This window comes from Anolis carolinensis, chromosome 2, assembly GCF_035594765.1.
Source record: "Anolis carolinensis isolate JA03-04 chromosome 2, rAnoCar3.1.pri, whole genome shotgun sequence".
Taxonomy (NCBI): domain Eukaryota; kingdom Metazoa; phylum Chordata; class Lepidosauria; order Squamata; family Dactyloidae; genus Anolis; species Anolis carolinensis.
The window spans coordinates 167,619,998-167,692,086 of record NC_085842.1 but is presented as its reverse complement, the minus strand read 5'-3'; the positions used below and the strand labels follow the sequence as shown (position 1 = coordinate 167,692,086).

At 42.1% G+C, this 72,089-nt stretch overlaps 1 protein-coding gene across 4 annotated transcripts; it reads right to left on the bottom strand.

The window, feature by feature from the left end:
• Window positions 1-13,009: 13,009 nt before the first annotated feature.
• Window positions 13,010-71,818, bottom strand: lpar2 (lysophosphatidic acid receptor 2). 4 transcript variants are annotated; one of them, XM_008114438.3, is made up of 3 exons: window positions 71,258-71,818; window positions 29,389-30,141; window positions 13,010-14,936 (listed from the first exon to the last, which is right to left on the bottom strand). In XM_008114438.3, the coding sequence occupies exons 2-3, from the start codon at window positions 30,119-30,121 to the stop codon at window positions 14,635-14,637; spliced, it is 1,035 nt and encodes a 344-aa protein (XP_008112645.1). In that variant the 5' UTR covers window positions 30,122-30,141; window positions 71,258-71,818; the 3' UTR covers window positions 13,010-14,634. The 4 variants fall into 4 exon arrangements, with proteins under 4 accessions (XP_008112645.1, XP_008112644.1, XP_062827108.1 ...); XM_008114437.3 differs by lacking the exon at window positions 71,258-71,818 and adding an exon at window positions 62,406-62,631; XM_062971038.1 differs by lacking the exon at window positions 71,258-71,818 and adding an exon at window positions 44,774-44,790.
• Window positions 71,819-72,089: the final 271 nt, after the last annotated feature.

The window sequence follows — 72,089 nt, the reverse complement described above, 5'->3', positions numbered from 1 at the left end:
TCACCAAAAGAAAAGTCAGCAGTCGAAGACACCGACAAGCCAGCCGCACCAGAGATGCAGGTGGAAGTTTCAGCAGTCGCCTGTACAGAGCTGTGTTCTGACTCGCACCAGTACAGAGTTTGTCATCCTATCTGCCTAGCGGATGTATATCCAGCCAAGAGCCCTTGGCTTAGAAAGAGACTCTATGTGGCCCTGGATTCACAGAGCGACGCCTCCCTGGCTACTCCAGAGTTCTTCCGCATGTTTGACCTTAAAACCAAGATGGTCGACTACACTATGACTACGTGTGCAGGAAAAAAGAAGTTGCAGGGTCGCATAGCATCTGGCTTCGTTGTCTCCTCTTGCGACCAGAAGAGACAGTTCAAGTTGCCAGACCTGATTGAGTGTTCCTCTATTCCCCGGAACAAAAGGCAGATTGTCACCAGAGAAGTTGTGGAGGCTCATCCACATTTGCGACGGTTAAAGAATGCTATACCAGCCTTTCGGCCAGATGTGGACATTGCCCTTTTGCTTGGCTCGGACTGCCCGAGCTTGTTCTGTGTGAACGACCAAGTTAAAGGACCTCCAGGTGCACCTATCGCACAACAATTGCCATTAGGCTGGACAGTCATAGGCCCAGTGTGCATAAACAAGATGCACCCACCATCGTCGTTGGACTCCAATCAAGCACAGGTGCTTAAAGGTGGACGTCCTACACTTGTGCGCAGTTGCCTAAGTCATATCTCGGTCTACTGCCAAGCAATAACTCCAGAGTATTCCTCCATCTTCAAAGTCTCTGAGAGAGACGAAGCCACAGCGCTCTCGAAAGATGAGCAAAGGTTTTCGGACATTATGAATGCTCAAGTCTCACGAAGTGCAGAGGTGAAAGCCTGCAAATCAACCACAGAAATCAAGATGGGCCAAAGATCTTGTCTGGAACGACACCATTTTGAACGTTTTTCGGAATGGCACAGTCTTCTTAGAGCAGTAGCTAGGCTTATACATCGTTTGGCTTGCAAAGATAGTGAGCCTTTACAGGTCCAGGATATGATAAAGGCTAAGAGCGTCATATTCAAGTCAGTGCAGAGATCTGCTTTCAAGCAGGAAATAGCTAGGCTAGAGCAAGGGCTCAACATCCCTAATCAAAGTCTTCTAAATGAGTTAAACCCATTTCTAGACAAGGAGGGTATTTTGAGAGTTGGAGGAAGGTTAGCCAAAGCTAAACTCAAGGCGTGCATAAAAAACCCCATCATCATACCCCCTAATAGTCACACTGCATTGCTGCTCGTTCGGCATCACCATGAAAGGATCCATCATCAGGGTAGAACTCTAACTGAGGCAGCCCTTAGAAATGAAGGTCTGTGGGTAGTTAATGCCAAAAGGTTGGTCAACAGTTGTATTTTCAAATGTGTTAAATGCAGGCGCCTTAGGCGAAACTGTCAAAGTCAGTTAATGGCAGAACTACCTCAGGATAGGACTTTGACAGACCCACCCTTTTCCCATGTGGGAATCGATGTGTTTGGTCCTTGGGAGGTTGTCACTAGGAAAACCAGGGGTGGTGTTGTAAATAACAAGAGGTGGGCAGTTTTGTTTACTTGTTTAGTAATACGAGCTGTCCATATAGAAGTCATAGAAGGGATGGACACTTCATCATTTTTAAATGCATTGAAAAGGTTCATAGCCCTCAGAGGGCCAATTAAGTCAATTCGATCGGACTGTGGCACCAATTTTGCATGTGCAGACCTTAGCCAACCACTTCTGGAAGAGGTGGAAGGCCGAATACTTAAGCCAGCTTCCAACCAGAAGACTCTGGCAAACCCCAAAGGACAATGTCAAGGTGGGAAACCTTGTGTTGCTAAAGGACAAAGACTTGCCCCGCTATGCCCGGCCTATGGGCATTATACTAAAGACCTTTCCTTGCCCTGATGGTAAGGTTAGAAAAGTTCAGGTAAAGGCTCATAGTAAGGACAAAATGTCTGTCCTAGACAGACCAACCAGCAATCTCGGGTTGCTTGTCCAAAGTGTGTAAGTTTTATACTGTTTTATTGTTGTATATACAAAGGTGTTTGTATGTTTTTGATTGGTAAATTCCCACATCCTGGGAATTTAAGCGGGGAGTGTTCCGTCCCCCAGGACGATGGTTTGCCTTACCTATTGGTCGTTTGTTTGTTTTCCCTCCTTTGCATTTTGTTTCAGCCTCTGGCTGCAAAGCCCAGGAAAAGTGGCTTGGAGTCTGCAAGAGCTGGCTGCAGGTTTCTTTGCAATGATTGGTCAAAGAGTACAACATCTTAGGACCGCCCTTTTTACCAGGGTCTAGTCTCCATTTTAGAGCTTCATTCTGGCTATAGTCTTCCAACGTGCTGGAGCTGTGCAAAGCTAACTGGGACAAATCATCCTCAAAACCAGGCCAATCTAAGCCTATCCAAATTAGATAAGTATTGAATTATATTGATCTGGAATAGGAAATCTAGTTAGAGGAGCAGAGTTATTCCATCGCTTCTAGAACTAATCTTTGCTGTAAAGATAGGGAAGGAAAGAGTTTCTCCTTCTAATATAGGCAGCGTGATTAGGGTATAGTGGTTTTATAATCACCTTTGCCTTCTGGAACCAGGGATAATTCTGTAACTAAAACCTATGGAAATTTGTTTCATTTTCTGCAACTTTAAGATCTGTGCCAGGTTTACAACCTTGTATGAATAAACATCCTTTTTTGAAGTTATCCAGACTCAGTCGTTCAATATCTATAGGACAGCTTATAGGGATTTGCAGTTCGCCCGGATAAAGGACAGCACGTTTCAGTTTTATAGTTTTTTATTGTCCGGCGGACGGCACACCGATTGTAGTTGCCTTAGACGAAATCTCAGAGAAACCATGGAAAATCTCTTCTTCAGTTTCAAACCTTTTGACTGCAATTGAAAAAAAGCAATTTCGTTGTTAGCCTGTTTGTTTGTGAACAACTCTTCAGCCTTACTTTGCCCCTATCATTTTTCTTCAGGAAAAAAGTCTTGATATGGCATCTGCCATAAACCACGCTAAGTCACTGTTAGTCTTTAGAAATTTTGAGAGCATATGCAAAAGATCATTTTGTAAAACTGTTTGACCTAACAAGAACAACATCTGAAAAAATATTTCAAAGCAACTTGACTATTCCAAGGCAAAGTTCAAGACAGGTGCATCGGGACTAATTCTGTAGAAGATTATTTCAGAGTTGCGGTGTTCATACCATGTGTTGATTCACTCATACAGAACATTACTGAAAGATTCATGTCAAATGAAAACATTTTAACCAGTTTCCAGGTTCTCCTCCCTGGGTTTTCAGGTCTAGACAAAGTTTGCCATATGGAACAACTGTCAGAATACTTTGAAAATGACACAACACTTGCTTCTGTCAAGGCTGAGTACATTATGTGGTGTAATATGGTACCATATATACTCGAGTATAAGCCGACCCGACTATAAGGCGAGGCACCTAATTTTACCACAAAAAAACTGGGAAAACATTGACTCCAGTATAAGCCGAGATGCCAATAAAATTACATTAATTGAGGCATCAGTAGTTTAAATGTTTTTGAATCTTTACATCAAACTGTAATTTAAGATATGACTGTTCAACTCTGATGAAATCATTATTTTCATCTTCTTCAATGTAAATGTGCTTATGTATCTTTTTAATAATAATAGAGTGAAATAATAAATGTAATAATAATAATGATAAATGCAGTAAAAATAAATGTATTAATAATAAAAAGAGTAAAATAATAAATGTAATAATAATAATTAATAGAGTAAAATAATAAATGTAACAATACCAATAATAATAGAGAAAAATAATAAATATACCATATATACTTGAGTATAAACCGACCTGAATATAAGCCCACCAGGACCCTCACCCAAGTATAAGCCGAGGAGGGTTTTTTTTCAGTCCTAAAAAAGGGCTGAAAAACTAGGCTTATACTCAAGTATATACAGTATTTAAAGTGTTGGAACTGTGTGACAAAACCTACTAAAAAAGGTAAAGGTTTCCCCTGACATTAAGTCCAGTCGTGACCGACTCTGGGAGTTGGTACTCATCTCCATTTCTAAGCCAAAGGGCCGGCGTTGTCCATAGACACCTCCAAGGTCATGTGGCCGGCATGACTGCATCGAGCGCCGTTACCTTCCCACCGGAGCGGTACCTATTGATCTACTCACATTTACATGTTTTCGAACTGCTAGGTTGGCAGAAGCTGGGGCTAACAGCGGGCGCTCATTCCGCTCCCGGGATTTGAACCTGGGACCTTTTGGTCCACAAGTTCAGCAGCTCAGTTCTTTAACACACTGTGCCACCAGGGCCTATCAGTTAATAAATTTCCTTTTGACTGTGTTAACTACTCTACCAGTAATGACATGCAGTGTGGAAAGATCGTTTTCAACCATGAAGAGTTTAAGTCTAGAAGTTTAATGACAGACCAGAGACTTAGTGGACTAGCAATGATTTCCATCCATCGGGATATCACTATCAAGCCAGAAAACGTAATGGACAAAATGGCCGGGGAGAAGAAAAGAAGACTGTTGCTGTAAAGTAAAAAATAAGTCAAAAAGTATTCTAAACATTTTGTGAATGAAAGTAAATAAATAACATTTATTATTTAAACTGTTATGTTTATTCATATCATGATCGGATCACCATGCTCAATACATGTTTTTGGAGCAGTTATTAGGAGCATATACAACTTCACCACTACCCATATGTCTCCTTGAAAATTAAAAGTGATGGCCATGACCTATAAAGCCATATACATCCTGAGTTCAGACTATCTGACATAATTGTGTGAAAGAGGCATGGTGAATATACATTGAAACTTCTGAGTCCAGTTTCTGTTGTGCGTACACTCTGTACAGAAAGGAAGCAATTTCTCTCCTCCACAAAAGAAAACGGGGTGAGAGATGAAGTACCATTCCAAAGAAAACAACAGCATCTCAGAAATAAGCGAGTTGCTAAAGTGAGAGACCTCTCTTTGACTGGAAACTAACAGAATTTTAGAAGCAAATGTGGACCAGAATCTTGTAGAGGTCTATGCAAATGGGTATGCATTTGCAGTCAACAGCACTGAGCAATTTCACATCTGTATTCAACATGGGGCTGCTGTGACATTACTATGTGGGGACCGATGTATCTTGATCTTGATGTTCATCGTGCCGGTGTGCCCACACATACCCTCGGTTTTTCTTTGTGTCTCTGTTATGGAGCTAAGTAGATGTAAAGTTTGGTAGCAAATGCACAATGGAGAAATCTAGCCAAAATCTTGAACCCTTCAATTTATCATTTGAAATAAATTAAGATGGTTAAAAACTCCAACTAAAGCTGTGTCAATGCAAGCCAGCACTTTTCCTTTAGTTTCAATACTCCCCACTACCTGTTTGAAAGAACAACATAGGGATATTGTTCTTTAAAATCACAGGGGCTGTAGTAGTGCAGCGAGTTAAACCGCTGAGTTGCTAAACTGGTTGATCGGAAAGTCGGTTCAAATCCGCGAGCCAAGGTGAGCTCCCATCATTAGCCCCAGCTTCTGCCAACTTAGAAGTTCGAAAACATGCAAATGTGAGTAGATAAATAGGTACCGCTCCGGTGGGAAAGTAGTGGCGCTCCATGCAGTCATGCCGGCCACATTACCTAGGAGGTGTCTATGGACAATGCTAGCTCTTTGGCTTAGAAATTGAGATGAGCATCACCTCCCATTTTTGGAATTGGCTAGACTTAATATCAGGGGGAAACCTTTACCTTTTATAGAGATACTAGCTGTGCCCGGCCACGCGTTGCTGTGGTTAGGACTTTATTTTTCTTTTCTTTTTGTTGTATGAACGTAGAAGCGTGGATGAGAGGTTGTGCTGTCAATTTTCGAGGTTGTGGGGCATTTAGTTTAGTTTGTTTTGTCTGGTGCCGTGATTCCATTACCCTTTTATATATATAGATACTAGCTGTGCCCGGCCATGCGTTGCTGTGGCAAAGTATGGTGGCATGGGAAATAAAAGTATTGAGGAATTGGTGGTAGTTAAGGTAAAGGGTAAAGGTTTTACCTTACATTAAGTCCATTATAAATGGGTTGGAAGGGCCTTGAGTCTACACTGCCACATAATCCAGTTAAAATCAGATAATCTGTATTTTATAGGCAGTGTGGAAGAGGCCTAATTGAGGCCTAACTCTTCCTGTCCCCTGGGCTGAGTGGGTTGCTAGGAGACCAAGTGGGCGGAGCTTAGTCTTCTAACTGTCAGAAATGGGATAAAAACATTTCTTCCTCTCCCTCTAATTAGGATTTTATTTTTATTTTCTTTTTGTTGTATGAACGTAGAGGCATGGATGAGGGGTTGTGCTGCCAAATTTAGTGTTTCTGGGATGTGTAGTTTTGTTGTTTTGTCCTAGGCCGAAATTTCATTACCCTTTTATATATATAGAAGAAGGTGCTGCCAACCATGACTGCCAGCAACTCTCCAAATACACATCTTCCCTAGTTCTAAGTGGAAGTGTTAGGGACTCAAGACTGGAAAGGGATCTGAATTCAACCAAAGGGGGAATGCCATGTTGTGCACCTTTATTTCAAAATTCACACTGCTTCGGAAAATGTTTGATTTTGTATAAGGCAGCTTCTTCTCTTTGTGCATTTGATGAAACAAGGCCAGTGCCTCCAGAGACTGGCAGGAACCCAAGTCCTCAAGGGCTCTTTGCTTAGAGAAAGTATGACTCATTTGCATAAAGTGGCTATAAAGGTAATTAAGCTAATAAGAAGTGTCCCAGGGAATGCACACTAAGTAAATGTAAAAAAGAGGTTGATTATGGTGGAGGCAATGCTGGGAAGCACTCCACATCACCTGCCATGTGGTTGAAGGCCTGGCATGCTATGCTGGTTTGAGTCCAGAAGGCAGCCCTCTCTGCTATCTCTTATCCTTCTACCATAGTGGTGGGGGTGGACTGTGACCTCTAGGCTTGTGCACAAATTCGGAGTGGTCCATTCCCTTTGGCCACTTTGGCCGTAACAGCAAGGGTCCAGCCATCACGGTTTTTCATCCGTTATGGAAACACGTGGCAGCTGATCACAGCTCCTCCTCCCCTTTTTGGTATTACACGGTGCGCAAAGATGATGTGTCTTGCACAAGTTGTGTCTGCTTCCTTAACCCTGTTGCTGAAACCCAGGCTCCCTTGAAGGGAAAAAAGGAAAGGGTCCCAGGAACAGAAAGTGAAACCTCATAAGTTCCCCACTGCCCCCAATGGGATGTATCTAACCATATTTTTTGGCTGTGGACCAGAAATAGCTATTTGGCTACCCGCCCATTTTTGGGAGGCGCGTGAAAATGAATATGGGGACCTACTGGTATCTGGCCAGCAGAAAAAGATTGAGGTTCACCCGAAATGCACAAGCCTAGCGACCCCTCTAAACATACTGTATTTCAGCTGCCACAGTCCCTATATGATTGGCTGTGCTGGCTGGGCCAGCTTGGAGCTAAAGCCCCAAATAATCTGGAGAGCTATCAGTTTCCCGCCTCCCAGTCCATGACATCTTTGCCCATATCCCAGAATGCTTACAGCTCATGCTCAAATCTGCCTGCCCCATTAGTGGAAGTTGGGTTGGTATGTCCAGATTGTTGGAAGTCAACCTCACACTGCTCAAGTCTGCAGTTCTCAATAAGGAACAGCTAGTTAGTTTTAGGCTAGGCTAATGGAATCCCCCCCACTCCTGAATGTCTAGGAATGTATCTACTTGTTCTCTCTCTGCCTTACCCTTCCCATTTTCTAACTGAAATATCATGTTCTACTTCTGCGTTTTCAATCTTTGCATGCAGACCTCTCTCTTACTCTGAATGTTTTTGAGGAAATGTAGTGTTTGGAGACTTTTCCTTAGAAGTAATGGAGGTAGAGAGAAGCTTAGACCCAATTCTTTTCTATCAAGAAATGTAATTCTTATACAGTAGAGTCTCACTTATCCAACACTCGCTTATCCAACGTTCTGGATTATCCAACGCATTTTTGTAGTCAATGTTTCCAATATATCGTGATATTTTGGTGCTAAATTCATAAATACAGTAATTGCTACATAGCATTACGGCATATTGAACTACTTTTTCTACCAAATTTGTTGTCTAACATGATGTTTTGGTGCTTCATTTGTAAAATCATAACCTAATCTGATGTTTAATAGGCTTTTCCTTAATGCCTCCTTATTATCCAACATATTCGCTTATCCAACATTCTGCCGGCCCATTTATGTTGGATAAGTGAGACTCTACTGTATTCTTAAATAAACCTTTTTGAAACTTTAAAGATTGAACTCTGCCTCTTTGCCTGCTAAGCTCATTTATTCTTTTGCAGCCACGCAACACTTCACTTTCTATTTGCTGTGAGCTGACTGCTCAATTAAGTATCCCGTTTGCTGTTTTTGGATGCTCTGCTACTTTTGGGAGAATTCCCTAACACAGATAATATCCTACTTGTATTACTGGGTAGAGAAAAGTTATCCCTCAGGGACACAACTCACCACTTTCGGATCAGACAGAAGTTACTCACTCATTAACTCAGGGCTCTTACACACAGCCATATAACCCAGAACATAAAGGCAGAAATCCACAAAATCTGCATTGAACTGGGTTACCTGAATCCACACTGTCACATAATCTAGCCACAAGGTGCCTTGAAGTATTTACTCCAGTTGCAGCATAGGTCATCCAGCTGAGGTGTACATTTGATATTCGGTAGCTTCACGTGTACTTTTGTTTGTTTTTTAATAGCCCCACTTTTCAACTGTTTTTTAAAATGAACACGTTGGTCAGACATCAAGCTAGCCAAGGAGTAATGGTTTAGCAACCGCATTTCCGTTGGCAAGTAGAGAGGAACAGAGCTCAGACAGAAAGCAAACCAATATAAACTAGGGGGTTTCCCATCCTTTTCGCAACTGAAAGCTCTTAATCAGATCCTAGAAACAAGATTTCCCTTTGACATGTCCGCCTCTGGCGGGGGGGTGCTCATCTCCATTTCTAAGCCTAAGAGCCAGCATTGTCCATAGACGCTTTCAAGGTCATGTGGCTGGATTGACTGCATGGAGCACTGTTACCTTCCCGCCAGGGCGGTACCTATTCATCTACTCACATTTGCATGTTTTTGAACTACTAGGTTGGCAGAAACTGGGGCTAACTGCAGGAGCTCATCCCACTCCCCTGATTCAAACTGGCGACCCTTTGATCAGCAAGTTCAGCAGCCACTGGGGACTCCACTAGAAACATTAGGGAAGGGGAAACTCTCTGATTTAATGTGTGCTGGTTGTTCTTGTGTGTCTCCACATTATTTTTGAATTATAATAACCCTATCACAGGGCTTTTCAAAGCTGAGTGTGTGTTGACTTGCCCAAGGTAGTGATTTTTTATGAACAAGTGGGGATTTGAACCGTTTTCTATAGCAGAGCTTTCCAAACTGTGTATCATACCACATTAGTGTGTTGGCTGCAGTGTGCGTCATGCGAACGCAATGGAAAACCTGGGTCTATGTGACATAAGCAATAAATCCTATACAGTAGAGTCTCACTTATCCAAGCTAAACCGGCCGGCAGAACCTTGGATAAGCAAATATCTTGGATAATAAGGAGAGATTAAGGAAAAGCTTATTAAACATCAAATTAGGTTATTATTTTACAAATGAAGCACCAAAACATCATGTTATACAACAAATTTAACAGAAAAAGTAGTTCAATACGCAGTGATGTTATGTTGTAATTATTGCATTTACAAATTTAGCACCAAAATATCATGATATATTGAAAACAATGACTACAAAAATGCCTTGGATAATCCAGAACCTTGGATAAGTGAATCCTGGATAAGTGAGACTCTACTGTATTTTTAAAAAATATAAACTAAAGGTTTTCATGAGAAATGTTGCATCCTCATATATTTCATTATTACAATTTATGTATCTCTTGTAAGTGGTTGGTTTAACCTCTGGTTTGCTAGTAAAACCATTAGCGTGTCACGACATGATGTATGTTTAAAAAGTGTCACCAACATGAAACGTTTGGAAAGCTTTACTCTAGAGTCACAGTCCAACTCAAACACTACACCGCAATGACTCTATTGAATCTTCAGGTTGCCTTTCGACTTATGGCAAGTTGAATGTCATATTGCTTTTTTATCCAAGGAAACCTCACAAGTGGTTTGCCTTTCCTTCCACTGAAATAGTCAACAGCACTGGCTTATTTGTTGGTTGCCTCCCATCCAAGCACTAGCCAGGGCTGACTCTGCTTAGGTTCCAAATAGGATGAGATCTGGTGCCCTCCCTGGTTTAATAAATTCCATCTGGTGATAAGATGGGATTTAGGCCCTCCCTGGTGTAATACTAATAATTTAACCTTGAGGGGTGTGGGGGAGATGCTTCTGCACAAATGTTGCCACTTTAAAAAAAATCCACACAGTGACCCATTTTGCTCTGCTATTAACAACTCTGTAGAGTTTATCAGGGAGAAACAGCCTCCGTAGTCCATGTAAAGTAATACCAGGTGAAGACACAATAGTTGGCTATATATATATATATATATATATATATATACACACACACACACACACACACACACACACACACACACACACACACATACATACATATACATGTACATATACATGTACATATACATGATTAGCTGGTAGCTCTGCTTCACAAAGCCTTGCCTGGTTTGTGACTAAAGGTCGTCTATTCCATGGTGAAACCAGCATCACTCACTTCACAGACACAATTTATTAAGGCATTAATATCTAGAGCCAGCACAGTGGGGCAGCTGAGTGAAACTATTAGCTAGTCAATGGAAGATTATTTGCGGTTTGACTGCCAGGGCAAGGAAAAATAACTTATAAGAGGTGTGTATATGTATCGTAGGAGCCCCTGGTGGTGCACTGGATTAAACTGCTGAGTTGCTGAACCTGCTGACCCAAAGGTCAGTGGTTCAAATCCGAGGAGCAGGATAAGCTCCCGCTGTTAGCCCCAGCTTCTGACAACCTAGCAGTTCAAAAACATGCAAATGTGAGTAGATCAATAGGTACCGCTCTGGCAGGAAGGTAACGGCACTCCATGCAGTTGTGCTGACCACATGACCTTGGAGGTGTCTATGGACAACGCCGGCTCTTTGGCTTAGAAATGGAGATGATCACCAACCTCCAGAGTCGGACACAACTAGACTTAATTTCAAGGGGAAACTTTTACCTTTTTATATGTACCATATACTCCCAGCATTTCACAGATGAAAACTAGGGCTTGTGTAGCCAAGCAACAATAGAGTGTGGACAAAATAGTAAAGGTTATTAATAGAGAAGAACAGACAAGCTAGGAGCAGCTACAATAGTTTGCTTTTGCCTGAACCCTAGTTTGCTTTTTCCTGAACCCACTGGAAAGGACACGATTCTACCCTTCTCACTCCTCTTAACTTAACTCAGTGCAAACTACTTTGGCACATTGAAGTTTATCTGCAGCAACCAATGTGACCTAAAGGGAAAAGTGGAAGCAGGGAGAAACTCGGATGTTTTTAAAGCAGCTGAGGAAGCAATTCCTCAAAACTGGAAAAGTTGGAATGTATTATACACAAACACATGCCTCAAAAGCCAAAATAACCTGATGTAGTTAGGGAACATGGTACCTTAGATTTAGGGATGGCAGCTGAGTTACCTGTGTGCCATTACATGAATGCTTATGACTATCACTTGTTCAAAGGGACACTATAGTATTTCCTTGCCTGGTGGTGCAATGGGTTAAACCCTTGTGCCAAAAGGACTGCTGACTTGAAGGCTGGGTTGCTGACCTGAAGGTTGCCAGTTCAAATCAGTGGAGAGTGTGGATGAGCTTCCTCTGTCAGCTCCAGCTCCCCATGCGGGGACATGAGAGAAGCCTCCCACAAGGATGGTAAAACATTAAACATCTGGGCATCCCCTGGGCAATAGCCTTGCAGACAACCAATTCTCTCACACCAGAAGTGACTTGCAGTTTCTCAAGTCGCTCCGGAGACAAAAAGAAAATGCCAAGAATAAGAAGTCACACGCTTGAGTGTTGAGCAAGACAGCAGCATCTTTCATGGTAGATTCAGAAGTGAAATGAACCCTCCAGGCAAAGAGGGGGGCAACTAGGGTCAGTACACAGCAGAGGTGAACAACATGACAGGAGTCATTTTTACTTGCCATTCCTGTCTAGTGGACTGTACTAGTACATTTTGGGGCAGCTGAGGTGATCTGACAGTGCTTCTAGTTGCCCACTTTGACTGGCTTGTTTGATTTTGGGTGTTTTGTAGAGATATAGGAAGCAAACCACTGTACTTTCTGGGAGTTTTTAGATAATTTTCAGGCAAAAAAAGCAACTGACAATTGGTCCAATTAATAAAAATATGGACTTCCTGGGAGCTTTGAAGGTTGTACTTTGCACTCCCATATCCACAGAAGGGCACAGTCTGCACTTTGCACACCTAGTATACAGGATCTGGGGAAATGTGGGGAAAATGTAGCATTCCAGATGTTATGGAATTGTAGCATCCCTTCATTGTAACCAGCTCAAGTATTGGCAAGGGATTTGCTTGTTTAGTCCAAAATATGTACCTTCTCATATTTTAGAATTGAACAATGAGGTTTTCTGCTTCCTGAACACTTCAGGTTAACCATGTCTCCCCGATTACTTTTATATGATACTAAAGCATGATTTTATCCTTTGTAATTTTTAAAAAATTACAGTTTCAAGAACAAATACTTCAGTGAAGGTTGGGAAATTCTAGTTTTGGGTGAACGAAGTTTGACCTTCCAGTTATGGCTGCACAGGGACTTTACTCAATCCAAGTACAGCAAGTGGCAAGGTGCTTTGAATGCGATGTTCTCGCTTCTTGGCAGGGGATTGGACTGAATGGCCCACAAGGTCTCTTCCAACTCTATGATTCTATAAGAATTAGTCCAACAACATCCAGAGGGACAACAGTTCGATATGACGGTCCTATATAGTGAAATGTAAGTAGCTGTAGTGAAACATGGTTTCTTCCAAATTCAATTGGGTTGAGATCCCTATATATTTATTGTTTGATTCAAATGATCAAGTCTTTAATAGGGTTGTCAGCTTATGAACAGCATGGTGCCTCTGTGCAACGGGAAGAAAAGTCAAACAACAGGACTGCCTTTGAGCAGAGCATCTCCTTGCTGACTTAAATATTTCACCTGCTGCATCCTCCACTGTCTTTCAGATGAGTACCGCATAAATGCAAACCCACCCTCTCATGCTACTGGGAGATTCCCAAGCAACATGCCACCTTAGCTTAATCCTGTTGGTCTATACCCGTGGTTCTCAACCTGTGGGTCCCCAGGTATTTTGGCCTACAGCTCCCAGATATCCCAGCCAGTTTGCCAGCCACTAGGATTTCTGAGAGTTGCAGGCCAAAACATCTGGGTACCCACAGATTGAGAACCACTGGTCTAGTCCCAGGGGGAGGAATCATGAGAATTGTAATCCAGTAACATGCTGAGAGCCACATATCTCTCATCTTTGACCTACATGGGCACTGTGTTTCTGCTTCAAGAATACAAGGGTAATTTCTTTCTACCACAAAGGAGCTGGGAATTTGGGCAGAAGACAGCTGGAAAGGTAAGCCTTGAATGGGCTTGCATTAAAATCACTATTGAGTACCAAATAAAACAAGTGGAGAAACCTCCTTCTTTATATGTTCAGTTCTTGCCTTTGCTTGTTGCAGTGTCTGTACTCCATCGGTATGGACTGATGCTAGTATCTGTCATGGCATGAATTTAGCTATCAATCTGGAACCTTAATCTAGATTCTCCCTGTGCTAAATTCATGGGAATTATATAGTTCAAGAAGAGAGCCAGCTCAGGTTGTAACAGACCCTCAAGGAGAGGATGCATACCACAGAATGCAGATTTGATATCTTAACCCTGGGATGGCTCTGCCAAATTAGGCAATAATACTGAAAAGGGCTAGCATAAACATTTTGGAGAAATATATAGATGCATTGCTTTGGTTTGGCAGACACTGGCACCCCTCAAACTGAAAAAAAAGCATTAAAAACAGCAGTTCACAAGCATAGGGGTGATGCATGTACCTCAATGTTTTTGTCCCACCACTTTTCAAAAGTTTGTCCAAGTTTGTGTTTTATGAACAAGTCAAAAGAAATTTGTCCTAAGGTCCACCTGTGGACCATTAACAGAAAGAGCAATACTGGCATACTAGCCCATGGAAGGGATGGAAGAAGATAAAAGACAGGTCTTGTAGAAACTTCGGTGCAAACCAATTTTGAATAGGTCCTTAGCACACAACAAATGTTTAAGGTGCCTCTGAAGTTGTGACACAAAACAAACACCTTCATTCCTTTGCTGTGTTGCCTGTGAAGAGTCACAATGTCCCAGAAACATGGTTATGTATCATCAGTCCTGATACACAAGCTTCAGCCGGACGAAGACACACAGTCACAACATGGCACTACAGGTGAAGGCAGATGCTTTCAGGCATTGACCAAATCCACAGGTAAAATCACCACCAGTTGCAACAATATTCCCAGTCAATGCTAAAGCCACTTGGAAACCACAGCATCCAGCTTCCGTTTCAGATAGACATATAATTGAGAATGGCTTCCAATGAACAGTCTAGAGGATCCTGAACCTGTAGAGTTAGAGGGTGGAATCCATCATCGAATGTCCATTCTGAGGCAATATCCTATGCTCTGTGGTGCTGGACTTGACTGAAGCTGGTGAGTACTTTGGATTCCTATAGCAGGCAAAGCAAAGGATCTTCCGAAAGGTGCTGCGCATCTCATTGTCCCGGTAGGAGTAGACAATAGCATTAATAAGCGAATTGATTTCCGCCAGCAGCAAGAAGTACTTTTCCACTGCTAGCACATTGCAGCTTTTGCAGTCAAGGCCATCCAATAGGAGTACCACCTGTCCAGGGGTCCAGCAGATGACAAATGCACCTAGGGGTAGAAGTGGAAGAATCCATTAGAAGATGTCTGGCCAAACATTATACAAACATTGGTACCACTTCTTGATATCCACAGCATATTAACATAAGAGACAATAATAATTAGGTGCTAGACCAACCTGTGGGTCCCCAGGTGTTTTGGCCTACAACTCCCAGAAATCCCAGCCAGTTTGCCAGCTGTTAGGATTTCTGGGAGTTGAAGGCCAAAACATCTGGGGACCCACAGGTTGAGAACCACTGCCTTACAGGATTGTTGAGTGGATAAACATTGCAAGGAAGACCATGCATTGTGTCTTGAATCACATGCAGCATGGATAGGGTATCTTTAGCCCTCCAGGCATTTTGGAATTATCTCCCAGAAGCTGCACTCACCATGGCCACAAACACCCAGGAATTATGGGAGCCATAATCCAAAATGACCGATGGCCAAATGTTGTAGTAAAAGTGCTTGGTATGAATGTAACAAGTCTATAAAATTTTACAAACCTGATACCACAATGGTATTGAACATCTATAAGCTGATATTTGAACCCAAGTCCACATCTAACAGTAAATCACAGATCTGAATGGGGCATAACCCTACAATAGATCCTATCATGCTAGAAAATATAACTTTAATCAGTTTTTTTTATGGCAAGGGAGTGAACCACTAAGTTTCTGTGCCCAACACTTCTTAAAGTGGGGCAGGAAAAGAGGCAGGAAGAGAGGCAAAATTTAACAGGGAATATTAGCTGTACATGCAGGATTTTGCAGGGCTGAGCAAAGGGAAAACTGATTTTATCCAGTTTTAAGCAGAAGTCAGGAATGTGCAGTGCTGATTTGGTTGACTCATAAACATTCCCCTGTGTTCCTCAGATCAGTCTTGCAGCATTTTTAAAATGTTGGTATTTATCAAACTTAAACTTTGAACTTCCTGTTTCTGTGGTAAGAAGATGCTGCAAAGTGTGTCTTGACTCTTTGTATTCATCACTCTTGAGTTTTCTGACATGGGACAACCATTGTAAATTACAAGAGACAGCTTGTGATATTTTGTGATACAGTAGAGTCTCACTTATCCAACATAAATGGGCCGGCAGAATGTTGAATAAGTGAAAATGTTGGATAATAAGGAGGGATCAAGGAAAAGCCTATTAAACATCAAATTATGTTATGATTTTACAAATTAAGCACAAAAAACATGTTTTACAACAAATGACAGAAAAAACAGTCCAAAACACGGTAATGTTATGTAGTAATTACTGTATTTATGAATTTAGCACCAAAACATCGCAATATATTAAAAACATTGACTACAAAAACATTGGCTACTAACAAATTGACTACAAATAAAGATAGAATTGGATAATATGAACTTACAGTAGCAACATTGTTGGAAATTAAATCCATAAAAAGTTCAATCCTTGCTGCCTAGAGAAACAGCTGTGGATTGGGGCGGGAGGCAAACTGTGTTGGATAATCCAGAATGTTGGATAAGTGAGACTCTACTGTATAATCATAATGACTTGAAGCTTTCTCAACTGTGATATGCGGCCTCAAAAAAATCACAGATTAGGAATATCACAAGGTTCAGCTGCTCCACTGAAATTATTGAGGGTGTTAGTGTTGGTAGTTCTGTGGACCAGAAAAAGGTTTTGCCAGAATCCTATTGGTTACTTCGCTAGTGTGACTATGCCAATGTATAAGAAGACAGGCACAGTGGCAGGAAGAATAAGGCCATGGCCAGAATATTTCTCCAATGTTTGGCTAGAGAAGAGAACCCTGGAGACGAGGAGTTTGGGAAGGCTGGCTCGAACAGTTGTTTCAGAACTGCTTCACAAGCCTAGCATTGGAATAGGAGTGAGCAGCTTTGGGAGCAGCGTTCTTCTCCCAAAGACAGCCTTCTTCCTTGAGGGACTTACAACATAACCAAATAGAAGTGCAACATCCTAACCATGGCATGAGTGTGTTCTGAAGGCTCACCCGGCCCTGCGCCTCTTCCCTCCAAGCTCCTGAGGGTGAACTCGCCTCTCCAAAGCTTGGAGGGAAGAGGCAATTGGGCAGATGTTGCCTCCTCACATAATAGTCACAACCGTGAACTAAGAGTGCGACTGTTATGCAAGGAATTCTTAAATATCAAAACGGAACCTCAAAAAAGGGGGGCTACTATTATGTGATGGCAACTATTATGCAATGAAATACAGTATTTTTGTGTTCACTGTGTCCCACTTTCTTATACTCCGTCTAGCTAGAAGTTTCTTAAGCAACTTCAGCATTAGGATAATAACGAAGAATGCCTGGGGAAACACAGATATTTGGTGCTGGGCAGTAACGTTTCTGCAGCAAGCAATGCAATAAAAGTTTGAGATGGGGAAAAGCAGAATATTACATCTAGCCATTCCTACTGTGGTTGTGTGGGCCTGCCTACAACAGAAAAAAAAATTGTGTCATGAGTGACTTGAGAAACTATAAGTCACTTCTGGTGTGAGAGAATTGGCCATCTGCAAGGACATTGCCCAGGGGATGCCCGGATGTTTTACCATCCTGTGGGAGGCTTCTCTCATGTCCCTGCAAGGGAAGCTGGAGCTAACAGATGGGAGTTCACCCCGCTCCTCAGATTTGAACCACCAACCTTTCGGTCAGCAGTCCTACTGGCACAAGGGTTTAACCCATTGCACCACCAGGAGTTCCATAACAGAAAAGGTCAACAAGCAGCTGCCTCCAAAATCATTTCCTGAGCATGCATGAACAGCAAACCAGAGAGAAGAGAAAAGAACAGGTAAGTCTGTCCTAGCATGTTTGTTTTTAAGCATAAATCTGCAAGTTTGGTCACCAAAATGGAGAAGAAAAATGGGAAGTGGTGACAGAAAATAACACCCCTCGGTTGATTTCAAGAGAAGATGCCAAATATTCTCTAGAAGATTAACAATGTTTTTGTTCCTTCACAGAATGTTGACCAGATCTGTGTATCTACATATTGTTTGTTCTGAATAAACAGTGTGTCAAAAAACATTGAAATAAGGTAAAGGTTTTCCCCTGACATTAAGTCTAGTTGTGTCCAACTCTGGGGGTTGGTGCTCATTTCCATTTCTAAGCCAAAGAGCTGGCACTGTCCATAGACACCTCCAAGGTCATGTGGCCGGCATGACTACATGGAGCGCTGTTACCTTCCCGCCGGAGCGGTACCCATTGATCTACTCACATTTGCATGTTTTTGAACTGCTGGATTGGCCGAAGCTGGTGCTAACAGCAGGCGCTCACCCTGCTGTCCCTGTTTGGAACTGTCAACCTTTCGGTCAGCAAGTTCAGCAGCTCAGAGGTTTAAAGTGCTGCACCACTGGGGGCTCCTACTTTGACATACTCTTCCATTTTTGTGACGGATCTTTTCCATGTTATTTTGGCTACCCAGGAACATATCCACTGTATTAGCAAAGATATACCTGTACATACAGATGACTTTTGGATTCAGAATTTTAGTTTATTATGTCAATTACTTCTAAGAAATGGAAAAGTTACTTTAAAAAGTAAATATTACAATAGCAAACTACCGGGGACTTGGAATATAAAACTAATATTATGTTAGATAAATTTCTAAGCTCTTGTCAAAACTTACACACAACCAGCACACTCTTACAAAGGCCAGTAAAAGTCTCTCTAAATTGGAGACTAGGATGCAGAACAATGGCTTAAAGCTACAGGAAAGGAGATTCCACCTGAACCTTAGGAAGAACGTCCTCACTGTGAGAGCTGTTCAGCAGTGGAACTCTCTGCCCTGGAGTGTGGTGGGGGCTCCCTCTTTTGAGGCTTTTAAACACATGCTGGGTGGTCATCTGTCGGGGTTGCTTTGAATGCGATTTTCTTGCCTCTTGGCAGGGGGTTGGACTGGATGGCTCATCAGGTCTCTTCCAACTCTATGATTCTATGCACTCCCACTCCTGTATGTTTTTTTCACTCTGCTCAGATTCAAGTTTATTACTTCACTCCACCCTGTTCTCAGCTGGAGATCCTAACCATGTCATTAGGCATCTTTTTTCTTAAAGTCAACATGAAACTATTCATCTTTAAGGCTTCCCTCTGTTGCTTCAACCCCCCCTCCCATTTCTTACAAAAAGAGCTCATGTAAGGCTCTTGTATCCAAAGAGATGTTGAAGACTGAATCACTTATAAATGAACTAAAATTAAAGCAGCACAAAACATAAGAAGCCCAGCCTGCTGAAAGGTGGCCTTGAGCTTTTCTGGAATTCTGTTCATGCCAGAGACAGGAAGATACAGCTGTTGTAGAGAAAGCAGGTATACAAAGGTCAAGAGCCTCATCCATCAGTAGCAACATATTAGATTAAGACAAGCTGTGCTACAGTACTTGCTTGGCACCAAGTTTATTCTCTTCTTTGTGAGAAACTGGTGAGGTCAGCCCACCCATGCAGGGCCATATGAAGAAACAAATCTATTCCTGATCAATAATAAGGCAACACTTGAAATAAGGATAACATCAGACTGTGGTGGTCAAACATCTAAGTGTGAGCCAAAGGGTGTGGCCAGGCAACAAGAAGGCAAAAGCATTACAAGGAAGGGCACAAAAAGCTATTTATTTTAAGTAGAGAAATAATAGACGCTATAGATTAGGAATGGCAAACTTCAGCCCTCCAGGTGTTTTGGACTTCAAATCCCACAATTCCTAACAGACTACCGTTTTGGAAGTTGAAGTCCAAAACACCTGGAGGGCCCAAGTTTGACCATGCCTCCTATAGATGAACCTTCATGAAAGGGGTTTAAAATCTGGCAGCAGAAGGATAGGCTAAAGATGTGGATAGGCAGGAAGGGGGTTTAAAATCATGTTGAGGCTTCCTGCTTGGAAGGTATAAAGCAGACTTGCACAACATGTGGCCCGGGGTCCGGATGCAGTCCACACAAGGAGTTGGTGTGGCCCACGAAGGGACAAAGCAGCAAAAGCACAGCACCACTCCCTGCCCCTTGCTCCAGGCACACAGGGCTTCCTCCCATCTCCACCCCCTTATGTCCAGAAAGAAAGGAAGAGAATCCAGCTGGAGGGCCTGGTCTTTAGCACACGCACGCGCGCGCGCACACACACACAGACCAGAGCCCAGATCTGGAGTCCAGCGATGGGGTTGCTTTAGGGTCCTTCTAGGTCAAAACGACTAGAAAGCACATAGCAACAATTCTAATTAATCATTAATTATACCTCTACTTGGAACTCGAGGTGCCTGTAACTCCACAAGTGTGGTGGGCCAGTTGTAGTAAATCAAAAATAAGGTGGATAAAAGTATCATGCAAAAGTCAGCCTTTAAAGTACCATAATCTCAAAAACGAACAAATACAGTAGAGTCTCACTTATCCAAGCTAAACGGGCCGGCAGAACCTTGGATAAGTGAATATCTTGGATAATAAGGAGGAATTAAGGAAAAACCTATTAAACATTAAATTACATTATGATTTTACAAATTAAATACCGAAACATGTTATACAACAAATTTGACAGAAAAAGTAGTTCAATACGCAGTAATGTTATGTTGTAATTACTGTATTTATGAATTTAGCACCAAAATATCACAATATATTGAAAACATTGACTACAAAAATGCATTGGATAATCCAGAACCTTGGATAAGCAAGTCTTGGATAAGTGAGACTCTACTGTATACAGAAAGTATTATAGGGGGTGAGAGTGGATTGCAAATCAGGAATGCTGCTCTGTAATACTGATCGTATTTTAGGGAAATCACAGATGGAGGGGGGAGGTAAAAATCTATAAAGGAATGAAGGGAATCTATATATTTTTCTGAGAGACAGTCAGATTCACAGTTCTAAATAAGAGGGAATTCCTTCAAGGAAAACCTCATTTCTGACATGGCAACATTAAGGCAAACCCATAAATGTTAACTACTAAAGGCACCAGATCCTGTCTGATCTAGAAAGCTAAATAGGGTCAGCCCTGGTTCATACTAGGATTTATTTAATTTTCATGTCATAAGCCAATTGAGGGTAACAAACAAAGTTAAAAACTTGGCATTATACCAGATTATACTAGACTGTGCTCTGGGACCATGAGATGCAGCGCCAATCTTAAGAAATGATACTACAAAGTGGAGTCCTCAACATGCGAGTGTGGGGAAGAGCAAACCATCTACTACAATGCAGCCTGAGCCCTGCCGCATACACAATGGAGGACCTTCTCACAGCAACACCAGAGGCACTCCAAGTGGCCAGCTTCTAGTCAAAGGAAATCTAGTGTACTAGAATGGGAGACTGCCAATGAATACCAGATGCTATAGGCTCTATATCAGAGAAAAGAACTGGGGGAAAAAAAACGCTCTGAGATGTCCTTGCCCAGGACAACCCTATGAAATTAATGGGGTTGCAACTTGGAGGAGCAAAGACACACACCCAGAGATGCTAGTTCTTGAACAGTATACAAATATTGTTAATAAACAGTTTGATAATACTGCCCTACAAGGAGTATCATTCTGCTTCCTACTTCCTTTCATTTCCAGTTGTTTTGCATTTTAGGCACAATTTTATTTGGACACAAGGTTCAGAAATATAATATGGGGGTGGGATAGGGACGGACAGAACCAACAATGGCTAAGCACAGATAAAACACAAAGCTCCAGTGACAAACTTAAGCAAACAATCAGACCAAGGTGCTTTTAAGACAGCCAGTTGAACAGAGGTTGTGTGCTGTAGACTAAAGGGTATGTTAGCAATCTTCTTACAAAGTGCATAAAGAGTAAAATCATCAGTATAACCAGGAGAGATGCTGGCAAATACCCTGAGGAGATTCTGGCAAGTGTCAGTGCATTTTTAACAAATGGTTGCAAAACGGGAAACCTTTGGTAACCTTTCTACTATTTGATGAGTCCGATTCCCCCTGGAGACATGGCAGAATGTCTGAAACTCATGCCATCTGGATTTAAATCACCAACATTGCAGGCATAAGAAGGCCCTTCATTGTGGCTCCCCATTAAACTAAATGGAAACATCAATATGAATTAACTGAAGACGAATAAAGAAATGACCTCTGTGCTACATGTACTGTAATCCTATTCAAAACCTCATTCAGCTAAAGATTTTACAAGTTGACTTTGGGCAAACACATCTCATCCAGGATTCTTGTGAGATTAAACACTGGTTTGTGCACCTGAACAAAGAGAAAACTAAAATACAGTAGAGTCTCACTTATCCAACATTCGCTTATCCAACGTTCTGGATTATCCAACACATTTTTGTAGTCAATGTTTTCAATATATCGTGATTTTTTGGTGCTAAATTCATAAATACAGTAATTACTATGTAGCATTACTGCATATTGAACTACTTTTTCTGTCAAATTTGTTGTATAACATGATGTTTTGGTGCTTAATTTGTAAAATCATAACCTAATTTGATGTTTAAATGGGTTTCTCCTTAATATCTCCTTATTATCCAACATATTCGCTTATCCAACATTCCGCCGGCCGGTTTATGTTGGATAAGTGAGACTCTACTGTAGCAGTGCAGACTAAAGAAGAGGTGAGAAGAGATGCAGCAGTAACCAATTTAGGCATAAAGAGCAACAATTGAAAAAGTACAACAGGAATGGATGGGCAGAAGAAAAGGACGTTGACAAACAACCAGTGTACACAATCAAAATATGTGCAAATATGTGTAGAGGTATGGAGAGGAAAAATAAGGATCAAACCTATTAGCCATATATCCACACTCCTCATGTTCAAGACTCCTTCTGCACAGGGCTTAAATATGCATAGGCTACTATGCTTGGGCTCCAAAGCTGTTAGATGTGGCCAGTAAAATGGACTCTATATCAGTGCCTGCATGTTCATAATTCTCTACACAACCCACAAAAAAAATCAAAATAGTCTCTCCTATCATCTGAAAATGCTTTGCTTCTATCCACAACTGACCAGTACAAGTTGGCAAGCAAACACCAGCACCTACAAAACACAGTTTGCATTCTGTTTTGGCTAACCTAACAATCAGCCTTCTCCTTGCTTTCCATTATTCATACCTGAGGCTGCTACTGACATACACTCACAAAGAGGTGAGTGGATCAAAAGTACAGAGCAATATGCACATACTCTTTCTATTTTTCACATTAATTCACCCGGCATAACACAATCATATTGAATCAATTAGTTCCAGAGGGAACCCAAACCTTTCCAAACCTGGTCTAGAAACCACTAGTGTCTTGAGTCCTCACATACACATGACTTCTGTATATATGACCCTGATTCTACCCCTGACATTAATGGGTCCAGAGTGGAACTGGCATTACTCAGATTGCAGCGTCAGGCCGGGTGCACATAGGCTGACGACCCTGCTTGGCACCAAAGCCTAAACATGAAACATCAAACAGTGCAGGTTCTGGCAAAGAGAGGAAGCCCACTCTCAGCAGCTAGTCCAGGGCTTTCCTTAGATGTGGAGCTGGCGTTAAAAATGAACATTCAAATGCTGAAGAAGACATTGCTAAGCCAAGCCCAGTCTACAGTAGAAGTAGAAACCCTGCAGCCTTATCCTATTTCTAGCAGCCTTATCCGCCGCAGCCAATGAAGAAGAATGATGGGAGTTGCAGGTTAAACAACATCTAGCTGAGGCATAGGCAAACTTTGGCCCTCCAGGTGTTTTGGACTTCAACTCCCACAATTCCCAACAGCCTCCCGACTGTTAGGAATTATGGGAATTGAAGTCCAAAACACCAGGAGGGCCAAAGTTCGCCAGTGCCTGATCTAGAAGGTCATACAATCCCCAGCCCAACTGACTGCCCTCCAACATCCCTACCACAATGTTTTGCTTCTTCATTGTGGCACAACAAATGGTGTTTCTGGACTTTACCACATCAGCCTATGTCTTGCCACATAGAAATGGAAATACACTAGTTTTAAAACATTCATTATCACGTCTCTGCACTAGCACAATAGCGCTGCTTGGGCAATCTATGGTGCTGTGGCCTGTGTTCTTCACAGTCTCCAGAACAGTATCCACAGTCTTCCTGTCCTATGCTCTATCTAGCATGTGTTTTGGTTTTCTAAATAATTTTATTTTAATTTTACCACAACTTTGCAATTATGGCAATAGGATTTAAAAATAAGAAAATAGACAGACATACAGATGAAAACAGCCTGTTTGGGAATAGAGAGAAGGAAGGAGAATCATTCCCACTGATGCCACATTACTGCTAGTATATTGGAACTGTAGTGAAAGGAACCTACCACACAAAAGTCACACAGAAGCCAGTCATGGGAGAGAGTAAAATTATGAACCATTGATAGGTTTTACTCATTAATGAAAAGGACATCATGTGACAAGTACCAGTCAAAGACATTGATTCCTACTGAAATTCCACTTTGCCAGCCTCATGTGATAAAGTCCTTCCTCTCCCAATTTGCACACTTGAAGTTATAGATTACTCAAAGCCAAACACAAGAGGCTGGAAAACTGCATATGCTCCTTTTCTTATTCCAGACACTGAAAAACATAACAAGAAAATCAAACAACTATTTGCTGCTCTTTTGCGATATCCAGAAACCTGTTGCCTGAGCTGCACCTAAGAGTAGGCTAGCAGGCCCTGTATGTGCCTGATTTTCCTATTGCCTTACTAACTCACACTTTGTTTAAATAAAACTCATGGGGACATCAGCAAGGATTATTATATTTGGTTTTTAGGAATGAAATTCATTTCCCTTTGGGTCCAATCATGCATTCCACACTTGATCATCTTACCATACCAAGACCTCAAGGAGACCCCTGCCACACATCCACATGCACTTGCCCACAGCCAAATGAGATCTCATCAGCGCAGGAAGGAAGCCCAATTGCATTTTCCTGGCTCCTTCTAAGCTCCAGAGAATGAAGTGTTGGCAGGCTCTTTGGAGCAACCCAGTGAATACATAACATGGCTTGATTCCACAAGGTCTTGCGGTTTAGGCCCAGCACACTCTGCAAGGAGAAAGGAGGCAAACCATGCCTTGAAAAAACAAAAACCTATGCTTAACCAGTTTGGAGTGAATCATAGTGTTGTGGTCTTTCACTTCCTTACAGCTCAACTTTGGGTTTTGAGACACAAGTGACTGAAAAGCTTCCAACACAAGGCAAGCCTCGAAGCAATCTCACGTGCTCTGAAGGGAGCATGAGCTCAGCAGGAAAGCATGTATTTTACATGCATGCAGATCCAGTCCCAATCCCCAGTATTTCCAGTTAAAAGGAGATCAGATGGCTACTAAGATCTCTCTGCTAAGGACTTGCAGGGTTGGTCGATAAAATAGATGGGTTGTAGGATCTGATGATGAGCTGAGTCAGTATAGGACATCCATCTGAAAATACAAGGTGGGCCCTTGCTAGATCACATTAACAGTTATGGGCCCAAAGAGGTGCAAAAAACAGATAGTTGTGCAGATGTGGGCAGTTTAGCACAGGTTGCTTGTTACCTGGCTACATGATCAACAACATCTGCTGAAATTCTTTCTTCATTACTGGGAAAGAGCCGAAAAACACAAAGGATAAAGCCAGAGGATTTCTCACCAGGTTAGAAAAACAGCTGGAACAATTGTGCCCAACACTAGGATACATATGGAGATGAAGACCTCTTTGAATGTTTGTATGAGCACCTCCAATGCTTGTATTGCTGGAATATGAACAGTGACTTTTGCAGAGCTAGTATGGCATTTCTGCTGCTAAACAAAGCATGGGAATGACATTTCTTATCAACCCAGGGATAAACTGATAAAGAGAGCAGCAGCCACTGGCAACTTAAGTAATAACATTAGCAGCATAGAAACAAAACTACTCTCCTGCTGAAGTTAACTGGAGGACCATCATTCAAAAAAGTCTGCAGCTGCCAACTAAGGGGAACTTTGGTGAACAATCTAAGTGTTCTTTTGTGGAGACTCCAAAGAGAATTTTCATTAGGATATCCCATCAGAACAAAGGTTAAATATGAACAATCAAGGAAGAGATAAAAGAGGTGGAGGAAACTTAATGCAGTCTTCTCAGGCTACAACTCAAGCCGGTATGGCTGACTAGCTGCAGAGACCAGAAGTTGTTTTTCAGCACATTGAAAGAATGCTATCTTTTGGTGGAAAGAATGGCCAATCTACACCAATGATTCTCAACTTTTGGCCTGTCAGATGTTTTGGACTTCAGTTCCCAAAATCTTTGCCCACTAGACAGGGAGTTCTGGATGCTGAAGTTGAAAACACCTGGAGGACAAGAGGCTGAGAGGCAATGACCTGGTGGATTAGCATCCCAATGCAACACATCACAAATGGGCAAAGTGTGGCACCCCAAAAAGCCAGCAAAAGTTGTCTATGCTTGGTAGGGCTGATGAAAGTAATAGTCCAATATTTGAAGAATTGCATTTTGTCTGCTCTTGCTCCAAGCTAATTCCACAGCCTGCAACATGGGGACACACCATTACACAGAGACTGAATAATTAATGTCTGTAAGTCAGACATGAAAATATCCACTCATCTAGTTGACTGTGGGAAGTAAGAATTACCTGCAGGCAGGGAAGCATTAGAAGCTATATTTCTCCCAAGCTCCACTGCAATTTAGTCCATTGATGTCTAACAGACAAAGGTCTAACACAGGCTGGTTAAAGAAAAAGAGTATAGTATAGAACAATTTGTGGTTTTATTTGCAGTGGTACTGCAAATCCTACAATAACCACAGTTAAAAACAATTATAGGCCTTAGACTATAGATTTCAAAGAGACTGCATGGAGATAAATGGATGGATAAACACAGATCAGGAGGAGGTCAAGGGCAGTATTCTCAAAGTCAGTCTGTCAAAAACAGCTGTCTGGAGGCTAGAACTGCATCTGTCATGCAGAACAAATGCTTTGCAAGTGACCTGGCTATTTAACAAAGCCAAGACCACCTGGCAGAAAGGTTTTGCACTTAGTGGACATATGCATTCATGTACTGCCTACATGCAAGCATCTGTGTCAGATAGAGCCAGCTGTGACCCTCTGATGTTGGAGTACAGCTCCCAGGCTCTTTCACCACTAGCTATGCTAACCACAGCTGCTAAGACAAAGTCCCACAATATCTTGAAAACTCTGTTCCCCCCACCCCTTGTTTTTTTTAATATATAAAAAAACAAAACAAATATAGCCAATATAGACTTTTCCAATTGAGCCACCAAATCCTTAAGGTCTGTAGAAACAAAGACATTTTTGTTTGATACCGGAAGGACACTCTGGAGGGTGCCAGTCTACTCTCTCTAGAGAGGGAGTTTCAGAGCCTGGGAACAGCTACTGAGAAAGTGCTTTCCTGTGTTCTCACCAGAAGTATATGTGAAGGTAATGTGATAAAGAGAAAGGCCTTCCTTGAAAATCTCAAGACATGGACAAGCTCATATGGGAGAACAATATGCACGCAGATGACGTCCAACTCTATCACTCCTTTCCACCTGCTGCTAAGGAAGCTGCTCAGGTCCTGAACTGGTGCCTGGCAGCTGTGACGGTCTTGATGAGGATGAACAAACTGAAACTGAATCCAGACAAGACAGAGGTACTCCTAGTCAGTTGAAAGGCTGAACAAAGTGTAACCCCATCCAGCCTGTGCTGGATAGGGTTACACTCCCCCTGAAGACACAGGTTTGCAGCGTGGGAGTCCTCCTGGATTTGTCACTGAGCCTGGAACCCCAAGTTTCGGCGGTGGCCAGGAATGCTTTCGCACAATTAAAACTTGTGCACCAGTTGTGTCCATACCTTGGGAAGTCAGACTTGGCCACGGTACTCCACGCTCTTGTTACATCTCAAATAGACTACCTCAACACATTTTACATGGGGTTGTCTTTGAAGACTGTTCGGAAGCTACAAGTAGTCCAACGGGCGGCAGCCAGATTGCCCACTAGAGCGACGTACAGCGAGCACACAACCCCCCATTATATCAGCTCCACTGGCTGCCAGTCTGCTACCAAGCACAATTCAAAGTGCTGGCTTAAGCCTAAAAAGCCCTATAAGATTCTGGTCCAACTTACCTATCCAAACATATCTTTCCTTACGAACCAACAAGATTGTTAAGATCTTCTGGAGAGGCCCTGCTCTCAGTCCTACCTCCATTGCAGGTGCAATTGGTGAAGACCAGAGACAGGGCCTTCTCAGTGGTGGCCCCTCATCTGTGGCATTCCCTCCCTAGTGAGATCAAACTGGTCCCCTACCTCCTGGTTTTTAGAAAAAGGGTGAAAACTTGGTTATGCACTCAGGCATTTGGGCACTGCAATATGAACTCGGCATAATGGAACAATACTAATGATGGCAGTAGGACTATGTACTACATTCAAAAGTTTTATTATATTTATATGTTCTATTTGTTTTATTTTTTTTATATACTGCTTTGTTGTATATTGTTGAACTGTGGCATCAAATTGTGCCTAATTATTTAAGCTGCTCAGAGTCCCCCTTGGGGTAAGAAGGGCGGGCAAATAAATAAATAAATAAATATTCTCTCAGATAACCTGGACCTATAGAGCCTTGCAGATCACTGCTGGCACTTTCAGTGCTCTTGTGTTGTGTGCCTTCAAGTTGTTTCCGCCTTATGCCAACGGTATGGCAACCCAATGGTATGGCAACCCTATCATCAGGCTTTCTGGGGCTGAGAGTGTGTGACTAGCCCAGGGTCATCCATCAGGTTTCTATGGTCGAATGGGAAAACAAACACTGATCTCCAGAGTCAAAGTCAACATTTCAAACCATTACACCATGCTGGCTTTCTCTCACTGTTCCATGATGACTTCTGTAATTTGTTAAGAAACCATGTTAGCTTGTTCATAAACAAAGATTAGATTTTAGATTTTTATTAACTGGAGTTGAAACAAGCCACAGCTGCTTGAATTCATGTGTGAAAAGAAACGATAGATTAGTCAGCCCAGTTTCTGTACCCAACATGACGAAGCAAATGCCAGATCCAGCTTCGTGAAATCTGACACTGGACTTCTTGTCTACCTCAAATTAGAATCATTCAGTTCTCTAAAGAGAAGCACTGGGCAAGACAGCACCTCACATCCAATGCCCCAAGGGTCTGTCCCTGACTCACCTGCTGCTTTGCCCAGAATTTCCCTTTATAGAACAAGCCTGAGGGAGACCCAGGCAGCTATGTTTCTTGTTGCTGCCAAACCAGTTTGCTTCCATCGCTGCTTTTCCCTATCTCTTTTTTAATGATCTTGCACGGGGAAGATGCGTTTTGCTTGAGGCCCACAAGAAGGCACTTTTCCTGGGAGTCTGTTGAAGCTGGTGCTTAACTCCACAAGCCACTAATCACCTAAGCATTTCCCTTGCCCCTATATTGTTAATATTTTGAACAAATGGCACATCTATCTATCAAAACGCAGCAACTACACTAGCATTTTATCGAGAAAAGAATGAGTTATCTGCCTCTGTTCACAAAGAAACTAACAAAATGGGAACTGGAGGTTTCACACTTTCAGGGAAACTAAATGACAGAACAACTTACTGAGGATAATGATGACTGTCTTGATGAGGTTGATCATGGTGTCCTTATAGCGGGGATGGAAAGTGGTGTGCTTGGACATCCGGGCCATTTTCCTCTTCACATAGATGAAGATGTGAGTGTAGACTACCACCATGATGAGGAAGATGAAGAGATTGGAGAGGGCCCAGAAGGTCAAATATCTGCGGCTGTAGAGGGGAGCCATCCGGGAGCAATCGCTCAGATTGCAGAGACAGTGCCAGCCGTATGAAGGGATGAGGCCCAGCAGCAAGGCTGTGATCCAGATGCAGCCAATGAGGATCATCACCCGCTGGTTGGACATCTTGCTGTGAAGCTGCATGGTGAAAATTGTCTGGTGCCGCTCCACTGCAATGGCCAGGAGATTGACCACTGAGGCTGTCAAGCTGGTGTCCAAAAGGCACTGCCTGGCAAACCAGGTCTTGAGAGAGAGTTGCGCTGTCCTGGGTCCAGTGTGGAACATCAGGAACATGTAAGCGATGCCTGCAAAGAGGTCAGCAGCTGCCAGGTTCCCCAACAGGTAGTAGATGGGATAATGGAAGCGCTTGTTGATGACAATAGCCGTGATGACCAGCAAGTTGGTGAGGAGCACAATGATGCTGACCGTCAAGCCAAGAGCGACCACCAAAATATCCTTGGGTCTCCATATGTGGGACAGCTTCTTGCCACTGTTGTTGTAGAAGAACTCAATTGACTCATTGTAGTAGCACGTGGTCATCTTTTCCAATGGTTGGTTCCCTAGGAGAAGAAGAAAGAAACAGGAAGAAATAAAACTTCAATTTTAAGAAGAGGGAAAGTGCTGGTGCCTCATCAAAGTACAGATCCCATGACTCTATAGCACTGAGCCATTGCAGTCGAAGTAGAATCAAACTAAATCGATTTCACAGTGTAGATGCACCCTGTAAAGCAGTGGCGCCCTCTGGGTGCTTTGGCCTTCAACTCAGAGAAATCCCAACCAGTTTACCAGCCATTAGGAATTGTGGGACCTGAAGTCCAAAACACCTGGAGGACCAGAGGTTGGGAACCACTGGTCTACAGCAAAGATTAAGGAAAAGCTCTTGATCGGTGGTTCTCAACCTGTGGGTCCCCAAGTGTTTTGGCCTACAACTCCCAGAAATCCCAACCAGTTTACCAGCTATTAGTATTTCTGGGAGGTGAAGGCCAAAACATCTGGGCACCCACAAGTTGAGAACCACTGACCTGGTGAATATGAACCAGAGGATACTGCTACCCTTTTCCATATTCTGAATACGAGGTTGGAAGGTAACACAATTTTTAAAAACAATCAAGTAACCAGATACTTATACCTTTTAGCTCACAAGACCTGTAACTGTAAACCTGGCAATTACATACACAAAAGAAGCAGTTATGTACAATACTGCATTTGCTAATCCATTTTCTGTTTAAAAATTTGCTCCACAAAAAATTGACACACATAAAAGAAGCAGTCGTGTGCAAAATTGCATTTGCAGTTCATCTTCCACTTAAAATTTGCTCCAGAGAACTGATTGTGAAATAATATCCTACTTCTCTTATAATCTTCAGTTATTTTCAGCTTCTACAAAGATATACCATTTGGAAAAACCAATGAAGTAAAAACTAGGTACCTATTTCGTTTCAAAGGAGAGAGCAAAAGGTTTAATGTTGTCCTCCAAGAGACAATAATCTTATTAAGGGGAAACTTAGGAAAAACAGAAGGGACCTTATGACTAGTTGTGACTTAGGCTTTTTTTCCCTATGACTGCAATCCTATACATGGATCCGGTATTGAATGTAATAGTCAGCATGCAAAGGCTTTGGTTATATACTTGTAGTGGCATATTTAGCATTAGGTTCTGTTCTGTGCACTTAGTGAGGCTATTATGTCACATACTTATTAACAGAAATTAATCTCTTGCATTAATAGGATTAATTGACTTTTATGGACAGACTCCTAATGGAACGTTTGATCCCCAGGGTATATCTATGCGTGTCTATGACAGTCCATTTAGTATTAGCTCAAGCAGTTGCGAGCTGGAAATGGTATTTGAATGTGACAGCACAAAATACTCGAATCATTGCCAGAAAAACCTCTTGTGTTCATACAAATTTGTGCATATTTGTTCAACTCACATTCAGAACCTGGATACGTTTACTATACCGCACTGAATATCAATTATTCTTATAGACAATTCTTATTACATACAGATAGTATTGTTACTTTTGGTGTTATTGTTATTATTACCTTTATTTATATCCCACCTTTCTACCACACAGGAAGACTTAAGGTTATTCACAAATGAAAACAAATATAGCTTAAAACATTTTAGAAGTAAACATTAAAGTGTAATTAAACATTCAATAAATTAGAGCCATTAAAATAACAAAAAGCAGTTTAAAAGCAATATGGTTAAATGATGTACAGCAGTTCTTAAAAGCCATTTATAATAATATACTGTATTTATATTTTACTCTAGCTCCCTGAGGGGACTCGGGATGAATTACAGAACACGTATACGGAAAACATTAAATGCCGTTATACAATTGACAAGAACAGATAATGCATAAACAGAGGTATAGGCTTTTCCCATCTTTTTCCATCTCTGGCATCTGGAGGCTGCACTCAACTTCAGCCACTGCAATACAATCCAGATTATCAAAACAGATAATCCACATTATCTGCTTTGAGCTGGATTATATGAGTCTACACTACCAAATAATCCAGTTCAAAGCAGATAATCTGGATGTTATATGGCCGTGTAGAAGGGGACTGAGTGTGATCACTCATGACTTTTAAAATTATTATTATGAAAGATCACTTTCTTGGAAAATCACAGTCTGTGTACTTTCCTGTTTTCACAACACAACAGTCTGTGTTATCATTTGCAGTCATCAGCTACTCCTCTAATGTTTCTGGTATCCAGCAAGCAAAGAAATGGTTCCTTTTTATTATTATTTTTTTCTATGTATTATTTTTACTGTATACAAGAGAGACAAAACAGACACATTACACAATCCTAACAAACCCTTTCCCTTCTTCCCCACACCTGTGAACCCACTAGACTTCATCACTACTCACTGTGAATCTTGTACCTAATAGTAACAACCCTTATAACTTCTTTAATCAATTCCCCTTGCAGCCACTTTAAAATATACATTTGTCTTTCTTTCTAGATATACAAAGGTCAGCCTTCATTTTTTGGCAAAGTCTTCATTGGTTCCTGATCTGAGTTTGGGTTGAGGAGAGGTAGGATACTCATCTTTCCAATGAGTAGAAGAAAAGCCATGTAGTGCCTCTTGATCTTATCATACATAAAGAAAGCAGGATATAAATCTGGCCTGCAGAATGTGTGTGGGTTGGGACTCAACTCCCAGAAGGCTTAGTCAGCTTGTCCAATGGTCAGGGATTCTGGCAGCTGACATCCAAAACACCTGGAAGGCCACAGGTTGTGCAGGCCTGATATCAATGGAAGTAATCAATAATTCCCCCAGGCAAGAAGCAGCCAGGCTTTGAAGCTGCAAGGCCATTCAATGCTAGTCAAGGTGGCCAGTTGCAACATTCACACCTGCCTCAAACAGACAAGAGTTCTTTCTTCCACCCTGGACCTTCCACAGATATATAAACCACACTTGCCTAGTTTCCAACAGACCTCACAACCTCTGAGGATGCCTGCCATAGATGTGGATGAAACATCAGGGGATAATGCTTCTGGAACATGGCCATACAGCCCGTAAAACTCACAACAACCCATTGATTCTGGCCATGAAAGCCTTCGACAACAAATTCTGGAAAAAATAGAAGCTGCCTGTTTCCCTTAGGACTGCTCATTTTAATGACAGTAGGCTACAACTCTAATCAGTCCCAGCCAACATGATCAATACTCTGGAATTATAGGAATTTTAGGCTAAATATCCTAAAGCACCAGAACCCATCAGATCTTGGAATCTAAGAAGAGCCAGTCCTGATTAGTACTTGCATGGAAGACTGCCAATGAATACCATGTGCCGTAGGCATCATTTCAGAGGAAGGAATTGGCAAAACCACCTGTGATTTTCTTAGGCAAGGTATATTCAGTATAATGTGTATATGTGTGTGTGTGTGTAAAAATCTGTATGTATGTACCACAAACGCTACTGCTAGGTGACATGGCCCTTTGTAATGTCACTGAGAAAGAAAGGGGACATGTGTATGAGGGAAAGGGAGGAAGGAAGGAAAGAGCCATGTTCCCATGGGGACATTGTGAGGAAGGGAGGAAAGAGAAAAAGAAGAGAAAGAAAGGAAAAGAGAGAAGATGTGACAAAGAAAGAAAAATGAGAGAAGGAAAGAAGAGAAAGTTCTTTCTCCCACCCTGGACCTTTCACAGACATATAAACCCCACTTGCCTAGTTTCCAACAGACCTCACAACCTCTGAGGATGCCTACCCTAGATATGGGTGAAAGGTCAGGAGAGAATGCTTCTGAAACATGGCCATACAGCCTGGAAACTCACAGCAACCCAATATTAATATAGACCTCACAACCTCTGAGGATGCCTGCCATAGATGTGGGAAAAATGTCTGGAGAGAATGCTTCTGGAACATGGCCAAACAGCCCGGAAACTCACAGCAACCCAGAAAGGAGAAAAGGTCTGAAAGGTGGGAAAGAGAAAGAAGAGAAAACAGGGGAGAAATGGCCCTCTAGACATCCAGGCAACACTAGATATTTATATGTATGTATGTATGTATGTATGTATGTATGTATGTATGTATGTATGCTAGGTTTAAAATAAAACCTACTCTGCCTTTGTTTGTGTGAACAGGAGGAGTAGCAATTCGTTCAAGCCAGCAAGACTCACATTTTTACCTCACAGCAACCCAATATTAATATAGACCTCACAACCTTTGAGGATGCCTGCCACAGATGTGGGTGAAACGTCAGAAGAGAATGCTTCTGTAACATGGCCATACAGCCCAGAAAACTCACAGCAACCCAAAAGGAGAAAAGGTCTGAGAGGTGGGAAAGAGAAAGAAGACAAAACAGGGGGGAAATGGCCCTCTAGATATCCAGGCAACACTAGATATTTATATGTATGTATGTATGTATGCTAGGTTTAAAATAAAACCTACTCTGCCTGTTTGTGTGAATAGGAGGAGTAGCAATTCATTCAAGCCAGTGAGACTCACATTTTTACCTACACACTTAATCTCTGTTAAGCAGAATAAACTTTAGATGTGGGTGTGTATGTGTGAGGAGAATGAAGGGAGGGAGGGAAAAAGAGCAAACAGATGTGGCTTGCAGAAACCAGAAGCTGATAGAGGATAAGGAATGATAGAGACTAAAGCCGAGACCTTCACTTCACCCACTCAATTTTTGCTGAAGAAGCAGAATTCCCAGGGCAAGACAGCGGCCAAGTCTGGAAAAGTTGCCCAGATCTGATAAAAGAAGCTCTTCCTCAGGAATATTTCCGCTCCAAGCTGTGGGCTTGGAGTAAGGCAGTCACTGGAGGCTTTCTGTTACCACAGCTGCTCTGCCTCAGAAATTATCAAACGGCCGTGGCATGGGGTTTGTTTATCGCTCTTGGGCCAAACAGCCGTCCAACGGCACTTCCATCTCTGTGCAGCTGCAGCTGCTGGCTTTTCTCCGAAGCCCATTAGAAGAGCCTGACTCCAAGACAGGCGCCTGTTACAGAAGTCCCAAACGGTGCCGAGGATGGGGAAGTTATTGCCAAGATGAAGTCGAGGATTTTGGCCAGGAGAGTTTTCTTCCTCTGAAATCTCCACACAGATGTAAGATACATTATGACATCTTTTCTCTACTATTCATTAACAGTAACTTTTAAAAGCAGGCTACAGAAATACTTATCAGCTTCAATAGGTACATGCTTAACTTTTATCCAGAAACTGTTTTCCCTTTTCTACAAACTGACCTGAAGACCCAAAGGTCGGCAGTTCTAATCTGAGAGATGGGATGAGCTCCCATCTGTCAGCCCCAGCTTCCCATGCAGGGACAAGAGGAAAACCTCACACAGGATGGGAATACATCCGGGCGCCCTGTGTGCAATATCTCTGCAGACGGCCAATTCTCTCACACCAGAGGTGACTTGCAGTATGTTCTCAATTTGCTTCTGATACAATTAAAAAAAACCTACCAAACTATCACAAATTTTGCATGAAGGATGGTACAATACAGCCAAAAAAATGATCTCCCCCTCACATACAAACAGAAATGAATGCACTGCAGATTTTAGACCAAACTAAGAAAACAATTCAGAGTTCTAGGCCTGTTTTGAAAGGATGTGGTTCAGCTTATTTGACATGTGCACTAAAATCGAGAGTAGCCTTACCATATAGAAATGCAAATGAAGCCAAGGAAAACAACATAACATGACAATTATTAAAATCAAGACATCAATTACTATGTACAGAGGATGATTAGTCCAAACTCTGAGTAAAGTCCATGAGTAAAATAGAGATAGGCAGGGGAGGACAAGGAACCGATCGTGTTAAAATACTAAAGCCCATAAAATGGGGGGCAATATTAAAGTGCAGCACCGTTTGAAAATGAGATACATGACTGGTGGCCTCTTCACTCAAAAGCGCACTGGAACATCCATGTTTTTAGACTCCAGTGGAAGGCGGACAATGAAGGAGCCAGTCTAATCTTCCCGGGGAGCAAGTTCCAGAGTTGGGGAGCCACTACTGAAAAGGCCCTCTCTCTCGTCCCCACCAACCGTGCTTGAGACGGAGGTGGGAGCGAGAGAAGGGCCTTCCCGGAAGATCTTAGGATTCATGCGGGTTCATAGGGAAGGAGGCGATCGCGAATATACGTAGGTCTCGAACCTTTTAGGGCTTTGTAGGTGATAACCTGCACTTTGAATTGGGCGTGGAAACTTATCAGTAGCCAGTGGAGCTGCTTAAACAGGAGGGTTGACCACTCTCTGTAACTAGCTCCAGTTATTAATGTGGCCGCTGATCTTTGTACCAGCGGTCGTGTCCGAACCGTCTTCAAGGGCAGCCCCACGTAGAGCACACTGCAGTAATCCAGTCTGGAGGTAACTAAGGCATGGACCACCGTGGCCAAGTCAGACCTCACGAGGTACGGTCGCACCTGGAGCACAAGCTTTAACTGTGCAAAAGCCCTCCCGGCCACCGCCGACACGTGAGCATCATGCGTCAGCGCTGAATCCAGGAGGACCTCCAGACTGTGAACCTGCGTCCTCAGGGGGATTGTGACAAATACGAGCTCAAATACGAGCTCCAAGTGCTCCTGAAGCAGCTTCCCATTTTGCTTTGGCTCCACACTAAGATTACCATGTTACACTAATTTAATGTACACCTTAATTTTGGCAAGGTAATTTAGTCAAAAAATGTGAGCATTAGATTCAAGTAAATAAGGTGTCTGAGTTCGATTTATACATTTATTATTTTATTTATTTACTCTATTTATACCACACTTTTCTCTACCCCGAAGTGAATTCAAGACAACTTACATAGAGGCAATTATTCAATGCCTTAAAACACATACAATTCCAAAAAACTAAAATTAAATTAGATTAAAATTAAACCATATTAAACATTTTAAAACATTCCATTCCATATTAAAATCATAATGAGTGTATATGGTAGGCACTGAAAATGTACACCCCAACTGAACACTTGAGTATTCAAAATCAGGCACCTACATCCCCAAGATAGTGTCATCTAGAAAACAGCATATGTAACACCTGACCCAGTGCTCTTTGAGAAGTGATTTGGATGGCTCATATCTTAGGGAGGGAGTATACTTCCAGTTCATTTGTTTTCTCTTAATTTCAACCTGCTTTGACTTTCTTTGTCATTATGACACCCCCCCCCCCCCCGGGTCGGTAATGATAGTCAAGCACAATCCCAGGGGCTGCTAATACGTGTTGAATGTTGACACAGCCATGGGAATGTACAATATGTACAATACTACCTTTTGAAAGATTTGTGGTGTTTTTTTATGAAGTTATATATTTAAAAAGAGCCACAAATAATTCAATGATTCCGAGCTCATTGCGCAGGTGCAGAAAGCACCATAAGTGATATTTTTCACAGAGAAGAACATTTTTCACAAAGAAGAAAATAAATTCAACCACACAGAAAAGGGAGCAGTTTAACTACGTGGATTAGAAGCTGAGTTGTGAGTAACCCTCAGACATTTCCAACAACAAACCAGCAATGAAAATCAAAGCAAAGATCTTGCAACCTTTACTACATTGTCCTTAGTGCTAACGGTTCTTCTCCCTCCCACCAAAAAAACTTTTGCAACCCTTTTATTTAAAACTGGATTATTGTTTCTTTTATGAGAAATACTCCCTACCATTGAGGCTGATGTGCCAACAAGATAACATGAAAATTTGGAAACAAGCTGATTCAGGCCTGGCTGAAATCCAAATGGTATAACTAAACCCATTTATGGTCTGCAGTCATTAATCCCCCAAGTGTTTAAGTTCAATCATCATGCGTCACACAAAAATAAAAAACATCTCTAACGATAAACAAACAAACAGTTTAAGGAGATGTTAAAGTGTTTTTTGGACATTTTCTCTGTGTGTGGATATTCAAAGTTTGGGAAGATTTAAATTTAAATGCGAGAATAAAAGAGAGGAACATAGCCATAAGGATTTAGGGGCTTAACGGGAACATCTCAAATTTCACATGTTTAATGCTGAAATCACTAGTCACCTCACTCGAATATCTTTAGATCAATTGTTCCCAACCTTTGGGCCTCCAGATGTTTGGGATTTCAGCCAGGGCCGGCCGGAGATAATTTTTGATGTTAAGCGCCCGAGGCGGCGGCCTCACGTGGCCTCCATAGTGGGACCGGCCCTGATTTCAGCTCCCACAATTCCTAACAGTTGGTAAGCTGGTTGGGATTTCTGGGAGTTGAAGTCCAAAACACCTGGAAGCCCAAAGGTTCGGAACCACTGCTTTAGATGGTAATGATTTGGGGGTCTTTTAACTGTAGCACCAAAACTTCATGATTCCATTTAAGAGTCAGACGAAATGCAGAAGTACCTAAATTAAGCAACCTCTGAACTTCAGGTCTGGCTGACTCAGCTGTGAAACACGCTTCAACGTGAATCATGTGGAACCAATGGTGAGGCATGATGGGAGCTGCCATTCACCAACAGCTGAAAGACCACTTGCTCATCCATCTCATATTAATTTTTTTGCTTCCATTTCCAAATTCTTTGGTGAAAATCTACAAGTTGATTGACAATCCTGAATAATATGCCACAGTGCCCAAGTGTGTAGAACTGTGGACAATTTGTACCCCTCAACTTACTTGCCTATTAGTAACAATATACCCTATTAAACATGATTAGACTTACTTCTAAGCAGAAAGAAATAGGATTGAACAAATAATGAAAAGGCTACAGTATTGGACTTGGATATGAGAGATCCCAATTCAAGTTTATGCTAAGCCATGAAAATTTGCAGAATGATTGTGGTATTCTTTCTCTCTCTCTCTCTCTCTCTCTCTCTCTCTCTCTCTCTCTCTCATCTTGTCTTATGAGTTGTTATGAGGGTAAAAAAAAAATTCATGTCGGAGTGACTTGAGAAAGTAGCTTCTGGTGTGACAGAACTGGTCGTTGGCAAGGACATTGTCCAGCGACGCCTGGATGTTTGATGTTTTACCATGCTATGGGAGGCTTCTCTCATGTCCCTGCATGGAGAGCTGGAGCTGACAGATGGGAGCTCACCACACTCCCCAGATTCGAACCACCAACCTTTTGGTCAGCAGTCCTGCTGGCACAAGGATTTAAATATTGAGCCACCAGGGACTCCTAATGAGGGTAAAGTGTGGAGGAGGAAAGCCATACATACTGCCTTGAGCTTGTTCTAGAAAGGACAGGACATAAATGTTACCAAATAAAACAACAATCCTTGACATACAAGAGCAGTATGAAAGCATAGTTTTAAATCAGCAAAATGGCATCAAAAAACAAAGAACCTCTTTGGTCTGGTCTTCAGCCCGACACACTCTTTCAATAGCCCCTCATAATTTTTGCTCCTGGGAAAGAGAAGCCGGAATGATACTACCAACAGAAGGAAAAAAATCCTTATCTCTGTGCCTTGGTCTACCAGGGACAGTAAGAATGTTTAGCCCCAAAGTCAATATTGTTCTTCAATGTGGAGGTTCTTGTGGTAAAGAGAAAACAGTACTCTCCGCCACAAAGTCAGAGAGGCTGAGGCTCATGTGCACAGGGGACTCAAGTACACACTACAACCCAAGAGTGTGGTGCAGCATAAACACTCTCTCCACAAACTTCTGTCACAAATTGAATATTTTGCTGTTGCACAATTGCACCTAAACCAGTGGTTCCCAACCTGGGGTCCCCAGATGTTTTTGGCCTTCAACTCCCAGAAATCCTAACAGCTGGTAAACTGTCTGGGATTTCTGGGAGTTGTAGGCCAAAAACATCTGGGGACCCCAAGTTGAGAATCACTGACCTAAACAGTATGTAACAATGCATGTTAAAGCCTCCGAAGAATTTTATCCTTACCCTCAGAGTTGTGAAGCTATGAGGTACCTCTATAAGGTCAAAAAGAGATTTAGCTTATGCAAACTCTATATGGTTTCATAAACTCTAATGAAATAAAACTGCTGTGTTTTTTTTTCCCTCTGAAGACAATGGAGGTCCAATGGAAGCCTCTGTCTTGTGGCCAGACAGGGATGGATTCCCAGTGGTGACAAAATGCATTTCACAGATGCTTAGAGGTATCCTTACAATTTTCCAGGAGGGAGAACAGATATTCAAAGCAGGTTTAAAGGTGAAGCATCAGAGGAATATACCATGAGAATACAGGGAATTGCGGTTGAAAAACAGAGAAGGCCAACTCTCAATATGCATGCACACACAAATGCATGTGCACTACAAGCTAAATGGGTTTAAAATTGTATAGAAGAATTAAACAGTAGCAAAACAACGTAGAAGGTTCTGAGTCTGACAGACAAAGAGGAAACAGTCAGTTCAATGAGTTTTACAGATCTTATTAGAATGATTAACTAAGGCCAGCTAGATAGCATCGCTCTGGCTAACAGCATCTCAGGCCAAACAATAGTAATGGGATGAATAATTTAATCTTGGTCACTGAAAGGCCAGTTAATCACCTTCCACAGATTGAGGTGATCTCTTCACCATCTATCGCTAATGCAAGTAAGGGTGACATAGATTCTTTTAGCATCTCTTTCAAAAAAAAAGAAACAGAGAGAAAGAATCCTGAAGATCACTGCATCCACAATCAAAGATATAGCAAGATGCTGAATGGCCAGAGAAAGGATGCAATGATGATGATGATGATGATGATGATGATGATGATAATAATAATATAAAACTCCTTCCTGTCTCCAAGAGAAAGTGAAATTCATAAGAAGAGATCCCTTTTAAAAGACTTGACACTGTTCCTACAGTCCATACTTGATGCACACATTTTGTTATTAAGGGACTGCATTAAAAATACAGGATTTCTTTGGCATCTTGTTCAGTGTATATTAAAAAGAAAGCTTACCAATGCAGAAATAGGGCACTTCCTGATAATAAGAAAGACCTACCAGTCATGTGGAGGACACTTTCGGGTCCTCACATAAGAGATATACTAGTGGTTCTTGATGTTTTTGGCCTACAACTCCCAAAAATCCCTGCCAGTTTACCAGGATGTCTGGGAGTTGAAGGCCAAAAACATCTGGGGATCCCAGGTTGAGAACCACTGCCTTATAATAAAGGACATCAGTGGGCTTCATATTTTTGGACTGCAATTCCCATCCACCCTAACCACTGCCTGATGAGCAAACAGTGAAGGGTGGAGGCATTTCTAATCCAACATAATTTGAATAGCTACACAACCTCAGGCTAGAATATAAACCAAGAATTTGAGATGCCAGAGCTCAGCTGCAGCATTCACCTGGCAGTGAAATTCTGGATATGGTGACTCAGAAATATGATTAGCCTCATCAGGGCTTGTTCCCAAGAAGATAGGCAGAAGGTTTATAGCCTGAGCCATCTTGAACTAGTCTCTGTCTCTAGTCTATCCTGCCACACCAGGTTCCTTGTTGGTGTTGTGTGCTTTTGCAAGTTTTCCTTGAAAATATTTGTTCAAAGAGACTTTGCCTTTACTTTCCTCAGAGGCTGAGAAAGTGAGATTTGTCACTCAATGACTTTAGACAAATTGGAAAACAGAGGATATGCTGTACAAAGCTTCTTAAAGTAATAGTAGGATTTTGAAAAAATGTAGTCAATAAATAATACATTTTGCTTACATCCTGATGTATTCTCTACTCTGTGGGAGGAGATGAGACACTGATGCTGAGCAACAGCTGACAGAAGCCAGGAGCATGGAGGGATTTGCCATCCCAAAGCTGCTGTTGTTTGTTTGGTAGGAAAATCTCTCCCTTGACACCTGGCTGTCTCTGCCCAGTCGGCTGATGTGCTCCTGATGAACTCATTAGACAGGTAAAGCACATTATGCAACTATGAAGTAACACAGCACAGTAAACAAAAGAGAGGGAAATCATAAATGATGCACCAAGCTCAGCAGATCCCTTTTCCTGCTTCTTCCTCCCCATAAGACACCACACAGAGACTATGACTTTGCAGAAGTGCACAGAAACATTTACATTATTGTAAGAGCTAAGTTGGGAGCACTGGGTTCAACTTAAATGCAGGCATGACATTGCTTGCCAGCTTTGAACAAGGTTGCCATTTGACAACTGGAGAACACCAGTCCAATAACAAAAATAAAGACTATCTTGTATCACAGGGATCAAGTCTGAATTAATAACATGAGAAATGAAAATTCTTGTGATATTAATAATCAAGCTTAGATGGTTACTGTTATTTTTTCTGGACACATGTGAGCACATTTTTCAAAGTGATTAGAGCATGTTATTTTAATAGGTACAGGATCAACCAAAGACATTTTGCTGTCTGAATCAGTTCAGAAAATTATCTCCTCTCCCATTCCAAACACCCAAGAGTTCCTAACATTGGTCAAGTTATTTTGGGTATCAGAAGCAGAAAATCCCACAAACAGCTCTCTATATGTAAAAATATAATATTATTATTATAATATAATACTTCTTTAAAATTGTCCTTTAATGACACCCCAAGATAGCTGGTGCACACTGTCTAAATGATAGACCAGGTCCTCTAGTATCAGTATAGCTGAAGTCTGGAGGTAGAATAGCAATTGTTCTTGTTGTGTACCTTCAAGCAATCCCCAGTTTTTCTTGGCATGATTTCCTCAGAAGTGGGTTGTACTTACCTTCCTCTGAGGGTGAGAAACTTGCCCAAGATCACCCACTGGTTTTCCCTGACTGAATGGGGCTTCCAGAGGCATTAATATTAAAATCACAATACTATGTTGGCTTCTGGTAGGGTAGCATACCCTTCAAAATTTAACGGATAAATACTCGGTGGCCAAGCAACATCAGAGTGTGGTCAGAATGGGAAAATATCATTAATAAGAAAGAATATATATGCTAGGAGATGCTACAGCAGTTTGCTTTTGCCTGAGTCAACTAGGAAGGTGAGATTCTTCCCCTTGCTCCCTTGAAGACATTACTGAATTAATGAAGTGCAAACTACTTCTGTATCTTGAATTCCATTCATAGCCAACAAAGTATGTCAAGGACAAAGAGGGAAAATAAGATGAGGAAAGAGAAACTGAGACTTTCTTTCAAAGCAGCTGAAAAATTGGGGTGGCAAAGGATTAATCAGGACAGTAACTGACAAATGGGGACAATTGGAGGGTATGGGGAAGGCAGAGTGGTTTACTTAAATCCTCCTGGTAAGAGTGTTTGCAGCCAGCTGCACCAATACCACAGGATAATGTGGTCAGACATTTCCTGCATCTTGTGACTGGGGTCTCAGATGCTGCCATTTCCTTTTGTTCTGTGTGTTTGTTCTAAAATCAGCTTGAAGGGTATGTGATGACTTGTAATAATCTGAAAAGGAGCAGAGCCATCTCTTAGCAGGTGGGCCTAGAGAAGTGGTTACAGCTACTGCTGCCACAGGCCCAGCAAACAAGGACCACCATCCACAGAGGAGCAGCACAGCTATGTCCTCCTGGATCTGGTGATACTGGGCTGGGAAGGATCTGTAAACACTTAGAGGAGAAAGGGAATCATTGGACCTGCAAATTATTTTGACTTCCCCAAACCCTTTACCCCTGTTTCTTAAGCAGTAGTTCCCAACTTTTGGTTCTCCAGGTGTTTTGGATTTCAGCTCCCACAATTTCTGGTAAGCTGGCTGGGGTTTTTGGGAGTTGAAGTCCAAAAACACCTAAAGGACCAAAAGTTGGGAATCGCTGTGCTAAAGGGATTTTCAGTGGGGTGTGCGACACTTTTATTTTCACTATGTATTAAATACATTGCTGTAAACCCCGCTATTAGCTCTAGCTTCTGCCAACCTAGCTGTTCAAAAGCTTGCAAATGTGAGTAGATCAATAGGTATTGCTCCGGCGGGAAGGTAACGACGCTCCTTGCAGTCATGCCTTTGACCTTGGAGGTGTCTACGGACAACGGCAGCTCTTCGGCTTAGAAAGAGAGATGAGCGCCAACCCCCAGAGTCAGACACGACTGGACTTAACATCAGGGGAAACCTTTACCTTTACCTAAATCAGTGTTTTAACCTGATTGCCTGTTGTGTTTTGTTTTGAAAAAAATATTTGCACAATACATTGTGTTTCCAGTATTGTAAGCCTTCAGTTCCAACTTGAAAAGGGTCCTCAAACGTTTTAAGCAGAGGGCCATACTATAGTTTGAAAAAAACATGAACAAATTCCTATGCACACTGCACATATATTATTTGTAATGCATAAAAAAATGAATGAACAATGCAATATTTAAAATGAAGAACAATTTTTACCAAAATAAACTTGCCACTATTTCAGTGGGAAGTGTGGGTCTACTTTTGCTGATGAGATAGTCATGTTAATTAGGATTGTTGCTGTTGTTGTGTGCCTTCAAGTCATTTCAGACTAAGGGCAACACTATGTCTAAAGTTTAGGGCAGGGGCTGAGTAAATTACCTTGGAGGGCCACATCAGGCCAACAGGCTTGAGTTTGGAGACCCTGCTCTAAACTATCTGCAGCACCACTTGTTTCCCAACCAACACTAAAAGCAAAGGCTCGATTGCTTATTTTGACACAGCCATTACCTCTCATCGCCTGAATACCCTGAAGGCACCAGACCTGCTCTGCTCTTGGAAGGTAAACAAGTGTTAGCACTTGGATCAAAGACCGCCAAGGAATGCCAGGTGCTGCAGGCTACATTACAGAGGAAGGAACTGTCAAAACCAGCTCTGAGATACTCCTTGCCTGAGAAAACCTAATAAAATTCGTAAGGTCGCTGTAAGTCAAAAGGTGACTGAAGGCTCACACTCACCTCTCACAGGTGAAGTGTCAAACAGCAACAGCCACATCATTTTACAACAGAAATAGAGGTTGTCAGTGGTTCACTTCCACTGATGTCATAATGGCCATACTGGTATGTAGAAATCACAGTTGGAGACAAGTAAGGTGATGTGACAGCATTTGTTCCTGACTTAGCTTTCTGACTAACCATGAACTGAGGTTAAACCATGCACTTATGACCATCTTCTTAATCCAAATGATCTTTCATGGGTTCCTGTACTACCAGCTCTCAGTGGAAGGGAGGACAGCAGAGTGAGTCAGATTTCTCTTAGGAAATTTCTTCCCCTCCCTAGTACATTTCCATAACAGCAAGGGTGAAAAAACAAGAGATCCTTCTTGGGACAGAAATCTTCTTTCTACCTGTCTCCTGGCAGCTTTTTCAAGACTTCTATCAACCTGGCCTTTCTTTCAGTCTAGCTTTCAGTCCCTGCTCTATAACGCTACGTTTCATGAGGGATATTGAGTGACCAGCTGACCACAATGTTTTGCTTCCTTGATCTTGTGGCTTGAACAAAACCTTTAAATGCAGAAATGGAAAAGGTTGGGAGGTTTTTTGGCAACAAGCCATATCACAAACTGTTTGCATTTCATGCTACTTTTCAAGGAAAGATACCATGACTTACTAAAAAGTTGGTAGCTCTTCCAGATGACAAGGTATATGCACTCTCCTCCCTTCATCTCACACTGCCAGTTGCCATCCTGTCATGAATCAGTCCCAATGAAGTGGATGTTCACAAAATAATAGGATAATTTGTAAATAGGGATGTTTTCTGTCTAAACACCCATACGCATGCACATTCCATGTCCTTCATAAATGTCTCTCCACTCACATGCTTAAGCCAGCCTTCCACCTTTTGAACTGGTCTGGTATAATCCATAACTTTTCCATAATTAATGATAGAATGAGCTGATTTTTGAGTCCGCAACCAGATGGTGGTATACTGGGCCATTGGTATTTGATGCTCAATCCACAGATGCTCAATTCAAAGATGCTCAAGTCCCACTATATATAACGGTAAAGTAAAATTATGTCTCTTATATAAAATGGCAAAATCACATTGGCTTTTAACAAATATTTTCAATCTAGGGATGGCTGAATCTGTGGATATAGAATTCATGGATATAGAAGCCCCCCGGGAGTTTTATACCCCAGCCACCTTTGACTTCTGAACCTGATCCAGAAATGAACTTTGACTAGGATGAAGCTTATTCTGACCTTTTGCCCAGTTCTCCGAGCTCCTTTCAGTTACAGCTGCCGGCTGTTGATAGTTCAGATGCTTCCTTAATTGGGAAAGATACTGGAGATGTTACTCCCGTGGCTGAACCAGATGTCCAGAGTTCCCCAGTGAACGTGCCCTTCAACCGAAGGGAGTTTCTGCATCGCGATAGATCAGAAAAACAAGGGCTTAGAAAGAGTAACTGCTTGGCATCTCGAGGGGCTTGTGGATAAGAAGATTCCCTTGGGAACCTTTGGGGAGTTTGGTTTTCCTTCGTTGGGATCTGATCTTCGTTTCATAAAAGTGTCTTGCACTGCAAACACTTTGCGGCGTCAACGTAGCAATACCTAAGAACAGTTCACTGACTCCAGCTCCTGGTGTTTACCCAGCCTTGTTTCCTGCTTCTGGCGGCCAAGTCAAGCCGTGACTCCCGATTGGAACCGGAGTAAATCCTCTTCCTCGCCTTGTTCCTGAATCAAGTTTGATCTTCATTTCATCTCGTTCCTGCTTTGATATCCACAATCTCCTAGTGACTTGAGACCTTGTTATTCAGCCTTGTTTCCTTGTTGTTCCCTGCTCAAACTTTCCAACAGTTTGAGTGTGTTTCAGTTTTTGGACTTTGGACAATAACATTGGACATTTTCCTTCATCTTTTTGGACTTATTCATACCTTTTTACAAAGGACTATTTCCCACTCATCTATTCCGTTTATGCATTCCTGAATTTATATTTGCTTTAATAAAGATATTATATGATTATTGGTCTCTGTCTAGTTTCTAGTGCTCACGCTGCTTTGGGGTGCAACACTTACTGTCCATTTTGACAGAGCTCTTGGACCTTTTAACTCCATGACAGAAATTCAACAGGAGTAGCTCTGCCCACCACTACAACTCAATGCCTAGAAAAGAGATGCCTGCTTTCAGTTTTTAAAAAATGGTGGGAAGTTACACACTTCTGCATGTACAGCCAGCAGTTTGTCTCCATGAATTCTGAATCCACAGACTCAACCAACCACAACTTGCAAATACCCCCTTCCCAACAAAACAAAACAAACCTTGATGTTGCCATTTCATACTAGGGGTACTATTTTACTACGCTGTTGTCTATAACGGGACTTGAACATCCACAGATTTTGGGATCTGCGGGGGAAGAGGGGAGCATAGAATCAAACCCCATTGTAGTATCTTGTTGCCTCTATGAGAAAAACTACAGGGAAGCTTTCTTCTGGTTGTTTTTATGCTACCAGCATCATTTAGCTCAAGCACCAGAGCCCCTGAAAATAGTGGAAACATGCCTCTTTAGAACAAAAAGAAATAATCTGGTGTCAGCTGTTGGCCAGTCAAATGCAAAAGGGCTCCAGCATCCTTAACAGGTAAAAGTAAAGGTTTCCCCTGACGTTAAGCCAAATCGTGTCCAACTCTGGGGGTTGGTGCTCATCTCCATTTCTAAGCCGAAGAGCCAGCATTATCCTTAGACACCTCCAAGGTCATGTGGCCAGAATGACTGCAGGGATCACCATTACCTTCCCGCCAGAGCAGTACCTATCAATTTACTCACATTTGTATGCTTTCAAACTGCTAGGTTGGCAGAAGCTGGGACTAACAGCGGAAGCTCACCCCACTCCCCGGATTTGAACCACTGACCTTTTGGTCAGCACGTTCAGAAGCTCAGTGGTTTAACCCATTGTGCCACTTAATAGTTGTGCAGAAAGAGGAAATGTAGATCTTCTATACCAGTTTTACTCCAAAGTGGTATTTTCTGGACCAGTGCTGGCCCATGAGCTAATGGCTGCTATTGATCCAAGGCAGGTTTCCAGAGAAGAAGAAACAGTTACTGTCAATGAATGCAAATACGGTGCCAGTGCCTTACAAATCCGGAGGAAACCCCTTCCTTTCCCCTACATCAAGAAAGTTTAAGCATTAATCCTTAATCCCGCAGAATTCTAGTCCAAAACACAACCCATTGCACCACAATAGCTCTCTTGTTCAAATATTGTATGTTTGCAGGTGCCTTCAAACTGCCTGCCAATTTATGGCAATTGTGAGAATTTCATGGGGTCTCCTAAGCAAGGAATACCAGAGGTGGTTTTGACAGTTTCTTCCTCCGAAACATAGACTGCAACACATAGTGGTCTTTTATCCAAATACCAAGCAGGGGTGCTTTGAAGTATTTAAGCCTAAGAAATATTATGAGACCATGTGGGAAGAGAACCAAAGGAAAGGATGTTTAATGACAGCTTACCAGCAGTTGTCACAGCAGTTGCATACATTATGGAGAACGTAATTGTGTATCTCTTACACACCCATGTCTGGGAAACCTAGCCCTGTCTAGGGGCTCTTTCACACCACAAAATGGTAGCATTGTGATTCTATTTCAATGGCCTTGGCAACATCCTATGGAATCCTCGAATTTTCAGTTTAGGAAGGGGCATTTAGAATTCTCTGACTGAGAATTCTAGTACCCCAGAAAACTACAAACTCCATAATTCCATAGGCTGCACTTAAACTACAGTCTTACTGCTGTATCTAGGAGCCACGGTGGCGCAATGGGTGAAAGAAACCCTTCTGTTGGCTGGACTGCTGACCTAAAGGTTGCCAGTTCTAATCCTCGACATGGGGTGAGTTCCTGTCTGTCAGCTTTAGCTTGCAGGGACAAGAGAGAGGCCTCCCAGCGGAATGGTAACACACCCAGGCGTCCCCTGGACAACGTCTCTGTAGACGGCCAATTCCCTCATGTCAGAAGTGACTTACAAGTTGCTTCTGACATGATAAAAAAAAACTGCTATATCTGTTTGGTGTGAACAGACCCTGGTTCTTCTATCCTTATGCACATTGTGTATCTTCTATAGTTTAAACATATACTGTGGGGGAAATGCTGAATGGATACTTAGCAAGTATGTCGGCCACGTAAAGCATGTGTCTGAAAATGGTCTACAGATGTATCAGAAACTGAGGATATACCCCAAATTTGGAAAGAAAGCTCTCCTATAAAGCCAGTCCATACTAGTAGTTAAGGAAGACGTTTAAGTTTACTTTTAAGTATTTGTTTGGCTGTCAGATATTTGTGTCAAGGTGACCAAGTCACTGAGTACACTGGGATAATTGATATGATGGACCCACCCATTAAAAATATGGTGCAATTCAGTCATTTAAAAGGGACATTTAATAATTCCAGTGAAACAAAACCCTATATTTCTCTAGGCCTACTCATGAGGCACAGGGAAATGAACTCAGAAGCCTTTCATTTAGTTCCTTATTATATTCAATATAAGAAACAGTCTTAGAAAGAGCCAGGGTTTATTTGTTCTTGAAAGAGGAAGGAGGAGGCTCAGTTCTAACAATTCCATAAAAGATTATGACATTTGTTAGCAGTAATTCAAGGTTGTTAAGGGCAAGAGGTAGGACATATTTAAGCTGCATTTTTCAGCACTGCTACTATGTTCCTGTTATCTCATCCTCTAAGTATACCCAAGAATATGAACTAATGCACTAATATGAAGGTTGTAGCGGGGGGATGGATCCCCAGTATGTGTGGACCCAGTGGCTCAACTGCTGAACTTGCTGACTGAAAGGCCGTCAGTTCAAATCCGGGGAGTGGGTGAGCGCCCGCTGTTAGCCCCAGCTTCTGCCAACCTAGCAGTTCGAAAACATGCAAATGTGGATAGATCAATAGGTACTGCTCCGGTGGGAAGGTAACAGCGCTCCAGGCAGTCATGCCGGCCACATGACCTTGGACCTAAGGACACTAAGGTCGGGGCAACTGCTGCAACCACTATCATTACTGGGGCTACCTCTCCATCCTTACAAGAAAGACCATTAGTGAAGATGGTGGAGGCAAGGAAACTGCCCAATTGCCATTGTTATGGTGGAAGATCTGTCTTGTCTGTTGGGTAAAATCAACTAACAAGCAATGGCTTCCCTTAGAATAGCTCAGAAATTACAGGGTATTTAAAGTGAGAGTTGTCACAGCACCTGGATGTTTCAAATCACCGGTATCCTCTTTTTTTGCTTTATAAAATACAGTAACCCTACCTTACCCACAACCCCTGCTTCTTCCACATATATGCACAAACTCTGTGGGTCAACCAAGTAGTACCCACAGCCCTCCCTATTCTGATGATTCAATTTTCTGCCTTACTTGTTATCTTCTAATTTTCTCAGCTCAACACCTTACTAATTTTTTCCCATCAGACAGGAAGATTCCTGTCCCATAGGCAGTCATGATTACTGTTGTGGGTTTTCTGATGTTCAGGAGACTCTTCAGCACAGAGCCAGGACCTCAAAGCAGGGCAGGGGTTCATTCGTGCTACATAATTACAGTGCTAACATATAGTACAACTGTCCTGATTTAGCAGGGAGACATCAACTTAATTCTGGCATCCCACATTTTCAGCTGCTTTTAAAACATCCCAGTTTCCATCTCCTCTTCCCACTTTCCCATTTCATTGCTACCAAATGAATTCAAAATACAACAGTTGTTTTTACTCAAGCAACTCAGTGACGAATAGAGGAGGCGGTAGAATCATGGAGTTCCCATTAAGCTCAAGCCAAAGCAAACTGTTGCAACCTCTCTTAGGTTGTATTTTTATTCCTCATTAATGCAGCCTGTAGTTGTGGCAATTAATATGTTCTAATTGTGTAATGTGAATGGGCCACAGAATTAAATAAAGGGGTCAAATATTAACAGATATAATCAGGCAGCTCTGTTTGGAGAACAGAGAGTGACGTTAAAGTGTTCCTAAACCCCATGGATATAATATAAAGGGTGGTGCCCATCCTGGTGTTTTTCCCCCATGTCTGAGAAGGAGTTGCACATAATCTTCCAGTTGGAGAGTGGATTTCCTACTACTCGGGGAGCTCTGCCTTTTTCAAAGTTCTTCCAACTTCATCAACCAGCCGGGAGAGACATGAAAGAAATCCGATATCCACAGCACTGTCACCAAGATGGGCTGCATGGCTCATAGCACAAGGTTGGTGCTCAATAAATGAGCAGATGAATATAAATTGGACCGCAGGACATCAAGAAGAGGTACATGCCAGAGAGCAGGTTCTCTGGGAATTGAATTTGCTTGGCCTGCATTCAGTGCTGCAAACATGAACGAAATTGGATGGGAGGAGAGCCGTGAAAAGAGTTGGCAAGCAAAGAGATTCCAAAGGATCTCCTGGGTAGACAGACAGAATGTACTAATATATATGCGAAGAAATTCCTATTCTCTGAATAATAGGGGGGGGGAGGGCTTGCCAATATGGCAGTCCCTGAAGCAAAATGAGTTTGAGAAGTTACATTTAACCCAGCCTTCCACAACCAAGAAACCTCCAGACATGGTAGACTACAACTTAGACCCTTCCCAGCCAGAATGGCCATGGGTGCTCTGTCTCTATGACAATTCCCCCGCCAGTTCAGGAGCTGTTCAAATGAGGGTTTCCCAGGATTGGGAATGATACTGTGCATTGAACAAATAAGAAATATTCTTGGGGCTTTGACCAAATAGACTGTTTCACACCCTGCTTCAAACATTGTGGCTCATAGTTGTAGTCCTCACCATGTTAATTTGCAAGCAAAACATGTTGCAATTAATATATTTGTTAATAATTGTATAATAATCCACTTAGATATTAAACACACAAAGAGTGTGGGAAGAAAATAATTTAGTCTGGTTACTGCTGCAGGTTTAGAAACAACTGGCCGTCCACAACAGAGACTGACTTTTACAGCGCTTCCTATTCCACATACACTCCCTCCTTAACAACAACATACATTTGCAAGTTACACCCTGCAGTCCTCAGTCAAACCAGCCTACACACACCCTCCTCCTTCTGCAAACAAACACCACTAAAATGCAATGCAGAAAAAAGAGAGTTTAAAGTCTTACTGAAAAGAATATATCTTTATATTGTGGGCGAAACGTCAGGAGAGAATGCTTCTGGAACATGGCCACACAGCCCGAAAGACATACAACAACCCTATCTTTATATGCCTCCTGGTGACTGAGCAATTCTGCTCTTTATCAGGAATGCAAAAAATGGTGTTAATAAGGAGAAGACCCATGGTGGTAGAGAAAAAATGTGATTCAAGGAGTTCTCCATGTTCAAATTGCTGCTCATTTGTAGCAATTGTCAGGTAATAAATGCTTTTATGCTGCACCTGATAATTCCAGTCTCTCTCAAAACAATGTTAATAGTGGAGGCTGGTTGAAAAGACTATAGCCCGAGCCCCTCCCTCATTTGTTAAAAATACTAATACTGGGCAATGAATTACACGTTTGCAGGGATCTAAGAAGCCCACAGTGGCACAGCGGATTAAACCACTGAGCTGCTGAACTTGCTGACCAAAAGGTTGGCAGTTCAAATTCGGGGATCAGGGTGAGCTCCCACTGTTAGCCCCAGCTTCTGCCAACCTAGCAGAAAACATGCAAATGTGAGTAGATCAATAGGTACCGCTCCGGCAGGAAGGCAACAGCATTCCATGCAGTCATTCTGGCCACATGATCTTGGAGATGTCTATGAACAATGCCAGCTCTTTGGCTTAGAACCAACCCCCGGAATCAGACATGAATAGATTTAATGTCGGGGGAAACCTTTACTTTTACCTTTGCAGGGATCTACCCCTACTGCTGCTTCAATCAGCACCAGGTCTTTGGTCATATTTCATGTAAGATTTGGAGTTTTTTGGTACAGAGCATGCAAAACTACTTTTACAACAACAAATAAACAGAAAAAAATTGATGGGTTGCTTTTCCAGCTCCAAAAATTTGCTGACATTATCTTTCTTTCATGTCTTAAATGACGACCTCTTTCTAATTGTTAATTTGATTTAAGACAGAGGAACAAGTCAGACCGCTTCCTGTCTGGATATGCTATGGGTTGAACCCAGGACCTACAGTCAGCTGTTCCCCTGAGCGGCAATTGTCCCCATGCAACAAGCCTGAATTGTTGGTTAAGGCACTGCATTCAACAAAACACAAAAAGTCTGTGGGCTGTTTTGTCAACTCCTCTAACAGGAAAAGCCAATAGGGAGTAATTGATGGTTGTTTCTCATAAGTCAGAATTCTAAAGAAGTGAACCTGGGACCTTTTGAATTCAAAGAATGTGCTCTGACATTTCCGTGTAACATTTCATAGAGATAAACTGGGACATGCCCAGTCAAGCAGCAGCAAAGTGTGGCCCATGCTGCAGCTGTTTGCTTTTTGCCAGAGCCTACTGGGAAAAGTAGGAGTCTGTTCTCTTCCTCCACTCAGTTAATTGAGAGAAAACTACCTGTACACTTTCAGCCAAGTCTGCAGTAATGGAAGTAAACTGTGGACAAAAGGGGAAAGTGGGAAGAAAAAGAAACTAGAACATTTAAAAAGCTGGTGAAAAAGTGTAACAAAGGAGGATTGGTCAGGACTGTCCCTGCGAAATCGAAAGAGTTGTGTACTGCATCAGGGGGGCATGAAGAAATGGTCACAGTATCATTATGATTAGAGTAAAACAAAAGAACACTGAAGCCATCATTGTATTTTTAAAAAAAACCTAAAATACATATCTATAGAATTTAGTTTGTGTGTGTGTGTGTGTGTGTCAGGAGCAACTTGAGAAATGGCAAGCAGCTTCTGGTGTGAGATAATTGGCTGTCTGCAAGGACATTGGCCAAGGGACACGTGGATGTTTGATGTTTTACCATCCTGTGGGAGGTTTCCCTCATGTCCCAATTTAAAGATAATGAAAAAAAATAATAGATTTGCACTATTAAAACTAAGGACTGCATCACATTAATGAGGTCCTGTGGGGTGATTCACCAGCCTCTGTGGCAAATCGGCCGTGCCGCGCACTTCACCTCGCCAGCAGTGCCGCTTCCCCATCACACATGGAAAAGAGTTGCTGCGTGGCTTCCCCCCACGCTGTCTCTGCGGTTTTCAATAAAACATAGGAAGCCTCCCGTGTTCTGGGTGCAGCATCATGGGACATTTGCACCCCACGTGAGCCCTGGAGCGCCACCAGAAGTGAGCCTCTGTCGTCTGATGGGTGGCGTGGGGCTCCATGGCTCAATTGGGGCAAAAGCATCTTACGATGCTGCCGAAGACCCGTGTGATGAAATCGTAAATGACTGCAGCCGAGACGATGTGATGGAAGAATGCAAAAAGAAAAAAGATCAATTGATTGACAGATGAAACTCCTCAAGTAATTAAGAACAGATGAGAAAGAAAAGCAAAAGGAAACATAAACAGGGCTGGACTTGAATGTAACTATTCAACAACTTATGCAGTAGGACAAAGAACTACTGAAGCAATATGCAGAGAAACAAAAATATCATAATGAAAAAAGACAGAACAAATAATCTCAAGATCTGAGAATTCAAAGGGAACTTTAAACCAAGAGTGGGGAGTTTCTATGTGAATCCCAAAATATACAAGAAACTAAAACAAGACCCAACTAGCGAAATCACCAGAAAAACTAACACTTTGATCAAGAACTCCTCCATTAACTTCGACATACGCCAACAGCTGTGCAAACCAGAAGCCCTCCCACCCAGGCTTTACGGACTCCCAAAAATCCACAAGGACTCCATCCCACTCAGACCCATTGTGAATGCCATTGGATCACCGACTTACAACCTGGCAAAATTTCTGGCTACACAGCTACAAACCCATATTGGGCTCACTGTGCACTATATCAAGGACTCAAGACACTTCATAGAAAAGATCAGCAACCTCAAGCTAAGCACCAAGGACATCCTGATCAGCTTCGATGTGGTGTCCCTATTTACTAAGGTCCCGGTAGTTGACACCCTCACACTGATCGAACAAAACTTCCCAGAAGACATCACAGCCCTGTTTGCCATTGTCTCACCATGGAGTGGCCATGGGGAGCCCTCTCAGCCCAGTAGTAGCAAATGTCTATATGGAACACTTTGAAAAACAAGCCCTAGAAATAGCGCCAAAAAAGCCAACTGTATGGCTCAGATACGTTGATGACACCTTTACCATTTGGAGCCATGGAGAGGAAGAGCTCAGCAAGTTCCTGGACCACCTTAACAGCATTCACCCAAACATCCAATTCACCATGGGAAAGGAAATGGAAGGAAAACTGCCATTTCTAGATATTCTGGTCATCCGCAAACCCAATCAACAATTGGGCCACACAGTTTACAGAAAACCTACACACACAGATAGATACCTTCATAAAAACTCCAACCATCACCCAAGTCAAAAAAGGAGCACAATCAAAGCCCTGACAGACCGTGCACAAAGAATCTGCGAACCTCACCTCCTCCAAGGTGAACTAAACCACCTAAACTGATCTCTACAGGCCAATGGATACTCCACCACAGACATCAGAAGAGCTGCAAGGCCAAGAACAAGCCATGAGAGTCAAGACAAAGATCCACCCAGAGGAAAGGTGTTCTTACCATACATCAAGGGAACCACTGACCGCATAGGCAAACTGATGAAGAAGCACAACCTACAAACCATCTACAGACCCACAAAGAAAATCCAACAAATGCTATGGTCAGCGAAGGACAAGAGGGATCCTCTCTCCTCTGCAGGAGTCTACCAGATACCATGCAGCTGTGGACAAGTCTACATAGGGACCACCAAATGCAGCGCCCATACACAAGTCAAAGAACATGAAAGGCACTGCAGACTAACTCAACCAGAGAAATCAGCCATAGCAGAGCACCTGATGAACCAACCTGGACACAGTATATTATTTGAGAACACAGAAATGCTTGACCACTCCAACAACTATCATGTCAGACTACACAGAGAAGCCATTGAAATTCACAAACATGTGGGCAACTTCAACAGAAAGGAGGAAACCATGAAAATGAACAAAATCTGGCTACTAGTATTAAAAAACTCAAAAAAACAGAACAGTACATAAGAAGCAACACTCTGAGACATGGGAACTAGTGGCAGTTAACAAAGAATGCCCCCAGGCAGAAAGTAGCTATTGTGTTTCCCTGAAAATAAGACAGTGTCTTATATTAATTTTTGTTCCCAAGGATGCTCTAGGTCTTATTTTCAGGGGATGTCTTATTTTTCCATGAAGAAGAATTCACATTTATTGTTGAACAAAAAAATTGAACATTTATTATATACTGTATAGTAGTTGTCATCATAAACCAGCATAACCAGACAAACTGTGAATCCTGTCAAGAATTTCTTGTTACTACTAATATTTCCATGTACAACACTTTATGGTACGTACATTTACCGATCCTGCATGCTCTCGTGTTCTGTTCGGCGGACATGCTTCCAAACAAAAACTTTGCTAGGTCTTACTTTTGGGGAAGGCCTTATATTTAGCAATTCAGCAAAACCTCTACTAGGTCTTATTTTCTGGGGATGTCTTATTTTAGGGGAAACAGGGTAGTAGATGTAGCCATTCAATGCAACTTAGGGTGATTATCTGCAACATTTACAGCTGGCCTCCAACTGACAAGAGTTCTTCCCTCACCCTGGACTTCCCACAGATATATATATAAACCTTCCTTGCTTAGTTTCTCCATATACCTCATAACCTCTGAGGATGCCTGCCATAGATGTGGGCGAAACGTCAGGAGAGAATACTTCTAGAACATGGCCATACAGCCCGGAAAACATACAACAACCCTATGTGGAATCTGTCGTCAGAGCTCTTGGGAGAAATAAATAACTAGGAACAGAACTGCTTCAAGTTACACTCAGTCTGCCTAGTTCTAACTAAAATCTGTCAACAAGTATGGAAAATAAAGTGATGACCAACCATTTGGAAACTCATAATATATATTCCTATCCCCAAGAAATTGGACACAAGGGACTGCAATAAACACGTTTTCCCACACAAACAAAGTACCAGTAACTCTCAAAGTTCTAAATCACTGACTTTTACCATATATGGAATGAGAAATGCCAGATGTTCAAGATGGGTTCAAGGGAAGAAGGTGGCAGTAGGAGTCATATTGTAAATATACATTGGATTAATGCAGCCCAGCCAAAAAAAAAAAATCTTGCTATCTTAGTTTTTAGGCCTTTTCCTGGGATTATTTGGGGCGCTAATTCAGAAAATTGCATTGGATATATTGCTTCAACTCTAGTTTCTTATATATGATTATCATGATTTTCTGTGGGCAAGTAGAAGGTGACTGGTAGATAGCATATGTTCTGTATCTCAAAAGCTGGAGCGGATAGGCAGAAACTTGTGCCATTTTTGGAACCAACAGCTCAAATGTGCCTAGAAACAGGTCTAACGTTTGAGATTATAGCAAAGCCTTTGATTGTATCATCATGTAAAACTACAGATTGTCCCAGAAATGGGCGTGCCACAACCTTTGATTGTCCTGATGCATAACCTGTACTCAGGACAAGAGACTACTTTCAGCACATAAGATGAAGAAACAGAATGTTTTCCAAATGGCAAGGGGGTCAGGCAAGGCTGCAATTTATCACCCTATTCAACTTACATGCTGAATGTATCATACGTGAAACCTGACTAGACTCGAAGGAGGCATGAAAACTGGAGGAAAGAATATCAACAATTTAAGATATGGAGATGACATCACCCAGAGGCTTGGAACAATTACTGAAAAAAGTCAAGGAAGAAAGAGCAAAGTCAGGTTTACAGCTGAACATTAAGAGGACAAAAATGGTTTTGTTTTCCAATTATTTGCATAACTTTAAAGCAGACAATGAAAACACTGGAATAGCTAAATATTTTCCATAGCTTGGCTCAGTCCTTAATTAGAATGGAGACTGCAAAATCAGAAGGCAGTTAGGATTTGGAAGAAACTAGACAAGATCCTGGGGTATATGCATTTAATACTACAATTAGGATTGTCAGTGCCAACTTATTTTCAATTTCTATGTACTGCTGTGAAAGCTGGACAGTGAAGAAGGCTGCTAGGAAGGAAATCAAAATAAACATTAGTTTTGGTTTTTTTTGCATCAGGAGCAACTTGAGAAACTGCAAGTCGCTTCTGGCGTGAGAGAATTGGCCATCTACAAGGATGTTGCCCAGAAAGCACCCAGGTGTTTGATGTTTTTACCATCCTTGTGGGAGGGTTCTCTCATGTTCACGCATGGGGAGCTGGAGCTGACAGCGGGAGCTCATCTGTACTCACCCCAGATTCAAACCGGCAACCTTCAGGTCAGCAATTGTCATGATCTCGCATCTCTTGCCATCTCCAAACACAGAGTGCTGGCACAGAACAGATGGCCAGCCATAAAACCTCAATGAGGGACACAAAGGGATGTGGTATGTGGGAAGGGCAAAACCTTCAGGTGCCATGTCTGTGAGAATGGTTTATAACATTGTAGCGAGCCCCTGTATAGATGGGCGATATAACAGACTCTGGTATTCCGTACAATAAAGCTGTTTGGATCTTCCTCATCGTGTGTCTTGGTGTATTTCTTCCGGGAAGATTAACCCACAGCACAACTGGAGATGAGAACCTTATAGCAATCCAACCTTCAAGTCAACAGTCCTACTGGCACAAGGGTTTAACCCACTGGGGGCTCCCAACATTTGATATATTGTGCTGCAGAAGAGTTGTACAGATTCAATGGACTGCTAAAAAGACCAAGAAATGGGTTCTCGAGTAAATTGGGCCTGAACTCTCCCGAAAAGCCAAGTGACGGAACTGAGACAATCATACTTTAGACATATCATGAGGAAATACAACTCATTAGAAAAGACTCATTAGAAAAGCTGTTGCTTTTTGCTTGATTAAGCAGGAAAAGCAGAAGCTCATATTACAGATAGATTGATTCAAGTAAGGAACCCACACAACTACCGGTAAGTCTGCAAGGCTCTTGATAATAGAGTGACTTAGAGGTCTCTCATTCACAAAGTTGCCAGGAATTGAAGTCAACTTGATGGAACAATGAAGTGGGTAGATTCTAAGCTGCAAACCTGAAATCCCGAGTGTCAACGTCACTTGAATCATTGTCATTAGAGATGGGGAATATCATGTCATGTATCTCTTCGGAGGTTCTTGGTATCCACGTCCCATCAGCCTTAGCCTGATATAAATACTCAGTTACTGTAAATGCTTTCAGAATACTTGACAACAGGTGGAAATGTAGGAATGCTGCCGGAGGGGGGAAGGGGGCTGATTAAAATGAACACATGGACCTCCCAAATAAGAATTCTGCTCTACCCAGTGAATTTTCCCCAATTCTCCAAATTTCCACATTTCAGTAATTTCAATTGAGTGTTTAAAATGCATCCATAAGAAAGAAGCAAGCTAAATAAACAAGGGAATGCAACCATAGTAAAATAAGAGTTCTAGGTGTTAATGGTTTTCAAGATCTAACTCCCTGCAAAGCAAGAAATTTGGGTATCAAAACAACATTTCTTAGGGCAGAACAGAATTGGGAAGGCATTCTCCTTATTTTGCCCCCCTATAATTGCCCTCCTGAGTAAATGTGGCATGTATTATTATATGAATGATTCAATTTAAGAAGCTTGGTATGTTTATCTTGGACAGGGGTCCCCAAACTTTTTAAACAGGAGGCCAGTTCACGATCCTTCAGACCGTTGGAGGGCCGAACTATAGTTGGCCACCGAGCAATAATAATAATTAATAATAATAACAACAACAATAAAAAAAGAGGGTTGGAAAGACCCTTTGGGCCATTGAGTCCAATCCCCTTCTGCCTTTGTGCACTGAAAGCAGAAGCAAAGCATCCCTGACAGATGGCCACTCAGCCTCAATGTTAATAATAATGATAATGGTTGTAAGAGAAGAAGAGACCCCTTGGGTCATTTAGCCCAACTCCCTTCTGCCCTTGTGCCGTGGGGGCCGGATAAATGGCTTCGATGGGCCGCATCCGGCCCCCTGGCCTTAGTTTGGGGACCCCTGATCTTGGACATGACAGCTATCTTTAAATATCTGAAAGGATGTTTTCTGCTGCAATGGGTTAAACTCTTGTGCTGGCTGAACTTCTGACCTGAAGGTTGGGTTGCTGGCCTGAAGGTTGACGATTCGAATCTGAGAGCCAGAGCGAGCTCCCATCTGTCTGCTCTAGCTTGTGGGGATATGACAGAAACCTTCTGGCTAACACATCCCAGCATCCCCTGGGTAATGTCTCTGAAGATGGTCAATTCTCTCACACCAGAAGTGACTTGCAGTATGTTCTCTCTGACACGATAAAAAAGAGTACAACATGAACCAATGGATTTAAATTTCAGTAAATGAAACTACACCTAAACATTACACTCAACCCTCCATATTTTCTGGAGTTAGAAGCACCAGACACCCGTGAAAGTGAAAAAACATGAATAAAGAAATTACTAAGTTTTTTACCTAAGAGAAAACATCTCTAGGAAGGACTCTATGGTCAACTTCCTCTGGAGATTCCTAGACAAGTGTTCTCTTAAGAATTCTCCAGATCCTTCCAGCACGACTGGAGAAAGTTGACCACAAAGTCACATAAGAGGATCTATCGTAGTGATTCCTAAAGAGAAGATTATAATACAACCTGAATAATAGAAACAGCAGAAGTCAAAATCACACATATGGAAACATAATTATTTAAGGAACTTTTTTTCTTTTGCTTGATAGTGGCATTGATTTTTTTCAATTGCCTCTGGTAGTGGATTCTCCATTTTCAATAGTCCTTAAACAGATTCTGGTGGGCATCTTTCAGGAATTGTATAGTTCTGTATTTCTGCAAGGCAGAAGCTTGGACTAGACAGCCCTTACAGTCTGTTCCATCTTTATAATTCTGTTTAGTTACTAATTAGCCAACAAAACTCTTCAACAGAACTAATTACACCCATTCCCTAAATCAGCAATACATCAAACACTTTTTTAAAAAAACTTAATTTGGGGGAACTTGAAAATCACTATGATCACGCCTTGAATATTGACTGCACAGTAGCATCAGACTGTATTCTTCCGAGAGAAAAATAAATACTTGGTAACAATTGGATGGACCATATTGATCTGTATTAATTTTATCAGTATAGTTCCATTATCCAGGTGGACTACAAAAGTGTGTTTAGATAGAGAAGAATAGTTCATTTTACTGGGGGGGGGGGGGGGTTTGAAGGAGGAAAACCATCCCCCCTCCCATGTCATAAACGAGGATTGTTTCAAGGACAGCAACATGGGTGGGAGGAAAAACAGGAAAACAGAGGGGAATGGTTTAACCCCTTAAATCTCCTGCCCTCCATAAAATGGACTATCTTTCTCTGTCTATGCCCCCTTTTGGCTTCCGCCCGGATGATGGAACAGTACCATTTTATCATAGAAGTAGATAACTGAGGCAGGTCCAGGGGACAGTTTTCTGCTTTCACATATCAAAATTGAAACACAAACAGCCAGGCAACATCAGAGAGTAGGTAAAGGTAAAGCTTTCCCCCTGACATTAAGTCTAGTTGTGTCCAACCCTGAGGGTTGGTGTTCATCTCCATTTATAAACTGAAGAGTCGGCATTGTCCGCAGACACCTTCAAGATCATGTGGCTGGCATGACTGCATGGAGCGCCATTACCTTCCCCCCGGAGTAGTACCTATTGATCTACTCACTTCTGCAAGTTTTCAAACTGCTAGGTTGGTAGAAGCTGGGGCTAACAGCAGGAGCGCACCCCACTCCCTGGATTTGAACCACCGACCTTTAGGGTCAGCAAGTTCAGCAGCTCAGTGGTTTAACCTGCTGTGCCACCCGGGCTCCTCAGAGAGTAGTCAAGTTATTAATGAGGAAGAATACACAAGCTAGAAGAGGATGAAGCAGTTTGCTTTTGCCTTAATCTACAGGAAAGAGCTAGATTTTGGCCCTCTGCCCTTTGAAATCAGTTTGCAGGAATGGAAATAAGATGGGAACAAGGGGAGAAAGTGAGAGGGGAAAGAAACTAAGACATTTGAAAGTGAGAGGAGGATTACCCCACCAAATGTGGAGGGCATGGCAAAATGCTAAAAAACAAAATACTGAGAGTGATTCAAAATGTATGTCTAGTTGTGAAAGAGCTTTTGCAAAGGAAATGTAAACCATTTTAAAGGTGAATGAGCACTTTAAAAAATATTGGAGAAACCATGCACACTTCATTTTGGGAAATAGTCTGGAGAAGTCCTAGAGAGTTTGTTTCCAAAAATTATCTTTGTCCATCTATATTGTGTCTGCTACATACGACAATCCCACAGATTATATAGGGCAATGATTACTCTGAAGCAGTTTGCTGTTGTCTTCCTTTGGCTATAGCTTACACAGAACCTTGCATATTCTTTGGTGGCCCCCTTCCCCAGTTCCAACTAGGTCTGTCCCAGCTTATCTTCCAATATCAGACAGGATCTTGTGCCTTCAGGGTGTTTACAGAGGCTACAAAATCGAGAAAAGTATCTATAACGCTTGCACAGCCATTCAACTCATGCAGCACTCACACTGGCAATGAAACTATCAGCTGAGAAGAAGAACGCCACTTACCTTGTGGAGCAACATACATGATTTGTACTCTCCAAAGATGTAATTTCCACTGAATAAAAAGGCTACCAGCTAAAAGTATCTCGGTTTCCTACAAGTAGTGAATAACGACACACAGCATGGAAACTCTTGGGTTCCATGCAAGTCATTTAAGAAAGAAATGAATGTTGAAAGTAAATAACACACCACTGTGTTTCTCTGAAGCAGCCGCTTTCTGTTCTATCTTTCACCTACTATTTAAAGAAAAAGCAGCACAAATAGATGTGGGATGTGTTACATTTGCAGCCACTTAAGCCACATTTCAGTAAAAACCACCGTCTTTTAATGTGTTACGGGCATGATGTTTGCCTATTTGGACGTCTGTTTGGTACAATTTTAATCTCAAGTGACAGAGTTAGGACAGTGTGCAAAGCTTCTTTTGTTGTTGTTTTTTTCCAACTTCCAAGGGAGTTGAGAACTTGCAAAGTTTACCTTTGGGGCTTTAATCGGCTTAATTAGTGGCATAATCGGGTAAAGCTTAGTTGATTAATCACAGAGCGCCAGTTTTAATTCCTCGGGCTATGTGTCAAGACGACATTCATTTTCTTTGGAGGTTAATATTGTTTCTGGGTGCGGCAAGGAATAATAGGGAAACCAATGAAGACAGCTTTCTTTCCAACATAATTTTTTTACTTTCATCTGTTAGGGTGAATGCTCTCTCAGTATCTGAAAAACTTATCACATTGTTAAATAATATGTAAATTCATTGAAATTTAACCAGTAACTCAGTTAAAAGAAGGGTGATTATTTAAATAACATGCTTAATTGGTTGTCAGCTCTATTTATCTTCCATGTAAATAACCTTGTTTAAGGAAGCTGAAAGCAAAGGTGAGAGACCTTTGGTCTGCAGGAGTGTTTGGCTGATAACTGCCATGAGTCTGAGCCAGCATGTCCATAATAAGGTATTGTGGAAATTGTGATCCTGAATACCCAGAAGATCAAATGTTTCTCACTCATGGTCTAGAGCAGTGGTTCCCAAACTTTGGTCCTCCAGATGTTTTGGACTTCAACTCCCAGAAATCCCAGCCAGCTTACCAGCTGTTAGGAATTGTGGGAGCTGAAATCCAAAACACCTGGAGGACCAAAGGTTGGGAACCACTGGTCTATAGCAAAGATTAAGGAAAAGCTCTTGATTGGTGGTTCTCAACCTGTGGGTCCCCAGATGTTTTGACCTTCAACTCCCAGAAATCCTAACAGCTGGCTGGGATTTCTGGGAGTTGTAGGCCAATGCGCCTGGGGACCCACAGGTTGAGAGCCACTTCTCTTGATGAACCATAACTACCCACCCAGGGCACACCATCTTTATCAGGAATCCTCAAACAGAAGCCCTCCAGCTGTTTGGCCTTCCACTCCTAGAATTCCTGACCATTGAACAAGCTGGCTAGGGCTTCTGGGACTTGGAGGCCCAAACAGTTTGAAGATGCCTGATCTGTATGATAAAGACCTGTATGCATAGCCATCACCAGGGGACTATGTGGTTGCTAAACCCAGTGAAGGCACATAGCAGTAATATGGTAATTCATGATGAAGAACAAAGAAGTCAAGACAGGCTACACCAAATTTCTTTGCCTGAGCCTACTAAGCAGGGCAAGGTTCTGCCCCCTTTTCTCTCCTCTGCTATGCTATTAGTTTTGCACTTGGAACTCAGCTAACAGCAACTGAAATAAACTGAGCACAAAGGATGAGAAATTGGGATATTCTAAAAACATGCGAAAATAGGATGACAAAGGATTAATAAAGACTGCCCCTGCCAAACTGAGACTTCTGGGGTGCAAAGAAACAGACACAATTGGGAGTCTTGAGGCAGGAGTTTAGATATTTCCAATAGACCAGTGGTTCTCAACCTGTGGGTCCCCATATGTTTTGGCCTACAACTCCCAGCCAGCTTAGTAGCTGTTAGGATTTCTGGGATTTGAAAGCCAAAACATCTGGGGACTCAGAGGTTGAGAACCACTGAGATAGACTGACCATGACAGTTCTTTCAGTTACATGCCAGCATCAAGGCCAGTTCTTTCAATGAGCAGAATAGGAGAACATCGTCTCCACTGGCAGATGCTGAGGCACAGCAGCCACAACCCCCCATCCATTCCCCTTGAACCCACAGTTCAATGGGGCCAAAGCAATATGCACTGTCACCTGATATGCCAAAAGTTGCTCAAGTGGAGTTAGAAATGGATTGTTGGTGAGAAGAGTCTGAACATTATCGTCCTGAACACTTGGAACAAACATAAGTTGGTTTTGGTTGGCAATACTTATGCTCCTCTGTGGGTGTAATCCCATTTATTTCTTGGTAGGAAGACTCTAACAGAAGACTAGTCTGTGTTGTTTGTGAAGGTAATTTCAAAGTGGTCTTACTGCTCGTGGTGTTTATGCACCCCACCTTTGTCTCTCTGAGAAACAGGCATGGGATTTCTACTGCTTCTCATAAACCTGCAAAACATGCTTAACCAGAGGTGACAGCTGGGCAAGATGCAATTGACTCCATATCAAAGCACTGTGGTATTGCTGTTTCATACCCAGGAACTAGAAAATGAGCCTGTCTGCTTTGGTGACAGGATCGCCCAGGCAGCCTAAGCCACACAAAAAATCAGCCAAGAGGAGCCAAGCAGTGGGTAGGATGGTCCAAATTCCCTTTGAAAGGCAAGGAAGCACAAATCACTGAGCCCCCGTGGGTGGAGCCTGGGTGTTGACAGATAAAAGCCTCCCTGTTTTTTGTTTTTGTTTTAAAAGAGTGTCTAGCCTAGCTTTTGCAATTAGGCAAACCACTGACCTTGGAGCTTAGCACTAAGATAGGAGGTGATCACAAAGAAAACAAAACAGGTAAAAACAGAAGGGCCCCAAATGGTCTGATATAGACAAAGGTGCTGATTTGGGACCGAGGATGTTCTGCTTTTCCTTGGTCTGATAGATGACAGCTGAATACATTTTTCCGAAGTCTAATACGATAATAGAGATGTAATGAAGTGACATTATTGCGAGAAAGGCCAGATATAAATGAATAAAACAATAAAAATAGCAATAAGAATAAAAACTCTAGCTAGTTTTTCGACATAAAATATCATCCTTGAACAGACACAATATTTTCAAGGGAGCAGGAAATATGAAGTAAAAGTCAACAGGCAACAAGTGTGAGGTTTGTAGACTAGTTATTGTTGTATGTTTAGTGTGTATTTAATTACAGTAGAGTCTCACTTATCCAACACTCACTTATCTAATATTCTGGATTATCCAACGCATTTTTGTAGTAAATGTTTTCAATATATTGTGATATTTTGGTGCTAAATGTGGATTTGTATATGTTGGGAGTTATTTTAATCGTGTCAGAAGCAACTTGAGAACATACTGCAAGTTGGTTGTCTACAGAGACATTGCCCAGGGGATGCCCGGATGTGTTACCATCCTGCTGAGAGGCTTCTCTCATGTCCCCGGAAGCTAAAGCTGACAGATGGAAGCTCACCCCGTCTCACAGATTCGAACTGGCAACCTTCAGGTCAGCAACTCAACCTTCTGGTCACCAGTCCAGCCAGCACTAGGGTTTAATCCATTGCAGCACCGCAATGATGATTGTTTCAGATATAGTTCTGTTAGCTGCTATAATCTAGTTTTATATATTAAGAAAACACTATCAAGGATTTTGACACAAAATAGCAAGGCTATAGTATCATTCATGAATAGACACATCTTTAGAGTCCCTCACCAAACAACAAATCCCAGGACTCCATAGGGCAGATTCAGGATGATTGCCAAAGTGGTATCGCTACAGTAAGTGTGAAATGTAAATACTGTACAACTGATAGTGAGCTCCAAATAGGCCTGGCTAGCAGTTCGTGTCAACTGTGTATTTCCCCAGAACAGCTATCACCAACAGGACATCCTTCAAATGTTTTGGGTTACGATAAACATAGGTTATGTTATCAGAGGGTCTCGTACACCAATCACAAGCCCCTCTGATAACATAGCCCATGTTTAGGGGTGATGAAGACTGTGGTCCAAGACATTTAAAGGGCATCATGTTGAGGAAGACTAATTTAAAGCCTGCCCAGAGTGCTAGTCTGCATGTGCTGGCTATGGCAGATACTTGGAGGAGTTCCTCAGAAAAGATGTCGGATATGAATCTTTATCATCTTTACATATAAGCATCTTAATAAATGCAGTAAACCATTCCATTCTGGGATGCTGAGGAAGAAATGACATTTATGATCAGGTGACTTCAAATTTGAAATGCAGTGGACCTTTGGTATCCATTGAAGTTTGGTTCCGAAAACCCCTCTAGATATCAAAATCAGTGGATGTTCAAATCCCATTATATAAAATGGTATAGTAAAATTGTGTCTTCTATGTAACATGGCAAAATCAAGGTTTCCTTTTTGGGTTTTTATAAATATTTTCAAGTTGTGAATGGTTGAATCTGTGGGTACAGAATTCATAGACTTGGAGGACTAGCTGTATTAGTGGATATTTGTTTCACCTCTGACACAAAAGTCATGCTTTCTGCTACCAAGTCCAAGGAATGGGGAAATTCCAAACTAGGAAGTTCCCACCAAAACCTATATGTCTCTCTCCTCAATCTCTGAAGGGAACAAAAAAAAGTGGTAGGTCTGGTATTATACTACAAAGTAGTGTACGTAAGACAGACAAAAGATTTTAGACTCTCCTTGCAAGGTTTGGGTACAGGCTGAAAAAGTTAATACATAAAGGCTCCTTCTACATTGCCACATAAAATCTAAATTATCTGCTTTGATAATCTGGATTATATAGCAGTGTAGAAGGGGCCATGTATGCATTCACTTCCTAGTTCCTCATATAATTCTTTATACACTCTAACACAGGCATGAGCAAACTTCAGCCCTCCAGGTGTTTTGGACTGCAACTCCCACAATTACTAACAGCTGGTATGCTGGCTGAGATTTCTGGGAGCTGGAAGTCCAAAACACCTGGAGGACCGAAGTTTGCCCATGCCTGCTGTAACCAAATCAAATTCAGGGGAGTTGGGAGACAGTGAGGTCTGTGCTCTTCATAATATTTAAGAACCCCATACATATTTCGTGCTGTCAAATATAACTGTTGTCTTTTAATCAGTCTGAAGATTATGAGAGTCTGCTTTTCTTAGACCTCTTATCAGTTGCAAGATTGCCCCAACAGACATTGTCATAACTGGCAGAAAGTCAGTGCCCTTTAGATCACTTCTGGCAAGTGTGTTAATTACCACTATTAATGATGGTGTGTGGATGAAATCGTCCTTGAATGAAAGCCAGAAGGTGCCTCAACTGGGCTTTGGAAAGAATCCTGCTACTAGGCTTGGTGTTTTGAGCCATGTTTGAGAATATGAAAGTTTCCAAGAACCCAGGGCCTTGTCACACAGCCATATAACCTAGAATATCAAAGCAAAAAAATCTCACAATATCTGCTTTGAATTGGATTATCTGAGTCCACATTGCATATATTCCAGTTCGAAGCAGATAATGAGGGATTTTATTCAGCTGTGTAGATGGGGCCCTGGCTTCAGGGCAGGATGCACATAGTTCTAGAGGGCCATCCAGCGTCCAGCCCCTTGAGATTGAAGGACAATCTTTCTGAAGAAATAATGATGTATTTGTACTGTCTTCTGAAGTTATTGGTTGCTCAAGTTTCCTACACTGTTTATCAACCCACTGACTTCCCTATAGGGAGCCAATTCAGCTGTGTGAAAGGGTAACACAGGATGAGTTCACACCATATATTTTGTGAGAAGGGGCCTGAGACAGGACTGGCTTCGTACCATTAAACCAAGTGAAATGGTAAGGAAAGTCTGGGTGCCGTTAAAGGGCAGTAACTAGTCCTCCTCCTCTTAGGTCCCTTCGATATTGCCATATGAAATCCAGATTATCTGCTTTGAATATATGAATATATAGCAGTATAGACTAATAATACAGATAATCTGGATTTCATATGGCAGTATAGCCCTAGGACTGTCTTAGAATTGAGAATAGACCCACAACTCTGTTTTATGCTCTAGAGTAGACAATCTTATGCCCTTCAGGTATTTTCCAACATTGTAACTAAACAAACAAACAAACAAACAGCAAGACGCAGGCTCCACAGAGCTGACACCTATCCGTCTATCACAACACCATAATACTCTTTCAATTCTCTCTACCAAAACATCCAATTTCCCAGTCAAGTTGCAGAAAGAAAAAAAGTTGCTACTGTTTCAATTATGAAGACCAAGAAAGTGCTGAGAACCTGGATTAACCAGTTGAAGACATTGCTGGCTGAAAGTGATGATTAGGCTGATTGAAACCAAGACTCCCAAGCCTCTTCCACGCAGCTGTATAAAATCCAGATTATCTGCCTTGAACTGGATTATATGGCAGTGTAGACTCAGATAATCCAGTTCAAAGCAGATAATGTGGATTATCTGACTTGATATTCTGGATTATATGGGAGTGTGGAAGAGCCCCCAGCTCACAGAAAGGATTTGAGGCTGAGTCCCTGCAGCTCATTTCATTATTATTGTTATCATCATTATTATATTTATTTATACCCCGCTTTGAGTCCCAAAGGGGACTCAATGCGGCTCGACAAAAAAGCATTAGTATACAATTTAAAATATACAAAAGACAACCATTAAAATAGTATTAAACACATACAATTCTAAAAAAATAATTTACAATAATAAAAACTCTTAAAAACCACAGCACCCTCTGACTAAGGCCCCTTCCACACAGCTGAATAAAATCCCAGATGCATGCATCTACACAGTGGAATGAATAGAGTTTGGGAATACTTTGAACTGCTGTAGCTCAATGTTATGGAATCACGGGAGTTGTAATTTCACAAAGTATTATTTTCTCTGCCCAAGAGTGCCATTGTACAGAAAAGTTGCACCCCACGAGGGCTAGAAATACAAGGCCCTTTGACACAGCCATACAACCCAGAAACATCATGGCAGAAAATCCCACAATATCTGCTTTGAACTGAGTTATCTGAGTCCACACTGCCATACATCCCAGTTCAAAGCAGATAATGTGGGATTTTATTTAGCTGTGTGGAAGGGGCCCCAGGGCCTTTCCTCAAAGCCATATAACCCAGAATATCAAGGCAGAAAAATTCCACAATGGGCCCTTCCACACAGTCATATAACCCAGAATATCAAGGCAGAAAAATTCCACAATGGGCCCTCTCACACAGCCATATAACCCAGAATATCAAGGCAGGAAATCCCACAATATCTTCTTTGAACTAGGATATATGACAGTGTGAACTAAGATAACCCAGTTCAAAGTAGATATTGTGGGATTTCCTGCCTTGATATTCTGGGTTATATGGCTGCGTGGAAGAGCCCAATAACTGATTTGTACTGGGTTATCTGAGTCCACACTGCCATATATCCCAGTTCAAAGTGGAAAATGTGGGATTTTATTCAGCGGGATGGAAGGGGCCACAGAATGGTTGATTTTCCAAACAAAGGCAGAGATTCTCCAACTTTCTGCCTCCTCACACTAGAGCATGAATCCCCATTAAATCTGGTTTCTGCCTCCTGCACAATTCTGGGGTTTGTAGTTTGGTGAGGCCCAGGACCTGTCTGGCTGAGGGCCCTTACAGACAGCCCTATGTCCCAGAATATCAAGGCAGAAAATCCCACATTATCTGAGTGTGGACTCCGATAACCCAGTTCAAAGCAGTTATTGTGGGATTTTCTGCCTAGATATTCTGGTAAAGCCCCCTCCCTAAAGTGGATTTAAAGTGGATCCAAACTCTAGTGTGATGAGGTCCTTATTACAACACAATTCTGCCCCGGATCCGTCCCAATGCTATCCCCATTGGGGGCCAAACCATCCCATAAAGTCCTGCCTTCTTCTTTCCGACAAGTTTGGGCTCTTTCTCCTCTCCAGATCCCAACACTTGTACAGTAGAGTCTCACTTATCCAACATTCACTTATCCAACGTTCTGGATTATCCAAGGCATTTTTGTAGTCAATGTTTTCAATACATCGTGATATTTTGGTGCTAAATTCGTAAATGCAGTAATTACTACGTAGCATTACTTCCTATTGAACTACAGTAGAGTCTCACTTATCCAACGTTCTGGATTATCCAAGGCATTTTTGTAGTCAATGTTTTCAATACATCGTGATATTTTGGTGCTAAATTCGTAAATGCAGTAATTACTACGTAGCATTACTGCCTATTGAACTACAGTAGAGTCTCACTTATCCAACGTTCTGGATTATCCAAGGCATTTTTGTAGTCAATGTTTTCAATACATCGTGATATTTTGGTGCTAAATTCGTAAATGCAGTAATTACTACGTAGCATTACTGCCTATTGAACTACAGTAGTCTCACTTATCCAACGTTCTGGATTATCCAACGCATTTTTGTAGTCGTTTTCAATACATCGTGCTATTTTGGTGCTAAATTCGTAAATACAGTAATTACTACGTAGCATTACTGCCTATTGAACTACTTTTTCTGTCAAATTTGTTGTATAGCATGATGTTTTGGTGCTTAATTTGTAAAATCATAACCTAATTTGATGTTTAATAGGCTTCTCCTTAATCTCTCCTTATTATCCAACATATTCGCTTATCCAACGTTCTGCCGGCCCGTTTGTGTTGGATAAGTGAGACTCTACTGTAGTTAAACCAAACTCCCTCAGACGAGGAAGGCGCCAAGCCCGCCACCTGGGCGCAAGAGCATCCGTCCTCGCTTTTTCTTTCTCCGGACACTTTCCCAACCCCCACTGCCTTGAGAAATCGAAGGAGAGCCGGAGAAAGCCTTGGCTCGGAAAAATACCCCTCATTGTTTGCCCTTTTCCCGCCTCACAAATCTTACCTGAAGGCAGGCGCGCTCCTCCTGAGAGAGAGAGAGAAGGAAACTAGCGCTGAGCTTCCGTCCAAAGGGACTCGCGGAGGTTTCTTGAGCCGGAGGTCCTTGTCATTGCTGGGCAGCTGGGTCGGGCCTCTCTTTCCTTCCCCCTTCTCCTTCCCTCGCTGTTTCTCCTTCTTTCAACAAAGGACGACGAGGCGCCACACTCCACCTTCCCTTCCCAAAGGCTGCCCAGGTTGCCAAGCCGCTCGCCTTCTGCCTCGGAGCCCTTCCCGCGCTGGGGCCTCCTCGCTCGCCCAGGCCCGCCTCCCTCGCCTTGCAGGAGACCTGCTCCCAAGACACCCAGGAATTGTAACCTGAGTCCTCCCTCGCCTTTCTTCCTTCTTTCCTTCCTGCCTTCTTCCTCCACTGTCCTCTCCGGGCGCCTCCGGGTCTCCAGAAGCTTTGTTTGGGCAGCGCCTCCTCTTTTGAGTTTTCTACAAGTTCTGGGAAAAGGGATTCCACACAGCCATATCACCCAGAATATCGAGGCAGATCATCCACATTATCTGCTTTGAGCTGGATTATCTCAGCCCACACTGCCATATAATCCAGTGGATTTGATACAGCTGTGTGGAAGAGGCTAAGGGCAAACTTGGGCCCTCCAGGTGTTTTGGACTCCAACTCCCACAATTCCTAACAGCCGGTAGGCAGTTAGGAATTGTGGGAGTTGGAGTCCAAAACACCCGGAGGGCCCAAGTTTGCCCATGCATGGCTTTTGTGATTATTTTATTTATTGTGTCAGAAGCGAACCGAGGCTACAGTTGTAATATATTTAAAAACACAAAGTTTAAAAATT

Coding starts and splice junctions, on each gene's coding strand:
- lpar2 (XM_008114437.3), bottom strand. Junction 14,937..29,388: donor GACAGTCATCATTATCCTCA/GTAAGTTGTTCT, acceptor TTCTACCCCTAG/GTGCATTTGTCATCTGCTGG.